This window comes from Pangasianodon hypophthalmus, chromosome 5, assembly GCF_027358585.1.
Source record: "Pangasianodon hypophthalmus isolate fPanHyp1 chromosome 5, fPanHyp1.pri, whole genome shotgun sequence".
Lineage (NCBI taxonomy): Eukaryota > Metazoa > Chordata > Actinopteri > Siluriformes > Pangasiidae > Pangasianodon > Pangasianodon hypophthalmus.
In genome coordinates this window covers 29,616,610-29,688,698 of record NC_069714.1, presented here as the reverse complement: position 1 = coordinate 29,688,698, position 72,089 = coordinate 29,616,610, and the positions used below count along the sequence as shown (strand labels likewise).

General features: G+C 38.1%; 2 protein-coding genes across 15 annotated transcripts in view; one reads left to right on the top strand and one right to left on the bottom strand.

Moving 5' to 3' along the window:
• The window catches only part of glsb (glutaminase b), a 51,566-nt gene extending 24,982 nt beyond the window's left edge, over positions 1–26,584 (top strand). For 5 of the 10 annotated variants that reach the window (XM_034304441.2, XM_034304440.2, XM_053234328.1 and 2 more), the window contains exons 8-18: positions 6,606–6,638; positions 6,740–6,798; positions 7,163–7,229; positions 7,979–8,029; positions 8,480–8,656; positions 9,354–9,485; positions 10,518–10,610; positions 22,169–22,230; positions 23,420–23,496; positions 24,905–24,968; positions 26,065–26,584. In XM_034304441.2, coding sequence (XP_034160332.1) covers positions 6,606–6,638; positions 6,740–6,798; positions 7,163–7,229; positions 7,979–8,029; positions 8,480–8,656; positions 9,354–9,485; positions 10,518–10,610; positions 22,169–22,230; positions 23,420–23,496; positions 24,905–24,968; positions 26,065–26,221 — 972 coding nt within the window. In that variant the 3' untranslated portion in view covers positions 26,222–26,584. Of the gene's footprint in view, positions 1–1,701; positions 1,752–6,605; positions 6,639–6,739; positions 6,799–7,162; positions 7,230–7,978; positions 8,030–8,479; positions 8,657–9,353; positions 9,486–10,517; positions 10,688–12,833; positions 17,868–22,168; positions 22,231–23,419; positions 23,497–24,904; positions 24,969–26,064 lie in introns of those variants that run through there. The other 5 variants (XM_034304444.2, XM_034304443.2, XM_034304442.2 and 2 more) reach the window with 5 other exon arrangements.
• Positions 26,585–28,738: 2,154 nt separating this feature from the next.
• Positions 28,739–57,502, bottom strand: stat1b (signal transducer and activator of transcription 1b). Of its 5 annotated transcripts, none has more exons than XM_034304439.2 (24): positions 57,343–57,502; positions 53,312–53,439; positions 46,652–46,796; positions 46,440–46,535; positions 45,903–45,992; positions 45,079–45,157; positions 44,508–44,602; positions 42,751–42,902; positions 42,228–42,386; positions 42,028–42,120; positions 40,802–40,861; positions 40,661–40,690; positions 40,458–40,548; positions 40,275–40,316; positions 37,737–37,820; positions 37,455–37,553; positions 37,221–37,356; positions 35,908–35,963; positions 33,832–33,926; positions 33,009–33,148; positions 32,242–32,430; positions 31,247–31,325; positions 31,059–31,150; positions 28,739–29,137 (listed from the first exon to the last, which is right to left on the bottom strand). In XM_034304439.2, the coding sequence occupies exons 2-23, from the start codon at positions 53,437–53,439 to the stop codon at positions 31,084–31,086; spliced, it is 2,205 nt and encodes a 734-aa protein (XP_034160330.1). In that variant the 5' UTR covers positions 57,343–57,502; the 3' UTR covers positions 28,739–29,137; positions 31,059–31,083. The 5 variants fall into 5 exon arrangements, with proteins under 5 accessions (XP_034160330.1, XP_053090296.1, XP_053090298.1 ...); XM_053234321.1 differs by having other exon boundaries at positions 31,059–31,155; positions 40,275–40,313; XM_034304438.2 differs by having other exon boundaries at positions 28,740–29,137; positions 31,059–31,155.
• Between the last annotated feature and the right edge of the window lie 14,587 nt (positions 57,503–72,089).

Here is a 72,089-nt window from a genome sequence, read left to right as displayed (position 1 = left end):
TTTAGTGAAATATATTCAGTTTATTAAAGTTAAAATCTGATTTTTTTTTTCATCTTTAGCTGTGTTTTGTCGGAGAGAATTTCTCAGCCCGCCACACATACCATAAAGAGCACCGGATTTTTGGGCTTGTTCTTTATATAGTCCATAACAAATACAAGATAAGATTGTAATTATTTCAAACGGATTCATTTGGTTCTTAAATCAATTATGATATACACTATGTAGCCAAAAGTATGTGCACCCCTGACCATCACACCCATATGTGCTTGCTGAACATCTCATTCCAGATTTATTCCCCTGTGTTTGCTGTTATAATGAGCTCCACTCTTCTGGGAAGCTTTCCACTAGATGTTGGAGCGTGGCTGTGGGGATTTGTGTTCATTCAGCTACAAGAGCATTAGTGAGATCAGGCGCTGATGTTGGTGAGGAGGTCTGGGGTTCAGTCAGTGTTCCAGTTCATCCCAAAGGTGTTCAGTGGGGTTGAGGTCAGGGCTCTGTGCAGGACACTCGAGTTCTTCCACTCCAACCTTCATACACCATGTCTTCATGGAGCTCGCTTTGTGCACAGGGGCATTGTCATGCTGGAACAGGTTCAAGTCTCTTAGTTCCAGTGAAGGGAAACTGTAATGCTACAGCATACAGAGACATTCTATACAATTGTGTGCTTCCAACTTTGTGGGAATAGTTTGGAGAAGAACCACATATGGGTGTGATGGTCAGGGGTGCATATACTTTTGGCCATATAGCGTAGTTCAAATGTGTTAAACTGGTTCTTCAACTGTAATGATAGCAAATATTTAATTGTTCATAAATGCAAAGATCACCAGATAACGAAGAGCTCCACCACGCAAAGAATAAAATCATTCTGTACTGTTTCAAATAAAAATAAAAATTTAGCCAAGATGTGACTCAGTGTGGTGAAAGAAATGGTAGGTAGGTTACTGGATTATTTTGTAAAGGTAGTCAGGATATAGAGACGCAAGCTCATACTTGTGTATAAGAGAGGTACAGGTACGTGTGTATTATTATGATATGTATAGTGCTGATACAGAGAATAACTCAGTTAGGTGAAATGGACAGACAAGGAGTATGTGCCAGGTTTATTTAGGAAAAAAAGAGAAAAAACAAGCTGTGATTCGTCAGTTCGAGTGCACATGATCCAGCAGGATTAGAGCAATAATCTAACCTCCGTTATTCCATCAACACCTTCACTGTCTTTCCACAGCCTCCTCTCATTTGTGTTGGTTTTTCATGTTTGATCACGAAACAGGAAGTGCTACAAAAAGCTCATTTAACAAATGAATTCCAAAAATTCATCTTACAGTTTTTCAGATTTACACACTGGGCTTTAATCCCTTTCCACTCACCAGATCATGTTTATTCATCATGTGCTCGATTATGTCATATTGATTACTTGTGAATGAATGATTGATTTGTGTGTGTGAGTGTGAGTGTGAGTGTGAGTGTGAGTGTGAGTGTGTGTGTGTGAGAGAGAGAGAGAGTGTGAGAGTGCTCACCCTGTGTTGAACTGTCTGTGGGAGCTGCTTTTGCTGTTTTCCGTAGGATCCTTTTGTACCATGTTACCGCATGAGAATTTCTCCCCTCCTGCCGCGAGTGCTCCATGCGGGCTGCCGTGTGCAATGTGGTGATGAAGGCTTTCTCTGTATGCTTTTTTTCTTTATGTTGTTGCATATTTTACAGACGTAGGAACTGTGGGATTTTTTGACCGCTGCAGCAGGTCAATGACGTTGGTAATCTCTTCCTTTCCATTATTTCCTCCTTCCTCCCCTCATTGAAACAAGCTGGGACACACTGAGCACTCAGTATCACAGTGTGCCTGTTTATATGCTGTAAACTTAACAACTTGTCAGATTTTTTTTTTTTGTCCTGATGCTTATAATCTTGACTGAAAAAAAAAACAAAAAAAAAACAAGCACAGTATAGTTTTACACCTTGCCTCTTTAGTAGAAGTATGAAGTAAACATATGTAATCTAGACCATAATGAGAAATCTTGGGCTCTGGGATTAAATCTTAGACGTCAGCACCAAATCTGTAGATTGAGACTGTCTAACTTTCGACTCCTGCAGGGTAACGGCACCACACTGTTTAAAGTTTCCCCACTGCAGCACACATGCAAACACCTAACAGTACATTGTGTCATTGACGAAACCCCAGCTGACACATTGTCATAACTGAAACCCCGTTCTGTAGCATCTGTCATTGTCAAAACCCCAGTAGACTCATTGACACATCATAGCTGAATCCCTTCTCATTACGTTACATCATTGCTGAAACCCTTCTCAATACGTTACGTCATTGCTGAAACCCTTCTCATTACGTTACGTCATTGCTGAAACCCTTCTCAATACGTTACGTCATTGCTGAAACCCTTCTCATTACGTTACGTCATTGCTGAAACCCTTCTCAATACGTTACGTCATTGCTGAAACCCTTCTCATTACGTTACGTCATTGCTGAAACCCTTCTCATTACGTTACGTCATTGCTGAAACCCTTCTCATTACGTTACGTCATTGCTGAAACCCTTCTCATTACGTTACGTCACTGCTGAAACCCTTCTCATTACGTCATTGCTGAAACCCTTCTCATTACGTTACGTCACTGCTGAAACCCTTCTCATTACGTTACGTCACTGCTGAAACCCTTCTCATTACGTTACGTCATTGCTGAAACCCTTCTCATTACGTTACGTCATTGCTGAAACCCTTCTCATTACGTTACGTCATTGCTGAAACCCTTCTCAATACGTTACGTCATAGCTGAATCCCTTCTCAATACGTTACGTCATTGCTGAAACCCTTCTCATTACGTTACGTCATTGCTGAAACCCTTCTCAATACGTTACGTCATAGCTGAATCCCTTCTCATTACGTTACGTCATTGCTGAAACCCTTCTCATTACGTTACGTCATTGCTGAAACCCTTCTCATTACGTTACATCATTGCTGAAACCCTTCTCAATACGTTACGTCATTGCTGAAACCCTTCTCAATACGTTACGTCATTGCTGAAACCCTTCTCAATACGTTACGTCATTGCTGAAACCCTTCTCAATACGTTACGTCATTGCTGAAACCCTTCTCAATACATGTCATTGCTGAAACCCTTCTCAATACGTTACGTCATTGCTGAAACCCTTCTCATTACGTTACGTCATTGCTGAAACCCTTCTCATTACGTTACGTCATTGCTGAAACCCTTCTCATTACGTTACGTCACTGCTGAAACCCTTCTCAATACGTTACGTCATAGCTGAATCCCTTCTCAATACGTTACGTCATAGCTGAATCCCTTCTCAATACGTTACGTCATTGCTGAAACCCTTCTCATTACGTTACGTCATAGCTGAATCCCTTCTCAATACGTTACGTCATTGCTGAAACCCTTCTCAATACGTTACGTCATTGCTGAAACCCTTCTCAATACGTTACGTCATAGCTGAATCCCTTCTCAATACGTTACGTCATTGCTGAAACCCTTCTCAATACGTTACGTCATTGCTGAAACCCTTCTCATTACGTTACGTCATTGCTGAAACCCTTCTCATTACGTTACGTCATTGCTGAAACCCTTCTCAATACGTTACGTCATAGCTGAATCCCTTCTCATTACGTTACGTCATTGCTGAAACCCTTCTCAATACGTTACGTCATAGCTGAAACCCTTCTCAATACGTTACGTCATAGCTGAATCCCTTCTCAATACGTTACGTCATTGCTGAAACCCTTCTCAATACGTTACGTCATAGCTGAATCCCTTCTCAATACGTTACGTCATTGCTGAAACCCTTCTCATTACGTTACGTCATTGCTGAAACCCTTCTCAATACGTTACGTCATAGCTGAATCCCTTCTCATTACGTTACGTCATTGCTGAAACCCTTCTCAATACGTTACGTCATAGCTGAAACCCTTCTCAATACGTTACGTCATTGCTGAAACCCTTCTCAATACGTTACGTCATTGCTGAAACCCTTCTCATTACGTTACGTCATAGCTGAATCCCTTCTCAATACGTTACGTCATTGCTGAAACCCTTCTCAATACGTTACGTCATAGCTGAATCCCTTCTCAATACGTTACGTCATTGCTGAAACCCTTCTCATTACGTTACGTCATTGCTGAAACCCTTCTCATTACGTTACGTCATTGCTGAAACCCTTCTCATTACGTTACGTCATTGCTGAAACCCTTCTCATTACGTTACGTCATTGCTGAAACCCTTCTCAATACATGTCATTTGCTGAAACCCTTCTCATTACGTTACGTCATTGCTGAAACCCTTCTCATTACATGTCATTGCTAAAACCCTATGACAAGTTGGTGCCTTTAAAAACATTAAAAATGGCACTCAAAATTGCAATTTTTAACGTGCCAGCAATCTTTCTCATTAAACACCACCACAGAAGGTGAAACAGCGCAGGAAACTGGTGGTCAGAATCGGTGGCCCTGCAGGATTGTGGTTAGACATCTCTGTATAGCTCTTCCTTTTGGGTCCTAGTCTACTTCCTCACTGTCCTTCATTCCTCCAACGCCGATCTCAGTCCTTCAGACCTTCCACCTTTCCTCCTGTCAGCACACCTACTAGTAGGGGTCGGAAAGCTAATCAGTTGTCTCCAAAAATATTTGCCATCAGTGCACAAAACATCTTAACGCAGAAAAGAAAACTGAACATAGAAGGTCTGTAAAGTTTGATAAAAAATTGGATTTAAAAAAGTATTGGAAAGGTCTGGAATTTTTTTTTACGAAGAAAGAGTAGAAATCCTGGAATTGTACTTAAAAAAAAAAAAAATTTAAAAATTACAAACAACAACAGAACCAAATATAAAACACTTTTTCATACTGACTATGCAGTGAAGTTCAAAAGACATGTCAGTGTTCTCATATTCAGATTCGACTTAACGCAATTTAATGGAGCAAATCTGGAATCCGTCCACGTTACCTAGCTGCTAGCCTGTCAGGCAAAACAAAAATCATTTAAACAACCAGTTTAATAAATGCAAAAGTCTGTTTAAAAAAAGGTATTAAAAACTAAAGTGTATGAAACATTTGAATAATGATTTATTTGAGCATTTGATTATATAAAGAAATTCAGGTAAAACGTGTTCTGCCAGCTGTAATGGAAATATTTATGTATATAAATTTTCTGTTATGAATGAAAATGATAGTGTTATGTTTTATCATATTGAGGTGCAATAAAAACTCATGGCACCCTGAAAGGAAATGTCAGGTCTTTAGAGATTCCCACCCCTACTAGCTAGGGCTGCACTGCAGTATATTGTTGATGCAGTTGTTGCGCAAAGTAGCTCCAAATGAAAACGAGCAATTGCCAAGAACGCAAACACAAACACCTTACCTAAGGGCAAAGTGTGAAAATTCACTGATAGTTCGGAAAATTGTGATGTATTTAGTCCTGAATGATGAACATCTTTAAGAGACACCACCTGGAGGGAACTAAACGCACTATGATATTAGACTCGTATAGTGCAGCCCTTTGGCCCAGCCGTGTCTCCTCACACCCTAACTGCTTAGCTCTGACTCTGTTCTCACTAGCAAGTGACAATTCGCTCGTGACGTTTGTACTTTGTAAGATGCAACCGCTACTGTTGCCGTGTTTGGCCGTGGCCTGGCAAAAAGGTCAAAAAAGGACAAAAAGTCTACAAACCATTATATGATTTATGAGACACATCACTATTGTTTAAAATGTAATTAAGTTTCATTTACGTGTGATGTCCTCGGCTTCGTACTAGCTTCAGTGACAGATTAGATTAGCAAAACTAAGCTAACTGTACTAGCTACATACTCTCACCAGACGCACCAATGATCTTCCGTATATGACAGGATCAGATAAAAACCACCGTTATAATTTTTGCGTCTAACAGTAAATGGGAGCTAATCGCAGATTGTGGGCGGGGAACTGAAGAAATGTCGGACCACACGCCATACGATTGGTCCGAGGAATCGTTCCAGCCAATCGTTTCACAGCATCACAGCTAATTTGCATACCTAATAGAAGATAAAAAAAATCTCACTTTGTCGGCTGGCACTTTGTCGCTCGCTAGTGTGAACATAGTGTTAATCAGAGCAGGGTTTATCCTGAGCAGGATCAGCTGCTGTACACACTCACACACACTTCAGCTCTCTTTCTGAACATGATTTTGACTGACCTACTGGTTTGGCATTTATGGGTTAACCACAGCGACTTACTCCTAGCACTTCATCCTCCATCGTCTCTGTAGAGAATAACAGCTCGTTTAACTGTAGCTGTAAAGAACAACACAACGATTTTTATGGTTTAGTAATGAAATAGGGTTTATCTTACTTTTTTCTTTTTGCCTAACAAATAAAAACACTAACAGATTTGTATTTTATGAATTTTTTTTTTCCTTTTGTATGTTAAATCTCCCTGTGATCTGCAGATATGTAGTCACATTTCTGTTCGAATGCCTCTTGAAAAATATCTCTCCTTTTAATGATCAAGTGTCTGCATTATCTCTAGTATTTACAAAGTTTGTATGTATGAATATATAAGTAAATATCTCTCTGTCAGGTGATTTATTGCGTTCATTTTTTCATCTCTTTCAGCAAAAGGCAAGCAACGCAGAGAAGTTCGACTATGTGAGTATGAACAGAGTTACAGTTAAAAGCCAGCTGAGGGTTTGTGAGTTTATTCCGAGTGTCTGATTTGGGTTTTTATTTTTTTTTAATTCTGTATAAAGGTGATGAACTTCCTCAAAAAGATGGCGGGCAACGAGTATGTGGGTTTCAGCAACGCCACGTAAGTTACTCACCAGACTTAATGCAACTGTCAGGCGTCATTTATCTTAAACACAACTTCTAGCAAGGCTTGCTGCTTTCAGAAGTGAAAAAAGAAAGTCCAACATAGCTGCGATCTGACTTCTTATCTACTTACTGAGATGTTTGCAGAAAGTTGTTATTGTTATTAAAAAAATGAAACCGTCGTTTCTGCTATGGTTAAGTGAACTGTATTTACGTCTGACTGGTTTTTCCAGACTTCAGCACATTTTTCTTCTTGTTCTTGATCAGATAAAAAAGAAGGAGAGGTTGAAAGAGACAAAATAGATGACTGACAGGATTGTTTTCACTTAATAGCTGACAGTTTGTGTTTTTTTCTCTGCCAGATTCCAGTCTGAGCGTGAATCAGGCGATAGGAATTTCGCCATCGGATATTACCTGAAGGAGAAGAAGGTTAGTTTGTGTTGTTTTTTTGTTGTTTTTTTTTTCCCTCCTTCCAGGTGTTTCTCAGTCTGTCAGATTTCATTCCTGGTTTGATTTGTCACATGTAAACTGTAATAGTTTAGTAATTGCTACTTATTGATTTGCTATTGAAAAAAGCTTACTTTATTTAACGTTATAATCTGGAAATCTTGACGTCTATGGGCTGTGTTCAGAGTCGACGACTTGTGTCCGTATGTACATGGGGAAAGTTACACATATTCAGAGTCGGGTTACTCACCTGAGTATGTTTTATTATTTTTTTTTTAAATAAAGGCAAATCACCTGCATGTAGTTCATACCTCCAGGACTTTCTTTTCAGTTCACGCCTCCTTTCAAGTGAAAGTGTCAGAGCAAAATGCACTAAAATTCAAGATCAGATTCTTGACACGCCACTGCTTTACTCAAACTCCGCCCCCTGTGTGCGTAACTCTCACGTAACCTCTGAAAAGAGCGCAAGTCTGTAGTTACGTCTGAGCTCTGAATACCAGCGTACCTAATTTCAGTAATAAATCCTCACTACATACTTAACTCTGAATGTGGCCCATCAAGCTGAGTAAATCATGTCAATTTTAATATATTTTATTCAACACTGTTGAGAGGATAAAACTAGGCTAATTAATATTCATATGTATTTGAAAACTCAAACATTTAAGGACTTGTCTTTTAATCTCAGTTAGTGTGTGTTATTCAGTGTATTGTGTTCTCGTTTGTGTGTACAGTGTTTTCCTGAAGGTACAGATATGATCTCCATCCTGGACTTCTACTTCCAGGTGAGATCAGCACCCCACACACACACACACACACACACACACACACACACACCACGTTAACCGGGAACAGGGCAGTGTGTGTATTTAGGGTGCACATGCCGGTATGCAGGCTGTAGATGAAGTAGATGATCGTAGGTCAGAAGTCGTGCCGCGGGAAACGTGATCTGTGTGTGCGCTGGCGTCAGGCTCTGTTCCCGTCACACAGATCGTCCGTCTCCCGTGGATTTGTGGGAATGTGTAACCGGATAGACGCGTCACACACTCGTGCTGGCTGCCAGCTTCTACATTTAGACGCCCTGTTTGTAAAAATGTCTCACTCACACAAGCTGGTTGTTTAGAGAAATTTCACAAACTAATATTTATTTGTGTGTCATGGTTCTGAGATCCTGACTGACTCTCTCTCTGTGTGTGTGTGTGTGTGTGTGTGTGTGTGTGTGTGTGTGTGTGTAGCTGTGCTCCATCGAGGTGACCTGCGAGAGCGCCAGCGTCATGGCTGCCACCCTGGCCAACGGTGGCTTCTGTCCAATCACGGGCGAGCGCGTGCTGAGTCCCGAGGCCGTGAGGAACACGCTGAGCCTCATGCACTCCTGCGGCATGTACGACTTCTCCGGGCAATTCGCTTTCCACGTGAGTGTCACACACTCGACACCGCAGCGCTTTCGAATTCCGCGCTCTGATTGGTCAGAAGGTGTTGAGTCATTTTCTATAACTGTATATAACATAATGCGCTCATTTTAATACAGCTCATTCACTTCCACTTCATCACAGCATCGTGTCGTTGATTAGTTTCCTGTAACAGCACGACACAGAGAGTTGATTTCAGTCACCTGATTTAAGAAGGAGCGACACTCTGACATCGTACTTACGTAGCTAGAATAAACACTATGAAACAATGAGAGTGCATTGATATATTATGAATATATTATGAATATATGTCGGCACGCTCTGTGCTGCTTTTCTTCTTCTTCTGTTTTGTTCTAATAAACATGTTTAGAGTACGTGCGCTCTGTGAAACACGTCAAACCGCCACTTCTGTTCTCTGCTGACGCCTTTGTTTCTGCAGATGTTGCATATAGATAACTATAAATACTCCCTGTCTGCCTCAGTGAACTTTGAAGAGCTTTGCTACTCAAACACTGACTTTGTGTGTTTCTTTGGGACTCTCTTCCCCGGAGCCGGTACAGAGGCTGATTCTGAGTGAACCCAGGAAAATCTGTCAGTGTGTTAATGATCCAGATTGTGATTTTCATTTGTGTGTGTGTGTGTGTGTGTGTGTGTGTGTGTGTGTGTGTGTGTGTGTGTGTGTGTGTGGGATCTGTCTCAGGTGGGTTTACCGGCTAAGTCGGGCGTGGCAGGTGGTATCCTCCTGGTGGTGCCCAACGTGATGGGTATCATGTGCTGGTCTCCTCCACTGGACAAACTGGGCAACAGCGTGCGAGGCATCCAGTTCTGCACGGTACGACACACACACACACACACACACACACACACACACACACATACATACATACATACATACATACATACATATATCTACACACACACACACACACACATTATTATTGTTTTGCTAGTTCTTACTAGGCATCCAGTTAGACTGGTAAATACTTTCACTTGCGTTACTAACGAGTGTGAGTGTGAGTGTGTGTGTGTGTGTGTGTGTTCCTCTCCTGTCAGTAGCAGGCCTCCTTCAGGCTACACAGAGCACTGGGCTTATACCTGGTGCCTCGCGCACTGCTAAAGGCTCGTGTTATTCAACTCATAAGGACACGTTTCTGCACTAGATCCAGAGCAGTTAGAGTTAACAATAATATTACATACATATTATAATATTACATACCTAACAATACATATTATTGTTATTAACTCCATTTTGGTTTTATCTGAAACGTGATTACTCGATTACTCTCTTTAACAACGTACAAGCATTCTTCTGTAACACAATTTTTCAGAAACCTAAAATTTGCTCATGGTAATGCAAAAGACATAAAATAAACATCTAAGACAAAAAAATGTGGATTAAAAAAGAAAACAAAAGCAGTATTGCATATAATAGTGCTCAGGATTTGTTTGTTTGCTAGTATGACATGGCCAGGCAAAATAAGTGTTTGTCTATGGTAAGTGACGCGGTGCAGTGGCTGAGCTGCAGTATTGGAAGATTGAGTGTGTGCTGTCCGCACCGTTTAGTCGCCATTTTTGTCGTTTTCAGCTCTCTGCTTTTTATGGAGTTTTGTGGGCGTGGCTAAATGTAAATCAGCTTAGTAATTTCTGACTGCCGTTTGATTTTGTAAATCTGGGCATTTTTAATTCGGAAACATTTACACACAACTTTTTCTTCACGTCACTTATAGTTACACGTCGTTAAAGTGAGCGCTTGTCACTTTGCATCATTGAGAGTTGCTCCGCCTCCTGCCGCTGTAGCTCGCACACGCACGTATTTTTTTATGCGTCATTCTTCACAAATCCTTGTTCATGTTTCTCCCCACAGGATCTGGTGTCTCTGTTCAACTTCCACAACTACGACAATCTGCGGCACTTTGCGAAGAAGCTGGACCCGCGGCGCGAGGGCGGCGAGCAGCGGGTGAGTGCGCTCTTTCGTTCTGCCCACCTATCCGTGCCTGCATGCCCGATCAACGCGCTACACAGCGTCCTGTACGAGTGAGCACACCGCATCGCCGCCGATTTAACTCTCTGTACCGAGGACTGGCGCAGAAAAAAAAAAACTCTTCCCCTTCCTCCCCGCCTCATACACACTCCATACAGGTCACACACTCCAGCTGCTGAGCTAAATACTGCTCGCTACAGGTCAAACCTGCTCACTAACGCTGCAGCTCATGATATCGAGGGGGCGAGGTCAGTTTCTGACTCACTAACATGGCTGTCTTTCTGCAGGTTAGCACATGAAAAGTCATTGCATTCACTTTACACCTCGCTGGTGTGTCATAACATACGAAGATCACACGTGCTTCATTAGAGGACGTGTCCTGAAGCACAGGATCACTAGGCTTGTCACGATCGTGGCTTTTTACCTCATGATAAACACTAATGAACACTAATAATGATTGATCTTTTTGTCACGCCAGTGATTCTTGTGATCGTCTTTTTAACGTGTGTGTCACATTATGTGTGTTGTATTTAATTTTTGATAAACTCATCAGAAAGTTCAGCTGATCGTTGAAAATGTCTTTCACCTCGGCAGCACATCATGCTTTTTTTTAACAAAGAAGTGGCTCAGATTAAGAAGGGATACTTCATTTTATTTTTAAAAGTTAATATCCAACCAGATTTCATCTGAGCGTTCGGTGAAGAATAAAACACTCCACGTTGTGCTGTTACAGGAAAACAATCAACAACAGGGTGGTGTGATGGAGCGGAGTTACTCTTACCACCCCGAAGTGTTTTATTCCTCTTATACCACAGCAATTATTACCAAAAAATACCAAATATTACACTTTCTATTTATTAAAGATGACACATCATACTTTTTATCCGTTTATAGTTATATTTAATGTTGTGGAACGTCTGTGAAACATGTAACACAGACACTAGGCTTGTGAGGGCGTGTTTAACATGACATCGTCCTAACATGCTCTCTATCGCTGATCGGCAATAGGAGGGGGCGTGGCCAGGCGTACGTAATGCGTGTACATGTTTTATCATTATGACGAAGAAAAAACCAACAACAGAAGCTTGTTACGAGACTGCTGATGCTTCTAGTGAGTTGTTTTGCATTAATTTTGCTTTAATAAGATCAGGAATGCTTACAAAGCTGAAGTCCGGACTGTAAATAAAGCTAACGAGTTATTAACTGGAACTAATCTCATTGTGAAATTGAAATAAAATGATATAAACTCCACGTGCATGTGCTCTGTTAAACAGCAGTGGAGTGAAGTTGCTCTGAGAGACGACGCATTGTTTCACTTTCTTAATTTAAGTCTCCGTTCACAGCTTTATCGGTTCGGCAGCACGGACGAGTGACGCTACGACGCATCACAGAGCCATGTTTTGTTGCTCTGCTCTGAAGTCTAACAGCAGGCTATTAAGGAATTGTATAAAATACAAAACAGGCAAAACACACAAGATACAACACAATTTATTTTCGTCTCTCTTAAAACCACAGACACATTCATTTTCCATCAGATATTCAAATCGTCCGACTTGATCGCCATCGCGATAGTTTGAATCTGTCGCAGATTCTTCAAGCCTTACACATGAGCTAAGAGTAATAATGAAAATGTCATTTGACAAAGAAAACACTTATAATTGTTGATGTGGTTAAGCTTTCTGTTTATGTAACATTCACGGAAGGAGTCTCCAGTGTCAGTGCTTTGTAACGGTCACTTTTCAGACATCTTTGCGGTTTCTCAGTAATGTGACGAGCTGCGTATATTTGTCTTATTAACTTCAATGTCTCAGAGAGACAAAAACTGACGCTGGCGAGGTTTATAGCTGCTATAATGGACTTAACTCGTTTCACGACTGTTCCACAACATATAATAAACGGTTAAAAATCGCAGTGTTTCATTCATTAATAAATAAAAAGCTGTAATAGTTGACGAGTTGCTGTGTGAATCGTGCCAGGCCTAGTGAGCAATGCTTTCTCGCCTAACACGTGAAGAAGCGACTCTAACGGCTTTATTCACTCTTCCCTAACTTACGGCATGCAGGGCTTTGATGGCAACACACACACACACACACACACACACACACACACACACACGTACATTTAACACCAGCAGTGCTGCACACAGACATGGAAGCCTGGGAAAGCAAACTAACGTGTTCTCCGTGTCGCTCAACACAGCAGCACACCTTTGGGCCGATGGATTACGAGAGTCTTCAGCAAGAGCTGGCTCTCAAAGATTCGCTGTGGAAAAAAGTCTCGCCCACCGAGTCCAACGAAGACACTTCCACCACTGTGATCTATAGGATGGATAAAGTCGGAGAGCACGACTAAACACGCCTGCGCTTCGGCTGGAATAAAGGGCTGTACAGGGGGGACACGCGGCGTATTTATTCACTGTGTTATTTTATTTTATTTTATTTTATTGTGTCTTGGCTTGCCGCTTTGGGTGTTTTTGTTGGATGTTTATTTGTTTTTTTTCCTCTGTCTCTGATTCAGATTCAGATGCGCCGACCAGTCTCAGATTTTTTTTCTTTTCTGTTTCTAAATGTTAATATGAAACCAAAGCGCCGGGTTCTGAACCCAGGCAGGAGTTGAGAGAAGGAGGTGCATGGTCAGGTTACCACGCGGGAAACAGAGGTGTTACGGTCCTGACTGGCTGCTCAGCTGACACTGATCGCTGTCTCTTCTTTGCAGCACAGTGTTGACAGACATCATGAGCTTTCCACACACACACGCGCACGCACACACACACACACAAGCTCCTCACAGAGTGTGTATTGATCAGGTGACGTCATGGAGGTCACCCCGGCTTGCCTGCATGACCTTCAGCTGTGCCCGTGCAGGGAGGTTTCTCTTCTCTCCTCCCTCTTTTACATAAACCCAACACATTTTAGCTCCATTTATTCACTTATTATTTAATCGTATGTTGAAAAAAATTTTTTTTTAAACACTATCATTCAAAACTCGCATATTAGGATCTCAGCATGATGACTGCGGAGACGACGAAATGCGCTTCACTACCCCTCACTACTCACACTGAGGTTTCACGCTGGTCATCACGTTCGAGTGCTCCAGTCCTGCAGGTGGCGCTGTTACAAATATCACACATGCCTTGTTTGTAAAGACCAATCACAGGCTTGTTCATGTACTGTGTTCCTCCTTGGAGTTTTCTCCAGCTGCCATGTGCATGACACGGCGAACGAAGCTTCCACGTGACATCCAATTGCTTCGCAGTTACATCATGCTGTTCGCCAAACGTCGCCTCCTCATGACGTATGCTGAGGTCTTTAACTGTGTAGTTTGTGACATTCTGATGTAGTGGCTGCGAGGTGAACTGCAACTACACTTAAAAAAATAAAAAAAATCAACCACAGACTCCGCCCTCTAGTTCTCCAGTGATGGAGTTTAGAAGCTCTGTTCCAGATGGGGGCGGAGCTTAATTACAACACAGCAAAATGTTACCTGAAGCCTGAAGCGTAGAAATGAACCAGATTGTACTCAGGCTGTGTTCACAAGGCAAGGAGTTGTTCATATTTGTCAGAAAACACACGTCTGGTTTGTTGTAGGTGGATTCTGTGGCCGAAAGCATCGTGTTTTGGATCGATGTGATTGAGTCATGCCTCGTCCCTGACATTTCGTTTCAGTGTTTTACAAAATATACAGAGAAATAACAGTAAAAATCTGCGTGTCTGCTATTGGCTGATGCGTAATCACCTCAGAGTACCTTCCCTTACCTATTCAACTTTTTTAAATGAATAACGAATTGTAATTTTTACACGTTGCCTTCATTCTCAGTGTGTTGTCCATTAACACGATAGCGACTATGAAATTGCTCTTCAGGTGTTTATGCCCTACATCCACAGGAAGTCAGTGAGAAAATAGGAAATTGCGTTAAAACATTCTCGAAGTTTACAATTTTACCGACTTCAGAGCACGCGCTGTTACAGCAGGCTGAAATACTGAGCTGACGTTCAGTAAATCTTTTACTTTGTGGTTTTTTTATGTTCGTAATGTCAGTAATAAAACACTTTAGACATGCTGCTATAGGAAAATAATCAACGCCGGGGTAGTGTGATGCGTTACCACCCTGAAGGTAAATATTTTCTGGTAAGATAATACTATAAAAAAGGCAGCTTGTTATGTTACAGAGAAACCGTAACGTTGTTACAGCTTTACCTCTGACACTGGAGACTCCTTCCATAAATGTTACACATCTCCTTGCTTTAAAAAAAAAAAAAAACTTCACCATATCAAAGATTACACACATTATTTAATCTGTTTATTATTAATTCAATTATTTATTTGTTTAGCGCTTTTAACAATGGACATTGTCGCAAAGCAGCTTTACAGAAATATATAAATTCTGGATATAAATTTTAAATGTAAAAAATTTGTCCCTAATGAGCGAGCCAGAGGTGATGGTGGTGAGGAAGAACTCTCCGAGACGACATTAGTGAAGAAGCCGTGTGTTAGTGAAGCTTTCTCCGTACTGTACACGTCCCTGTGAATGAGCTGCTGCTATAGAAACGATAACGTATTAGAACAAGCGCGTTATTATAAACCTGCACTACTGTCAGAGCTGCTGTTCTAGAAAATTCATCAACACCAGGATTCAACAGAACTGTGCACTACGTCAAACACAAGCACGTGCAGAATCGATGCTTGACTACGCCACATTAAAGAACCGAATATCCATTCCTTAACAAATATTAAAATTAGACACTTCGCTGAAACAGTGTTCGTGTTGAATTCAGTTCAGACTTGTGTTTTTATGACCTTGTGAACGCAGCCTCGAATTTTTTTTTTCTAAAAGTGCAGAAAGAATCCAAACAGCACCTTTAAGCCATAGCGTTAGTCTCTACAGCTATTTGTTGAAAAGAAGCAACGTTTTTGATGTGTGTACGTGAAGAAGGATGTTATGTTGCTTATGAGATATCGTTTGACAGCGTAATGGAGCTGATGAAATAAGAGCAAGGCTGCGTTTGGGATCTGATTGTTGATTAGTACTTCTCTGGCTCTGCTCCCAGAGTGTGTATCGATCAGCGTGGTGAGGTTCAGTCAGACTCGTCCAGGGCCAAGCTCAAACGTTTCAGCTTTCCCTGAGCCTGCCATCGCATCAGTGATGAAGAGAAATCTTTCCAATACTGTGCTGATTTACTCATACTCGTAAAAATGCTCCAATGCCAACACCTGACGCAGTGTGACGTCGTCTGTCTAATAAACTGACGTCACAGAAAGACAGCGATCTGGACGTATTTCACGATTAATGAATAAAGCAGACTGCACACTGCGCTCTGTGAAAATATCTAAAGCGTCTAGCTACAGAACAAGCGATAAAACATCTTTAAGCTAAAACTCAGAACGAGGAGTTCAACACTAGGAAAGAGGAATGTCTACAGTCAGTGCTAGGTGTGTGAAAATACAAACACTTCCCCGGTATGATGATGTTTGACAATCAGTCGCTATCGGTAATCGACAGTGAGGGATTCTTACGCAACTGAAACACAAACGTACTTTTCCGAAGTGAAACAAAACCCGCTCTTCTCCAACCTTACTCCATCCAAGCTAACAAATGTAGCTAGCTAATGCACTTCATTTTTATTAAAATCAACTCACTAGCTTTATAAAGATATAAGAACGATATTTAAACATAAACAGAGCTAAATGAAATGCATCATGTGACATCCCTGATTGATTCATACTCAGTCTAAAAAAAAAAAAAAAAAAAAAAAACACTAGAATTATCACTAGTTTTTCACTAATATTTGCTGATTGTGTGTTTGAATCGCACAGGTTTGAACGCGTTTCTGTTGAAACCTGGTGCTATAAAGAAGCTCAGGCTCATAATTCCGCTCATGAAGAAGCGCATTTTTAATTTTCCCAGCTCTGTGGTTGCGTTAGAGATGCGATCAGTCAGCGTTCAGCACCCAGCTCACGGTCCGACTTTCTCCTCTCCAAATATCTGCCCTTGACACTGACCCGCTTTTTGCACATAACTGAGCCGAGGCCTTAGATCTCATGCTGCTTAGCTACTTTAAAGCATGTTTTCATGTTCTGCACTGTTACAGCTTTTCTCATTCATCGCACCTTCACGTGTTGATGCCCGACATGTTGGATGGATCAATCAGGAAGCGCAGAAACAGCATAGTATCATGAATACGTATTTTTTTGTAGCTTTTAATGTTATTTAACAGCCTCAGTTCTGGAGTTTGAACATAATTCCTGAAAAATGAAGCAATTCCTGATTGAGCCTTTAACTGTGAATTATTACTGTTGCAAGAAAAAGCAGAATCGCAGATTTAATTTATGGGATTGTGTCACTTTCTTGCAACAGTAACGAAACGAACGGCAGCCACAAGGCGAGCGATGTAAGTGTTACTTTATTTTATTTTTTTCTTTTCGAGCATGTGTGTGTGTGTGTACGTGTGTGTGTGTGTGTGTGTGTGTGTGTTTATTTTCACGGGAATGTACAATATTGTTTCTGTATTATTTCTCCATGCTGAGTATGTCGTTAACACACCTCACTGCTGTCATTATTTACTCTGTGTATGTGTGTAAACAGAACTGGATTGAGTGTGTGTGTGTGTGTGTGTGTGTGTGTGTGTGTGTGTGCGCTGTTATCCCATCTCACACTCTCTAGCGAGACAGTGCGACGGGATTGTTCTGTTTTTAACTGGAGCAGGATGTATTGATTACTTGAACAGGGGAATGTGATCCCTTCTCTATGTTACTAACGTGACTACTCCTGTTGAAAGTGATAAACAGTAATGCTGATCATCTGTCAGCACGCAAAAGACATATTTATATACATTTATATAAATATAAACATGCTTTCCTTATAGAATTATTATTCAAGTATGTCATGGATGCTCTCACTAGCAGTATTGCTTTCTCTCTGGCTGTTCACTTTCATTTGCTGGCTGTTCATTTTGGATTATTTTATTTTAATAAACTTGTGTAAACCCATCTCATCTGTTATCTCATGGCTTTTTTTTTTCATTTGTTTGTTAGTTTTTTTTTTCTTAATCATCCTTGTCTCATCTCCATTGTCCAAACTCTAAACAGCAGCTTTGAGGACAGATATTACTGCTGAATAAATAGCTGAAAGAGTTTACAGTGTTGCTGTATTAATGATGGAGGTTCCAGTGTTACAGCTCAGGTTCTTGTGCATCGCCTTGTTATTCTCTTAAATAAACAAGCTGGATAACTGAAGATGTTATGTTGTGCTGTGTCTGTGTGAAACTCATCACTACTTATATATACAGTCACAGTACAGTCACAAACGACAATAAACACCACCTATCTAAAATTTTGTTCCTGTTGTACGTACTCGGCGCGTGTTATTGCGTTACTGTGGCTGTTACGGCGCTGCATTCGACTAAAACCTGGAATTTCCAACGTCAGAAACCGAAGAAAACGCGTCCTAAATTCAGAAAGGTCTCCTCAACCGCGAGCTCAGCAAGTGACTTCAAATCAACATGGCTGCTCACAGCATCAGAAATAAACAAAGTAACACTTCTTACCTTTAATGAGTTATAATAATTAATATACAGACATATTCGCTTGTTAAATCTGTAACACTGACTATACAGGTAAATATACAGCGTGTCCCAAAAAATGTCTCCATACAGACGGGAAATTAAAACTTTTTCACAAAATGTCTTCCAATACTTTTCATACTTGGTTTATATTATATATATTTCTCAGATAGTCTTTAAGAATGCCTGTGACGAAAGTATTGAAGTCATTCTCATGGCTGGATCGGGAAGCTGTCGCACGCAAGGTTGCGATGGACTTTAACAGGAAACGCGGCGAGCACATCACACACACGACACGGTCACCAAACTTGAACAAAATCAAAAAGACTGGAAGTGTTGTGGACGTCCACGAACATCCGCTGACGACAGCACAAGCGACACAAGTAATTTCCAAGTAATTCCCACTTCTGTATCATTAAGCTCGGGACTCAAGAGGGCGATAAGGAGCATCTTTAAAATGCTCCTGAAACTTGAATAATCCTGAAACTTGGTAGTCGGCGTTTTATAAAATCAGAGAGCATTTCCAGAATAGCTGGACTGCCACAGCCAATCACAGCGTCCCTGCTACAGACATCCTTCCACCTTCTCCACCGTGGCTCAGACAAACGTCTCCTGAAGCTGTTTCAGTTTTTCCTCTTGATGTCTTTTTTTCTTTTCTACAGAACACACAGTTTCAATGAGCCGATGATGTAGAGACTTAAAAACTGATTGAACCACTAGTTCACTGTGGCTACAGTCTGCCTTTAGCTGACTGTAGCGCCCCCTTGCTGCAGCATTCAGTGTGAACTTCTCCATTTTGCCACAACACATTTCCGAATGCGTGAAATCTGCTTTGCGTAGCTCGAAGTGTGTGCGTTTTAGATGTGTAGGGTGTGTTAAGGGATGATAGTGAAGTCATTTTAGCAGAGGGATAACCTAAAATTTTATTAGGAACAACCTGTTCACATGCTCATTCATGCAGTTAATCCAATCAGCCAATCAGGTAGCAGCAGAGCTACGCATACAGTCATGCAGATACAGGTTTAGAGTTTCAGTGAACATCACACTGGGGAAAAGCGTGATCTCGGTGACTTTCACCGTGACCTGGTTGTTGGTGAGTATTTTCACGATTAACACCAGGCGACTTTTCTTTTCCCAGTCTTTATCTTCATCAGTTTGGGTGAGTCTGTACCCACTGTAGTCTCAGATTCCTGTTCTTGGCTGACAGGAGTAGAACCCCGATGTGGGTTTCTGCCTTTATATCCCAGCTGCTTTCATGTGTTGAGATGCTTTTCTGCTCACCACGGTTGTAAAGAGTGATTATTTGAGTTACTGTAGCCTTGTAGCCTTTCTGTCAGGTCGAACCGTTCTGTGTCATTCTCTGTTTTTTTGCACCATTCTGTATAAACTCTAGAGACTCTTTTTTGTATTTAAACAAAAAAATCCCAGAGGATCAGCAGGGTCTGAAATACTCAAACCAGCCCGTCTGGCACCGGCGACCATGCCACATGCCATCTCATGTCACTGAGATCACTTTTTTCCCCTAGCTGATGTTTGCCACATTAATTCAGTTCTTATATTAGTAATGTACTAAACTACATTCGTGTTTCATGGAGGTTTTTGATATCTCAGAGTAAGATCAATTTGGGTTTTCTTCTCATCGGGTATCTTTCTGTCCTGAAGTAAAAAAAAAAATTTTCTTTACCTTGAACTCCCTTTGTTGTCAAAATCCTCCATTTCATAAAAACAACAGTTTGACCAATATATAATATATGCAAAATAATGAGTAAAGACAACAGAAATTTCTCACTCAGCTAACAGTTAATGAAAGATAATCAATTAATGCAGCTTTTGCTAACATTGTTAATGTTTTTATGGAAACGTTCCCTTTAAAGATCTTCTGGATGTCTTCAGCCTGTGTGCTAAATCTGAAAGGCCTGTGTTTTTGCACAGAGAAGTTTTATGCACTGTATTTGTGAATGTGATTATTCTGTCAGTTCTGCTGGGTGATAATGTGGATGTGAAGTTCCTTGATTCTCTGAGGGGGAAGTGGGAGGGGTGTATGTGCATGCCAGCGAATGTTTATCGAGAACTTATCTCTGAAAACAAACTTATCTCTGAAACAGAAAGAGAAAATACTGGAGGACATGTCAACTCGGTATTCGTCCTCAGTTGCTTGCATGTGAAATAAAATGAACTCTGTGGTTTTCTGCACCTGAAATATCTTGTAATGTTCACACGATTAAATACCCTCACTCAGATTAATAGCGTTTAATAATTACACTGTTAAATCTGTTAGTGTTACTGCACCCGAAAGCAACATCAGACTCAGGAACTAAAGCTCCAGACAAAACATTATAGCTGACTGGACTCTCTGTTTTAGTTAGATAATTGCCGCTCTTTTAATTTTTAAATGATTCATTTTAATTTTAACTGTTAAGAGGTGAAACACTAATAATGAAAAATGAATGCACAGAATGTGAACAAAAAGTCTACATGCAGTGTATTGGTTCATGTGAGGACAGTGCTAGTGGTGGAGCACTGAGGGGACGGTGATGGGAATAGGGATGGTGATGGAGCATTGAGGATATGGTGTTAGAACACTCGGAGGATGGTGATGGTGTTGGAGCACTGAGGGAACGGTGTTGGAGCACCGAGTGGTCGGTGATGGGAATAGGTATGGTGATGGAGCTCAGATGGGATGGTGATGGAGGTGGGGACGGTTTTGGAGCACTGAGGGGATGGTGATGGAAATGCGGACGGTGTTGGACGGTGATGGAGGTGGGGATGGTATTTGAGCCCTGAGGGGACGGTGATGGAGGTGGGGATGGTATTTGAGCCCTGAGGGGACGGTGATGGAGGTGGGGATGGTATTGGAGCCCTGAGGGGACGGTGATGGAGGTGGGGACGGTGATGGAGGTGGGGATGGTATTGCAGCACTGAGGGGACGGTGATGGAGGTGGGGATGGTATTGGAGCCCTGAGGGGACGGTGATGGAGGTGGGGACGGTGATGGAGGTGGGGACAGTGATGGAGGTGGGGATGGTGATGGAGGTGGGGACGGTGTTGGAGCCCTGAGGGGACGGTGATGGAGGTGGGGACGGTATTGGAGCACTGAGGGGATGGTGATGGAGGTGGGGATGGTATTGGAGCCCTGACGGGACGGTGATGGAGGTGGAGATGGTATTGGAGCCCTGACGGGACTGTGATGGAGGTGGGGACGGTGTTGGAGCCCTCAGGGGACGGTGATGGAGGTGGGGATGGTATTGGAGCCCTGAGGGAACGGTGATGGAGGTGGGGATGGTGTTGCAGCACTGAGGGCACGGTGATGGAGGTGGGGACGGTGTTGGAGCCCTGAGGGAACGGTGATGGAGGTGGGGATGGTATTGCAGCACTGAGGGGACGGTGATGGAGGTGGGGACGGTGATGGAGGTGGGGACGGTGATGGAGGTGGGGATGGTGATGGAGGTGGGGACGGTGTTGGAGCACTGAGGGGACGGTGAGGAATCCAGAATTCTACGGTGCTGTGGTTTAAAATTAAATAGTGGAGTTTTGGTGCCCTCTTGTGGTGACTTGGACAAGTGCAGGTCAGAAAGACACTCGGGTTGTTCCTCACCTCGTCCACTGATTTGCTTTACACTCTGAGGAGTTGGAAAGCTTTATGTTTCTGAAGTGAAGTGCAGTTGAGCAGGAAAAATGAAAAGAGAAGTAACTACAGCGGAAAGGTTCACACATCCACCAGATCAATGCAGAACAGCAGCGTCCTTACAGGCTGTTTATTGACTTTCTCTGTGATGGATGCTACAAAATGAGAATGCGGCAGATATGTTAGTGAAATGTTATTATGACCACACAAATTATTGAATATGCAAATCTGGATGATCCGGTTGGACTAAATCATAACTTCTTCTCTAATCCACTGAAGGCTGTACCACGTTTAGGTCTCGGTTCTGTAGAGCTCCAGATGCACCAATCACTGTTTTCCATCCCTTTACAGGTGAAGTCTGTCATTAACCTCCTCTTCGCTGCCTACACCGGAGATGTATCTGCACTCAGGAGGTATGTTATCACCATTACACCTCCCCACATCGTATATCACTCCAAATCCCAGCTAGCAGCCCGTCCACGCGCTACGTTTATAACGTAAAGGTGTGTTTTTGGAAAGCAAAGAAGCTTTTCATCTCTTAAAAAGAGGTCAGTATTTTGTATCCTGTGTTTTGTCATTTTTAGCAAAGATATTCTCTCTAAAGAAAAAAAAAAAAAAAAAAAACATGAACCAATCATCACAAGGAGGCGTCTTTATCATCCAGGTTCCAGTCTTTCACTAGCATGCCGGTGTGTTGGTTTTAGGGGTGTGGCTTCAGCGAGAACGCTGAAGGAAGGAGCTGTGTTCTGTTAACGCTCACAAAAATTCTTACCTTTACGTGTACTGGGCGTCATTTTATCAATCTTTTAGTAAAGTTCTGTGTAAATGTTTGCGTACGCCAGACTGACTTAAAATGATCCTCCGGATTTACAAAAGTTTCATAAACACTGATTTTCTTTGTGCTCACGTGCGTATGTTGATCAGCGTAACGTACAAAGTGTGTTCCTGAAACGGCTCATTTGCATATAGTGACGCCCACAAAACTCCATAAAAGGTAAAGCACACAGACGGCTGGGAGCACGAAATGAACAATCAGGGTAAAGACTCAAAAACAAGTGGAAGTTATTATGACTCACTTCTATGGCAATAAAAAATGTTGTAATTTATAATAATCATAATAAGAGAGCGCTAAATCTTTTGTCGTAATTTATGGGTTTGTGTTGAATTGCTTTCTTTATTTTTTATATTCTTTATATGTCACTTACATTATAGCAGCTATAAACAGTCCTTCCCTCACCAGCCTCTCTTTATCTCTCAGAAATACTCAGCTTGTCGAGTTAATGAGAAACCGCAAAGTGTAAACTCCTCTGTCCTGAAGTTACACCTTTACCTCTGAATGTTACAAAGCACTGACACTGGAGACTCCTTCCATAAATGATAAATAAATTCCATAAATCTCCTTACTTTAGGAAACTTCACCACATCAGCGATTAAAAAAAATAAATAAATAATAATCTGTTTATGTGGATTGAAGTCCCTGTGAGTGAGCTGTTACTATAGAAACGCTAATGTATTAGAACGAGAGCATTTATATAAAACTGCACTACTGTCAGAGCTGCTGTTACAGAAAATTAATCAAGAATATGACTCTGATGTTTCCAGGTTTGCTTTGTCGTCTATGGACATGGAGCAGAGAGACTACGACTCCAGGACTGCTCTACACGTGGCAGCTGCTGAAGGTGCGTCCTCGTCTCGCGTCCTCGTCTCACGACCTCATCTCGCATCCTCGTCTCGCGTCCTCGTCTCGCGTCCTCATCTCGCGACCTCATCTCGCGACCTCATCTCACGACCTCATCTCACGTCATTATCTCACGTCATTATCTCACGTCCTCATCTCACATGTTAGCTTAGAATGGTGCAAACAGAAAGGACACGAATGAGACACCATATTTCAGAATTCTCCAAACGGAGAGCTCCTGATGTACACCACACTGACCAGCTCCTGTCTTTATTAACTTTATACTTTACACTACAAGTCAAATGGACATGCTGAATTGAGTACGTTTTTCAGCGTCTTAGAGACATTTTGATAAAGGCTTATTGTTGCTCTTTGTTTCTAAGACAAATGTAAGTAGAGAAGTTAATGCCCATGTAAAAAATGTAGTTGTTATGACAGCACTTTGTCTAGTGTGTTTAAAAAAAAAAAAAAAAAAAAAAAGAGAGAGAGAGAGATTTCAAGAATTAAGTTGTAATATTTCAAGCAAAAAGACAAAATGTATTGAAAAAAGTAATATCTGATATTACAGGAAAATTACTACTTTATTCGTGAAATATTGCAACTTTTTTCTCGTAAATCAGGTACATTTTTCTCAACTTTTTTTGAATCAAAATATTACGACTTTTGTTCTCGTAATATAAATGACAACTTTTTTCTCGATACGTTATGACTTTATTCTCAAAATCTTCTTTTTTGTTCATTTTTTAAACACTGGCCCAAAAACGTGTTTTTTTTTTTTTTTTTTTTTTTTTTAAACAGGTCAGTTTTGCTTTAAATTAAATTGTTTCCCAAAATAAATTAGTTTTCATTTAGAACTTGGAAAAAAACAGGCAGCAAGTCTTCTGTATATTTTTAAATTGTAATTAATAACAATAATAGTAATAATAATAATAATAATAATAATAATAATAATAATGGTGGATTTCATTTATAAGAACATTTCAGATTACCCAAGAATACTGTACAGATACTCACAGATGCTCACTTTAAAATCATGTAATAGTAGTAGTAATAATAATAATAATAATAATAATAATAAATGAATTATAAGTAAAGGAGAAGGAAATAGAAACAGTGAAGAGCATGTGTTTATGTAACTGTGAGATAATAAACAGAAGAGTCTCCTGGGTGAAGATCCGTCATGAAGCTGGTGAGAAGAACGGAAATAATGTTCAGAATTTAAAAGATAAAATACACTGGATTTGATTAACACTCTTCTTGATCACGGTGTAACTCCATGTGTTTTATTTCACAGTGTTTTTAATAACGTCTTCATGATTATTTTAAAACAATAAACATGAAGACGTTCTATGAGCCGGGGGGTGTACAAACTTTTGATTGCGAGTGTGTGTTGTGTTGTATGCCTGCAGGGCACGTGGATGTGGTGCGTTTTCTTCTGGAGGCCTGTAAGGTGAACCCCGTTCCCAGGGACAGGTAAGCTCAACACCTGGAACAGCTGGAACAGCTGGAAAGCTCACCAAATGATCATGAGTCGTCATTCACAGTCGTGTGTGATCACGTGACTCGACACGTCAGTGCAGAAATACTTTAAAAGAACGCATCGAAATCTTAGCTGACTCAGCCAAAGCTTAATATTATACCTGACTGAAATATTTAATTTATATGTCTTGAAGTATTTAAAAGTAAAATATGAAAAGCAAATGAGTTTAACTGAAATTAACTATATTTAACAATTTTATTTTTAAACAAATGTTAAGGTTAGGATTTAAAATGGCAATATTTTATATTTGAAAGTGCTCAAGTGGAAAAATTAAACATATTTCAAGATAATTACACTTTAGACATTTATTTTTTAGAAGGAAACAAAATTATGTTTGTAATATTACTTAATAATCTTATTTTTGTTTTATTATAATCTCATATTACACTATATCCACAAGATTTGTTTACACGATGTCTGTCTTTTCTTATTTTAAACATTTCTAGAAACAACCAAATGTTAATGCCAATAAAACAACACAGTCTCAAGCTTGAAATTAGTTTATAAAATTCTAGAAATCGGTTAATAATCCTTTTTTTTATTTATTTATTTAATAAGAAATTAACCTGATTATAAGAAATATTAGATAAATTTGACAATATTCAAAATATTTTTATTTATATCTTAATGTTTGCATTTTTAAACCTTTAAGATGTAACATGTCAATAATAACAAAAAAGTGGTTGGTTTTTTAATGGAAATATAATTAAAGTTAAAATATAAATGAAAAATAAATAAAGCTACAATTACATTTAAGTGCAATTAGAAGAATTACACATTTAAATTCATTACATTAGTTTCATTTCATTCTTCCTTCATTCCTTCAATAATTAAATATTAATTAAAAAGTATTAGAGGAAGAATCTAATCGAATGTTTAACATCGAATGTATTAATGTATAAAATATGATGATAATTTGAGGAGTATTTGAAGAGAGGTTCACGCTGTGCGTGCGTGCGTGTTTGTGTGTGTGTGTGCGCGTGTGTGTGTGCGCGTGTGTGTGTGCGCGCGTGTGTGTGTGCGCTGTAGGTGGGGAAACGCGCCTCTGGATGAAGCCACACGTTTCGGCCATCACGAGGTGGTGACTCTCCTGCAGGAGTTTTCTAATAAATACACTCCTGTGGAGAAGATCAGCGTGGATAAGGAGAACGCCGCCAGGAACCTGGACGGCATGCTGGAGACTTAAGAGCCGTAAAGTTCACACCAGCAGAGGGCGCTCACTTTCTCTCCCTCTTTCTCTCCAAACACGCACTCCTGCCCGTAGACTGCTTCCTGTGGTGACTGCTAAATGCCTCACGTATTTACAGTATTATCAGCATTATTTTATTTCATCTGCAGCATTTCTCCATCTCTCCGTCTCTGTAGGAAACCTCGTACAGTCTATAAATGTCAAACCGCTCTCGTTTCGCTCGCGTAAAGACGATAAATGATGACTAAATGATGACATCGATGTGCTAGATGGTGTCAAGGGTGCAAGAAAAACAACAATCAGTCATTACAATTAAAAAAAAAACACTCCGTAATATATAAACATTTCAACATCTTTATTTGGAGAAAGCTGTAAACAGCTGAATGTACAACAGTAAAGAGTATTTGGAGAATCTGTGAGGATTCATCAGCTGTATAAAGACAAACGCTCAGTGCTGTAGGAGTGATACTGAGGTTTAATCACCAGCCACACTGTCGTACCTCTGCATTAAGGGTTTTGGTTAGACTTGAAAATGGGTTCCAGTTCATCTCTACAGAAGCAGGTGATCGAAACAAGAAACAGCTATAAGACAACTGAGAAATGCGGGACTTTTATTTACTTCTTCCTTATAGCACACAAGTCTCTCTTAGTCTCTCCTTAACTTACGGTCTCAGTAACTTACAGTCTCTCCTTAACTTACAGTTTCTCCTTAATTTACAGTCTCACAGTAATTTACAGTCTCTCCTTAACTTACAGTCTCACAGTAATTTACAGTCTCTCCTTAACTTACAGTCTCTCCTTAACTTACAGTTTCTCCTTAATTTACAGTCTCACAGTAATTTACAGTCTCTCCTTAACTTACGGTCTCACAGTAACGTGCAGTCTCACAGTAACTTACGGTCTCTCCTTATCTTATGGTCTCTCCTTAACTTACGGTCTCACAGTAACTTACAGTCTCACAGTAATTTACAGTCTCACAGTAACTTACAGACTCACAGTAACTTACAGTCTCTCTTTAACTTACAGTCTCTCTTTAACTTACGCTCTCACAGTAACTTACAGACTCACAGTAACTTACAGTCTCTCTTTAATTTACAGTCTCTCTTTAACTTACAGTCTCTCTTTAACTTACGCTCTCACAGTAACTTACAGACTCACAGTAACTTACAGTCTCTCTTTAACTTACAGTCTCTCTTTAACTTACGCTCTCACAGTAACTTAAGGTCTCTCAGTAAATTAAAGTCTGCTTAAATTAAAATCTTCAGAGTCTCACAGTAACATATAGCCTTACAGTAACTTACAGTACACATATCCAGTATTCTGTATTTTTCAAATCCAGTTACAGTCTTTTTCCAGTTATTACAGGATCAGATCAAATTCACTCCTCTTTTTTTCCTCTGATATCCGATCCACCATTTTGTGCTGGTTTCGGCCCAGTAATGATCCTGGGTTTCAGGTTGGTGCCATTTGGTAATATTTCCTTTTTGGTTCTACAAACATCAAATCTACAAAGATTTTTATTTTACCTTAATAATTGAGGGAAAAAATAAACCAGAACGTCATGTTGGAAATATAAACGTGACACTTAAACCTGATTGTTAGTGTGGCTAAAATGTAAAATTGGTTGTTTTGACCTGAACAGAACAGGAGTGTAAGTAAAGCATTAGTTTACATTTCCAGTACTATTGACGAAACCGTTCTTAAATACGAAGATTAGGGATTTATTGGAACACTTTTTTCATACTTAATTGTATGAAATAGTGAGTAAACTTGAAAATAAAGCATACAAACTCTTCGACTGACAGTGTATAAATGATTATTTAAAATCTGAGGACTAAACTATGCGCATAAACAGTAAGTCTAAAGATGTAATATAAAGAATAGTTAATGCAGAAGATTGTAAAAGTATAATATCTGTCACTTCACACTAGCCCTTAAATGCATACCTCATTTCCCCTATTCATCTGTTTGTGAAGTTTTTGTACGTTTTTGTTTTGTTTTTGTTTTTCTAGTTCGGCCTCCTTTAGTATTTCTCAGCATTTGGTGTTTAAAAAAACTGTAACCCAGCATGTGGTATAAAAATAAGTGCTGGTGTTGTCACTTGAGAAACTCCTGCTGTGTTTAAGGGTTAGTGTTGTACTACAGTGATGTGAAAATTCAATACTCTATACTCTAAATCGTTTAAAGTATTAGTTAAAAATAATTTTTCGTCATAATGCGAACACGTAAATTGTAAAGATTGAGCTTTATGTGTCATCTGAGCAACAAAAAAAACCTGTTTTAATTGGCGTAAAAGCCGAGAGATGTTTCCAGTTCATTTTTAATCAATTTTCTTCTGTTTTTTTTTTTGTTGTTTTTAAAACAATTCATTATTCCACATTTATTATTTTAAGCAGGCGTGACTACAGTTAGGATGTTGTGCAAAAGAACAAAAAGAAATATGAAGGAAAATCAAACAAAATGCTTTAAAGAAACTGATGTTTTAAGCATTATGTGAAGCAGAAACAAATTTTTTAGTGAATTTTTATTTTTATTTCACAGATAACATTTCACAGAGTTCAGAGTATGAGTTGTGTGTACATGTGCAACTTGCAATTCCGTATATATCCTTTTAGATGTACAATATTAAATAAAGCTGTGAGAAGAAGTAGGAGTCTGTGTTTGTCTCATCATCCTGAACTGGTACATAAAAATATTTTCCCAATTGTGCAATTCAACAAATTCACCATAACTGTATAAAAACACTCTTTGTCTCAAACGCACTCATCAACAAAGTACTGAAAGCCATTCTCACACCCCAGTGTGTATGCAGTAAAACACTGCTGTTAAATCCACAAGCTGCTCTTTAAGGAAAGCTGGAGGATGAAGATGGACGTGTTCGCTGATGTGGATTTAAGGAGGTAAAGTTACACACTGAGGAGAGAAAACAAGAACAAGCACGTAAGTTTCCTTTAAAACTGCCCATTGTGTGTGTGTGTGTGTGTGTATATATATATATATATATATATATATATATATATATATATATATTTAGTATCAGTCTGTGTTAACCAATACTGTGTCGTTCTGTTATTTACTCTACAAATACATTATTCTCAATGAACAGATAATGTCTTCTAACCAGATATAATTACATTATATATACATTATATTATACATTATGTACTGTACTGTGCAAAAGTCTTGCACATGCAAAGAAATGCTGTAGAGCAAAGATGCCTTCAAAAATAATGAAATTAAATGTTTCTACATTAAAATAATCATTATAAAGTGCAGTAAACAGTAATCAGTGAAACAAAGTCAATATTTGGTGTGACGATCCTTCACTTTAAAATAAATAAAACAGTATCTGAGGTGCAGTGTGTGCAGTTTTCTAAGGAAATGAGCTGGAAGTGTTACTGAGCATCTTGCAGAAGCAGCCACAGTTCTTCTGGAGACTTTGACTGTCGACTCGCTTCTTATTTCTGCAGCGAAACCCAGCAGCCTTCATTCTGTTTTTATCTGAAAAGTGTCTCTTATGGAATCTGCTGCTTTCTTTACTGACATACAAACATTTTTCTGTAACATTTCATTTTGTGCTGGAAAACTAATGTTTGGAATCTAAAATGTTTTTGTACTGAATCAATAATGTAGAAGTCAGAAAATAAACATCTATAACAAAGTTTGTACTAAAAAAAAAAAAAAAAGACTTTTGCACAGTACTGTATATAGATTTTTTTGGACAAGAAAGCTTGTCATTGTGTCACAGGACATCTGGTAGAGACTAGAGGTGTGTAATGGGACTGAGATTCCACAGGATGCAACGACAAATGCCTTGCGAGCTTGAGGTTTTTACTTTTATGTTGGCATGAGCAAGCAATCAGATATGAAGCGGAAACAAAACCATGTTCGTTATCACAAGCATGCAGTGGTTTAAATTACACAACTAGTTTGTTTACATTCTGGAAGATACTGCAGGCAGGAACAAATAAATAATAATCTTTCTTTTTTTTCTCTCATGAAATTAATAAGACCAAAAAAACGCAGCTTGTCATGTTACTGAGAAAAGCGTAAACTCCTGTCGGAAATCCTAAAGTGACAGCTTCACAAGCGCTGACACTGGAGACTCCTTCCATAAATATTAAACAAACATCTCCTTACAAAAACTTCACCATATCAGCGATCGCACGCGTCTTTTTTTTTTTTTTTAATCCGTTTAAGTGGAGCGTCCGCTGTACAATTCCCTGTGAACGATAAAAAAGCTGTGATTTGCAGCTACGCTACTCTCAGAGCTGGTGTAACAGAAAATTAATCAACATAAAATAAATCGACAAAAATGAATATTCTGACCAATCAGAATCCAGAATTAAACAGTGCTCTGGTACAATTTAATGATGGTTGCTGAATAGCAGAAGTTCAGCGAGTGTAACAGATTGCTTTCTTGTGTACGTTTTGTGGCTACGTACCACACTGAAAAGCAAAACCTTCACTGCATTTCTCTTACACCTCTTCATCTCTCTCTTACAAAACCTTTAGAGAATTAAACGCGGACTTCAGGTCATTCCCGGTCGCAAAGCACTTCACTGCATTCCTACTGCAGTGGATCATCAAGAATTATTACTGAAACGGGACAGAAGTGCTAATTTAATGAAAAATACGTACAGCAAATATTTACAACATGACCTAGAAGATATTTTATCGAATTTCAGTAGATTGGGATCAAATTACACTCTAAAACTGCAGAGAATCCTAATTGAATCTAGCTTATTTTGTTTTAAATTAATAGTGTAAGTGCATGCCTGTGTATAGACATCATCCTTACTTAGGATCTCATAAACTGAGTCATTGTTCTTACCAAATTGTCCATTCCGTTGTTTTTGTTAATATGCTGTAGCTCTCCGAATTCCTCGGGACTCAGTGGCAGTATTTTGTCTTGAAGTCTTCCATCTGGGCTTTGGAATTGAAAATATTTCAATAGTTATTCATCCATCTCTATGCTTTATTATAGTTTTTATTATTGATTGTATATTTTGCAAAACGCACACTTCTGACACTGGAATTATCCGTCTGTCCACATACGGACTTAAGACAGGCGGTTTGTCAACGTCCATGTCTTCTGAAGCTGAAATCAGAACGTGTGAAAAATGAGTGTGTTATATATTAATTAATTAATGTCTTGTATATTAATATAAACTTGCCGGTGCTTCAGACACTTGGGCCTCATTTATCAACCTTTTAGTAAAATTGTGTGTAAATATTTTCGCCAAACCTAATTAAAAATTCCCAAAAATTCACAAAATTTTTCGCTGACTTTCTTCATACTCACTTGCATATGTTCATAAATCCCAATCAGCTGTAAATTACCAAGCATGTCCACAGTTTTAACATTTACCCATGGACAAAAGCTCCATAAATGACAAGCAGCTTAAAAAATGGTGACTAAACAGTGAAAGAGCACCTCCTAAGCATGGCATGTGCTAAATCTTTCAGTAATGCAGCTCAGCCATTGCAACACATCAGCACATGAACTCGTCCTCCTTTTATAGGGTGCCATTATTTTTGTCTTACTGAAAGACTAGTCTTATGTGTCTTAATTTACTGATCTGCTTTGGAATTGCTTTCTTTCAAGTCATTAATATGAAGTGACTGAAACATTCATTAAACTGGTGTGTAAGTAAAATAATCATTTAAACTTGAGCGTGTGTATAAAATCTCTGTAACTCATCGACAGTTATACGATTTGAAGCCGAGGTTCACATTAGTGAGTCTCCTTATGCGGAAATTTACACAAACTCAGGTGTAAGATACGAATGTTTTCTCGAAATAACTTGATTTTCATTTTTAAAAAATTAAAATTTCTTCTGTAAACGCTCACGAGAACGATTTCAATTCACTGGTATCCAGTTTGATAAACGAGGCCCCTTGTGAACGTTAAAGACGTCCAGATTATCGACTGTTTCGATAATTTTACGGTCCACATGACACATTCAGACACAAACAGTACTGTTGGGGTAAAAGTTGAAGTTGTGAGTGTGTACCGTCCGAGGGGCTGCTGTAGTAGCGTCCGAACGCGATGTCTTTAGGGATGTCCGGATACAGGTAGAGCAGAGGGTTTTCTGGAATATTCTCAGCATCCATTAGTGTGTAGTTCCGAATGACGTCAGGGAAAGAGAGGTTGACTAAATCGGACTTCCTGTAGGGTTTCACCGAGTGTGTTTGCGGTTCACCTGCGTTCCACACAACACAGAGTAGGTTAGGCATGTGTGATAAAACGACTTCATCGTCTCTACTCCATCATACACTGCCACGATATCCTGTGACGTCTACTCCGATTATATTACACCACTACACACGCCAATGTTCATGCATTTTCTATACAACGGTGTGCTTCCAACTTTGTGGCAGCAGAACCATTTATGGATGTGATGGTCAGGTGTCCACATAATTTTGGCCATATAGTGTAGTGTGTAGTTCGAAGAACGAAGATTTTGGGCTAAAAAGATTAAATAGCTCTACAACAGTAAAGTGTCAAATCTAATACTTTGCAAATCCTGATAATGGTGATTTTTTTTTAAATATGCTGCGCTGTTCAGAGCTCAGACCAACAGTGAAAATGTAGACCATGTGGGCATCAGACGACTGATTTGTAAAAGGATTATATTGAAAAATCGTCAGTTCTACTCGCTTCTTTTGTTTATCACAAAATTTTAAAGTGGAAAACAGTGATCAGGGAAGAATGAATATCTCACAAGCCTAGAGTATATAAACTTCCATAAGGTGTGCTGATGGGTGTTGACACACGTACCGTTCTGGGACTGCTCCACCCACGTGATGGTGATGCCTCCGTCTTTACACGTCTCACTGAAGCGCAGGAGGAAAGTGCCTGGAAGTTTGTCTTGTAGCAGAGTTCTCTCCTTCTCTTTATTAATAAAGCCCACTATATACCTGAACACACCACAGAAAGAGACGGAGAAAGAAAAGAGCAGCGTTTTACTACATGCAGTCACTATTCCAAACTCTACTCTACACTCCTGCGCAACAAAAAACAGTCCAAGCCCAAAATGGCAAATATGAAGCTTTAAATGGTCTTAACAATAAATCATTGGTGAGAAAATGAGCGAGAATGAAACAGATGTTCTCCTGAGAGCTCCTGTGCCTCCATTCGCTGGTTTACTTTCGCTGAACTGTTTGGGAAAAAGCTAGAAACAGGGAAATTCACTTCTATAGTCTTCTTGTACACAAAGGTAAAATCGTGATAATGTTTTTCTTCTTAAAAGATTAGTAATTTTTCGTTTACCTGCCGCACCTGATGCAGCCCATCGAGGACCACGAGGCTTAAACGTTTAAAGAAATCAAAGGGAAAAGCTCTCGCATACTAACTTCCTTTATCTGTTTGTTTAATTCTTGCTCATTTTCTGACCGATGATTTGTTGTTAAGATACGTTGTTAAGAAAGCTTCATATTTTGCCATTTTGAGCTTGGCCCATTTTTTTTTTTTTTTTCCCCAGGTCTGTCCAAGTCCAAAAACCAGTCTAGGATCTGCGGATAAATTGTAAAGCAGCAGTAAAGGAAAAAAAAAAAAAGCTGAAGCAGTAGTGGGGCTACAGTAACATAAAGGTTATTCTTACCCATCATTCCAGATATTGAGTAGGCATCGTTTGATGAGGTCCAGTATCCCATCAATCCACAGCCAGAAAGCAACTCCTCTCTCGTTCGAAGCCGTCTGAAATAAAAAAACATCCAAGCTAGCAATAGGAAAGATAGGAAAGTCATTACTGCTATTTAGAGAAGTTGATACCTAAAATTGACAGGTGATTTTGAATTTTTGGATTGTTAAATTTAATGCTAAAATGGCGAATTTTACAGTGATGGACGTTATTGTAGAATCCAACATTTGAGTTATTTAGTTAATGAATCATTTATTTTCTCAAATATATAAATCTGATAGAATGAATAGTCTAATGAAAGCCGATCATACATTTTCTAAGCGCATACCTGACATACCTGAGTCACGATCTCAGAGATGTTTAAATTGAGATTTTCTCAGTTAAATTATTATGACGCAGTAAAGTGACAAATCCAAAAGATTTTCACCCCTCAGTTTTTAGAAAAAAAAAAATCCTGTCCACACAAACAACGTTTTTGAAAATATCCCGTCCTCATTAAAACACACAAACTGTCCAGTGGGTGGCGATAGTACGTCATCAACCGTTACACCAAACACCTCAAGAAACATTAAGAGCTGTGTGTTGAGGCCTAGAAAAACACCAACATGGCCATGAGGTAATAAACGAAAAATGTAAAGAACAAAGATTCATACGTGTGGACTGAGGATGAGGTGGAAGGTTAAGAGTCGAATACAAAGTCAACAAGACTCAGAAGATTCAACAGCACGAGGGTGTAATAACAAAACAGACAAAATTAAATCACAACACACCCTAACACATCCAAAACACGCAGCAGGCAACGTCAGCGTTTTCAAAAACATCTTTCACATTCTCACGAAAAACAGTGAAAATGGAGTTTCTCACTGCAGTAAAAATATCTTAGCAAGTGATAATATCTTCAATATGGACAAATTTCTCTAATAAGAGATTATTTTAAATCAAATAGAAGCTTATTCAGCCTGTTTTTTAGATGCTTTTAGACGTGTCAGGATTTCAATTTTCTTATTCTACTGGACGATAATTTCCATTATTTCTAGAATTAAATGCTTCAAAATAGAAAAATGATCTGCCAGTAGAATGACACTATTTCAAGTCACTACTGAAATGAGTTAAAATGTCTAGAAACAAGTTTAATAATCATATATTTGGTTTACTGTAATCTAATAATAGGAAGTACTACTTCAAGGTGACTATATTTAAGATATTTTCACTTGTTAAGATTTCTTTTTTTCGCAGTGCTCCACCTTTGAGGGTGTTTTGTTTTCAAAAAGCTTTCTAAAAGTGACCAAAAACACTGTTTAGTTGTGGACAGGAGGCCAAAAAGCAGAGGAAAAAAACTACACTTTCAAAAATATCCGTATGTGTGACTGTGGTCTGAGTCTGCTCAAAAGTTTGTATCATGCTCTTGTTAATTCCTCGTGTCTCTTAAAAAAAACTGAAATAAAAATACTGATCTTTCACAGAGCTGGAGAAGGTGAGATAAAGATATATAAGAAGTGTTTTTGTGGAGATTGTTACAGAAAAATGGAAATGATCATTCAGAAAAAGACACAATCAGAGAGTGGAAGAAAAACAAAACAGAAAAACCCACAAAAACAGTAGGAGACAAGAGAAAGTTATTAGACGTAAGTCGAGTAAAAGAGTAGAGTAATATTAAGAAATAATATGTAGCTTATTTAATTTATTACTCTTAAACACAATTTGTTTCATTTATTATTATTATTATTATATTTTTATTAATAAGAATATTTTAACATTTATGTTTTGATTGTTTCCGATATTAAAGGAACATCTGCAAAAATTTGACGTTAAATGTGCTGTTGGTTTCAAGTATCTGCGGAAATTTTCCACACTCAGCTTTCAGATTTTATCTCTACGCTCATCTGTCATGTCCACACTGTCAGCGTTCTCAATAAGTTTCATTTCATCAGTAACCTTTTCACTACGACAGAAGTGAAACAAATCGAGGTGTGACGACTCGAAGCAGGGCTGTAACAGCGTTATAGTAATGTGAATAAACTGCAGTAAAATGCTCACCTTAATGAACTTACTCCAGTAGACAGCAGTGTTCGGGTCTCCTTGAGCCTCGGGACCTGCAGACGCGAGATTCATATAACATAAAATCCTCTGTTTAATGAATAAAACACTCGGGTTGATTTGTAGATTATTTCCCCATAACAGCTGCATTTCTCGTCTAACACAGAAGTGCACATCGATTACAAAATGAGTTATTTCCTGTTCTCACTTACGTTATAGCAGCTATAAACAGTCTTTCCCTCGCCTACCTCGAAAAAAAACCCCGCAGCGTGTCGTTACTGGACTCCTCTGTCCTGAAAACTTTACAGCTTGTAAAGTTAATAATAAATAATAAATAATAAGAAGTTAATAATAAATAAAACTTCATAGGTTTACCTCTGACTCTTACAAAGCACTGACACTGGAGACTCTTTTCTTGTTAACAGTCAGAGGTAAAGCTGGAAAGTTTTTATTTATTTATTTAGTTAGTTAGTTAGTTAGTTAGTTAGTTAGTTAGTTAGTTATTACACATCCGAAGTGTCTGCTGTACGCGCCCTGTGAGTGAACTGTTACTATAGAAATAATAATGTATTAGAACGAGCACATTAATATAAACCTGCGCTACTGTCAGAGCTGCTGTTATAGAAAATTAATCAACACCTTCTGACCAATCACAATCCAGAATTCAACAGCGCTGTGGATCATATGACCTTTACTCCATGCCTATTAAAATTACTTCTTGAGTTTTGTTCCCTCAAAATTAAACATTAACCATAAATTATTAAAAAAAAAATTAAATTAAAAATCTCATCCTGATTGTAGAAATTTCTGCATAATAAGTCATATGACTTTTAATTTTACCTAAAAAAAACAGTTTTATGTCCATATATGTGATTAAACGCATAGCTTAACATTTAGCTTAATCTTTAGGCATGAAATTTTTAAAATCACAGAAAGAAGAAAAGTAAGTTCTTCATTTCCAATATTATTGTGATCAATCATTATTCATCAAATAATTAATAATTAAAAATACATTTTAAGTAAATTATTTGAACGTCCCAGAATGCCACTTTGTCCCACATTTTGTGTATTTGCTAATTCTATGCTAAAACAAACTCAACTCTAATAAGAGCAAAAGGCAGCAAAGAAAAGTTGTAAAAATGAAATAATGGTTAAATGAATATTTTCATACATTCGCTGTTGAAAATTAATTCTAAAAAAAAAAAAAAACTAAGTTTTTTACATTTTAACAGTTACAAGGGCTGCATGTCGGCTCAATCGTGGAATCAGACATAAACTAGAGGAGATGAGGGGCAGAAATGAGCGCGGCTCACCCAGCAGTTTATCCGCCAGCATGCTCAGCTGGTCTGAGTTAAGGCCTCTCTTAGTGACCGAGGAAAACTGCCAGCTCAGAACCTTCGCCAGGTCTCCCCACATCACCGACGGAGGGTTCAGGAAAAACCCAAGGTTCTGAAAGAGAGGTTATTTTTTAATACAGGTTTTTTTTTTTTTGTAAGAGAGAGTGAAAAGAGGACGGAGAGACACATCTGCTGGAAAATGGCTCTTACCTGATAGTCAGTGCAGACCATGTTAAACCAGAGGATGGAGGCCCAGGCACTCGGCAGCTGGCCGACATGAGATATCACCACTACAGGGAGTGAAGTGGTCTGTGTTCACACACACACACACACACACACACACACACACACACAGGAGTGTGTACTTAATACTCAACCTGCTGCAAGATTCCTCTTGATTTAGGATATCTACTGTATAGTTTGTAACTATGTCTCGTGGTATTTATTGTGTGTGTGTGTGTGTGTGTGTGTGTGTGTGTGGTTAGTTTTTACCGTTATATCGATGGAGATATCTCCTTGGTTGAGTTGAGTGTCAAAGCTGATGGAATGAAGTTCTTCCATGATGAGAAGAGAAGACTGGGGAAAAAAACCCAATCATATCTCATATCATCCTACACGAGTAATTATAATAAACATAAAGAAAAGTAACTACATCCAAACAGACCCTTTCAGCTCTCACTCATTAATAATTAGCCACATACATTATAAAAAAAAAAAAACAGGTGGAAAATAGTGCTGCATTACTGTACTTAAGCACTATTTTGCTATTTAGAAGATTTGTACTTTTGTCAAGTAAATTTTCAAGAAAAAAAAAAAAAGATACTTTTTACTCCGTACATTTTCATTTTGACCTTCAAATACACACTAGCTGCTACGCTGATCATTTGTGTGTTGGATATCCAATCAAATTCACATCCATGTCAAATGAAACCGCGAACACCTGAGCCAACTGGCCCTTTTCACGAGAAAAAATAACGAAAATACACAGACACAATGTAATACGATTTTCAGAAATCCTTACAGTGGACTGTTTACTACAGAAACAACGGAGTTATTCGTTATTATTAGTTATTATCACCTTCACGCTCAACAGAATGATTTTTTTGGTCAGCGCTGCCGAGTCTACACTTCAGACACGTGTCCTGAATCGAAAGCTCGATCACCAATTAAATATACAGTACTGTGCAAAAGTCTTGGCACCCTATTTTTTAATTACAAACTTTGTTATAGATGTTTATTTTCTGACTTCTACATTATTGATTCCAAACATTAGTTTTCCAGCACAAAATGAAATGTTACAGAAAAATGTTTGTATGTCAGTAAAGAAAGCAGCAGATTCCATAAGAGACACTTTTCAGATAAAAACAGAATGAAGGCTGCTGGGTTTCGCTGCAGAAATAAGAAGCGAGTCGACAGTCAAAGTCTCCAGAAGAACTGTGGCTGCTTCTGCAAGATGCTCAGTAACACTTCCAGCTCATTTCCTTATAAAACTGCACACACTGCACCTCAGATACTGTTTTTATTTTTTAAGCGAAGGATCATCACACCAAATATTGACTTTGTTTCATTTATTACTGTTTACTGCTCTTTATAGTATTTATTTTAATGTAGAAACATTTAATTTCATTATTTTTGAAGGCATCTTTGCTCTACAGCATTTCTTTGCATGTGCCTAAGACTTTTGAACAGAACTGTATGTTTAACTCTTTTGTGTATAGTGTCCACGCTTATCACGCTTGTCCTAGACAATCAATTTCAGGCTGTTTTTAGTACAATATAAGATCTAAATCTCCTCAAAATCACTCAAGACCATTACTGTAATTTAAAAGAAACCATTATGTTTATTTCTGTTGCTCTCAGTTTCATTCCTCTGGTATAACTTTACACAACTTTCTACACAAAATACCAAATTAATTATTATTATTTTTTTTAAATGTGGCCAATTCGAATAAACGCCATAGCTTTTCTTAAACTTGTTTTTTTGACGATAGATTTTTTTTTTTTTTTTAATTCCTATTATTACCTATCAGCTATATCATGCAACAGTGCTAACACTGTTACATCGAGAATATTGCTATATTTTAGACCTAAATGTGAACATTTTTTTAAAATAAACACATTTTCTTTTAATTTCAGGTGTAATTTGTTTTTAATTTTTTTTTTACTCATGGTATTTCTACACATGGACCATTCGTTTATTTTTTTTAATGTAAGTGATATAAGTCAAAATTCATATTCAATTTTAGGTAAAGACTGTGAATTTTTAAAAAAATATTTTTAATAATTTATGCATGAAAGGGTTAATAAAATGTATGAATTAACTTTAAAAAATGTTGATCTGGATTGTTTAATTTTTGATCAGTTAAAAGATCTACTTGAGTGTGTTTAATTGTAGATACTTTTTGATATTTACTCAAGTAAACTTTTTGATTTTTTGGCTCCAGACTTGTACTTTTAATTGAGTAAGATTTTGACACAGTACTCATGCTTTTATTTTTGCAGTTTCTCTGTATTTTTTCCACCCTTTTAAAATTTAATTTAGGTAACATTCACTAAATTCTCTCACTGTTCTTACAAAATGTTTACCAAATTCTCCCACAGAGACGTACAAAATTTATCACCTCTGTAAAATAAAAAAAATTCTCAAAATTATGTGAGCTCGCACTACTGCCACTGAACCCATGTGTTTTTTTTTTTATATTCAAGTATTATTTAATAACCGCTGATTTTGTTTAGAATGTTAGCAAATATAAGCAAAGTGTAAAATTAATCAATTAATTAAATTTGAGACTTTTCTTAATAAATGGATTAATTAATTATAATGTACAAATTTTATATTACTTATTACTTATATTCTATACTCTTATAGGATGCTAGATATAATGACTACATGGATAGATTAGTATTTTTACTAATGGAAGATGTTCTCAAAAGTTTATGATTATTATTATTATTATTATTATTATTATTATTATTATTAAACTGATTATAGATGATATCCAGTGAATACAGTAGGTATAAGTTTCCAACCTCATTTGCTCTACTTCCAGCTGCTTTCTTTTCTTTCAGCTGCTATATGAAAATAAAAAACGAAACATTAGTATGTAGATAGTTAACGTAAAATAGTCATGAAAATTACAACTTCATCTGCATTTTGAACTCCAAAAAGAACAAAAACTCCAATAAATCAGTAAAACTGTATGTTACTCGTACCAAGTGCCGGAACTCAGCAGACAGGCAGCCGTTTGATTCCTCCATATTCATGACTTTACTGCTGGTTCCTAAAATATTGAACCTACGAAATCTGCATCAGAAGATGAAGAACGTAATGAGCAAACACTCACTATTCATTGGGCTTACCAAAAAAAGTACAGTGTGCAATATTAGAAATCACTGATTAGAAATAGAGTTTTTACCCCTTGACTGTATTCTTTTCTGTTAAATCCCTAAGAAGAAAATAAATTACAGCAATAATTAAAAATATAAGAATACAAAACATAAATTACAGTTAATAAAAACTGGTAAATTTAGTATTTACATATGACATATGAACTTACTTGTCGAAAGAGGCTTTGACTTTTAGCTGGCAGTTCAACTCCGGTAGCTTGACCAGCAGCCTAGGAGGAAAAGCACATTCTTGTTGCAGGAGCTGTTATTACTGCTGTTGCTGTTGTTGAAATGTGTGATTTTTTTTTCCAACAACATATATATTGGCAATAAAGCAGAAAGTTTTATTTTTGAGCTCATCTGTGGTTATTTGAGTTAAATGTGGTGTTCATTTGCATTAATATATGATCATTTGAGTTCATATATTGTCATTTGAATTAACTGTGGTGTTCGGTTGAGTTAATATATTATCATTTGAGTTAATATATTGTCATTTGAATTAACTATGGTGTTCATTTGAGTGACTATATGGTCATTTTAGCTAGCTGTGATGTTCATTTGAGTTAATATATGGTCATTTGAGTTAGCCGTGCTGTTCATTTGAGTTAATATATGGTCATTTGAGTTAGCCGTGCTGTTCATTTGAGTTAATATATGGTCAATTGAGTTAGCCGTGCTGTTCATTTGAGTTAATATATGGTCAATTGAGTTAGCCGTGCTGTTCATTTGAGTTAATATATGGTCATTTGAGTTAGCCGTGTTGTTCATTTGAGTTAATATATGGTCATTTGAGTTAGCCGTGCTGTTCATTTGAGTTAATATATGGTCATTTGAATTAACTGTTGGACTGAAAACACACACAACTGAACATCACCCTATCCTCTTTGCAATTTTTGCACATCTCTTTATTCAATTTCTGCTGCTACAAATATTTATTATATACTGCAAATAATCTCTATACTCTCTACCCAGCTGCTACTCCTCATTGTTTCGTTTCACTGTGTACTATCTATCTGTATGTGGTTGAAATGACAATAAAGCCACTTGACGTGTCTTGAACTGTGGTGTTCATTTGAATTCACTGAGTTGTTCCTTTGAGTTAACTGAGATATTCAGTTAATTTAATCTCTGGTTGTTTAATTTAAGTCTGGTGTTCATTTGAGTGAACTGTGGTGTTTATTTGAGTTCATTTGTGGTTATTTGAGTTAATCTGTGGTCCTTTGAGTTAACTGTAATGGTCACTTGGGGTAATCTGTGGTCAGCTGAGTTAACTATATACATTTGAGTCAATTTGCTGGATTTGAATTGTTGCTGTTTCTTCCACTATTCATTTGAGTCTTCCTAAACTTAAATAAACACTCTTGAGCATGAGTTCATTCATGTTTTACTACCATACCTGAGTTTAACTGTGAACTGCACGCCTGTCTTCAGCACCAGGGGTCTCTGCGGATGCGTGGGCATGCACGGCTGCCTTTCCACCACAATGGAACTGAAAGACACATCACAAGCACTTGCATCCTGCACTAGCATGTAACCCTGACCACAAAGCCTAGACAAATTCCACCTGTGACTGTGTAACCCACAAAAATGACGTACTTGATGAGGAGGTTTTTGAAGAGCGACAGCGCCTGCTCCTGCAGTGAGTTCATGTTCAAAGCGATGGGGTCGTTGTCGTAGGTGAAGTTCAGCACCAGCTCCTGCAGTGTGTTCAGCTGATGACGTATCTGCTGCAAACACTCTGCCACTGTGGTGAACCTGAGGAACACATTACACTGATTTACTTACTCTATAAAAGTAGAAAACTCACACTGTCACGTGTATGCACATAGATGAAGGAAACTGTCTTCAAGAGTAGATAGACAGTAGATAGATATCTCAGCTATTAAGGCTCCGTGCTAATGACAAACGGTTTTTAGTTCAAATCCAAGGTTTGCCAGAGCCAGAGAGGTTCTGCCTATCTTGTAAGTCCTTTTGGGTTTGAAATTGCCAAGTTTGGAACCTTTTAAAAATAACTTGGTATCTAGTTTATATTAGATATATCAGATGTAATATATTGTATAGTGAATGGAATAATGACTGTTCATAAATTACCACAAGTGATTTAAAAAAAAACCCTCACCAGTTCTGTAACTGATCCAGGCAGGCATTTGGAGGACCACCAATGCAAGCCATCTGCTGCCTCTGCTTCCACTCTGGAACCTTTTCTGATATGAGTGTGCTCTGGGTCAGATCTGCTAATTTTAGTGCATTTAGTAACTCCATTACTACAGCCTGCAGATGCACAGACACATAAAACACACATAATGGTGTACTGTAGCATCAGTGTTTAATGTTGTTTGTATTTTAGACAAATGTATACTGTGTATACTGTTAGTAAGATATGTTCATGAGTTGCCTGTGCCAGTATGCAACATACACGAGAGCTGATTTAGGTTAACTTATGTTTGTTTGTATTCACCATTCTAAGGAAGCCTGGTGGGTTTTGTCAATCCTGCACAAACTGCCATCCGGTCAGTTCTATGGCTAAACAGTTTGCGCTATAAGTATGAGTTCACAAATAAAAGAGCAAGTGCATTGTTTTAACTATGCTTTGTAGTCAAGCCTCTTCCTTGCAAGTGCCATTTGGTGTAGAAGTTATACTGGTTCAGCCAGCTGGATCAAATGAAACAACTCCTCAGAGATCCACCAGACAGAGGCCAGGAAAAAAGAAAGGGTAGGCGAAGCCAGTGGGAAGCTGAGAATGACAGGAATGCCTCACAAGATCTGGGTGCTGAGCATTAAGCTTGCCCAAATAGCCAGTCACAATCACAGGAGAGGATGATCAGCAACAGGAAGCCCCCAGAATGCTACAGTGGGCCCGGGCGGAGGAGCAGAACAATCACTCGGAGGTTGGGAGGAAGGGAGCAAACAAAGAACATCGTCATCACCAAGGCAGCAACTGGCAGCTGGGGTTGAACGCCTTCCTGCTGCAAAGGGTGACTGTACGACTGAGCGTAGTGCCGAGGTTGTATATGTGGTCAGCAGAGGTAACGGTGATGGAGCTGAGCCTGGCTTTATCAGGAAAGGTGACCACATTCAAGACAATTCTACAGCGGCACTACAGCCGAGTTCCAGTTCCCAATCCCAAGCGCAGACTGTTGCTGAGCCGAGACTTAGAGAAAGGGAAAAGCCTGGGAGTGGCAGCTGCCAAGTGGGGCAGGAATACTCTGCTTTCCTGAAGAGGTACAACCTAACCAACCCTCAGTGCACTTTAACCAGAGAACCTGCAACACGCCTCAGGCCCCATTCACACCTGCCGTTAACATGTGTCTTGATTGATCGGGTTTTAAATGGACAGCACTAAGTACAGGTGTGAATGGGATCAAATGCGTTTTGAAGAACATTGTGATCCAGTCACTCAAACTACAGTACATTCAGAGGTGATCTGGGATGCATCAACATGAATGTGCCTCAGTGCATCCTGGATACCAACAAAGAACCAACAAATCAACTGCGTCATTACCCTCGCCGGAAAATATGGTATCATTGAGAGACTGTTTGCAAATCGCACTGAATAATAGAGCTGCCTGCCACTAGAGTCAGGGATAAAGGCAACGCTATAACAGTAGAGATGAAAGCATCTGCTTTTCATAGCTTCATTCATCATCTAATCTCTCATTCATTTATAGGTTTTGTTAGCAGATGACATGATTAAAAGGTTTGAAACAGTTGGTACAGGAACATGAGATAGGATGGGCATTGGATATGGCTCTCAGCTCTAGTCTGAAACTTCCATTTACCATATGATAGCCTCAGTGCCCTAACCCAAGATACCTGGCATTGGACGAGCTGTACCTCTGGCAGATTTTGCTCTGAAACATTTTAGCATTGGCCTACCTCTTTCATTTTGTTCAGCTTAAGGAACATTTCTCTGATCTTCAACTCCTCCAGCTGAATCTCTTTGGTTATTTGTGTATTTGCTTCAATCTCCACTGAAAACACAAAGTATACATCACGTCACATGACTGCTACATCCAAATACATTTAGATTCACTTGTTCTGCCAATTAGTATCAAATCCTTTATATCAGTAGATCTCAAACCTGGGCCTCCTTTAACTGTAAAATAAATTCCACAGACCCCTTTAGTATGTTTTTTTAATGAACATTATTTACATTTTTCAAATAACATTGTTTGGCGCCATAGAGCTTTCTAGTCCTCAACTTTCCACAGACATTAGGTCAGAGTTGTCTCTGGTGCTTGGAGCCCTAAATATAATAACTTTCATAATCTGGGTTGTGATTTCCACCACTGTAAGAAGAAAAAAAAAAATCACAGACCCCTTGGCTTTACTTCATGAACCCCACTTTGAGAACCACTGCTTTATATACATAAATATTTCATACATAGCCCTTTTTATACACTTTATCTGGAAACCATTTTACTACAAAAACACGTTAATTTCTTACTTCTGTTCTGTAAAGTTTTCCTCTTGAAGTCATGCTCGTCTTGTAGATCCTCCAGAACCTGAATGTCCTGTTCTGCTTCCTAATTACACACATATTAAAGCTACATTTTAGATAGCTCCATTACAATCTGAGGTCAGAAGCAGAAATGCAGGAAAACTCGGTAGAATCTGGAATTCGGAAATGCTCTCTGATAATATTAAAGTTATTAAATTTATTCAGTACTGAGAGACAAAGGAAAATCAGGAAAGTCTACATACAATATAAGACTCAGCCCTGCATTTTATAACATACAGTACACAGTATTTCAGTTTTTCTTCCCATCTTTGTATATATATATATATATATATATATACATATATACATACAAAGATGGGAAGAAAAAAAATTGTATCTTATTGATATCAAGTGAAAATATCTTGAATACAATCAAATTTATCTAGTATTTCCTCTTACAAGTTTACCACAAACCAAATCTAATATTACTAAAACCTATTTCTAGACATTTTTTTTTACTAATTTCAAGCTTGAAATAGACTTGTTCTATTGGCAGATCTTTTTTTTTCTAATTTTAAACATTTGTTTGTAGAAAGAAGCAAAATTCCTGCCAATAGAACAAGAAAATGTGAAATTGAAATGAGTAAAAATGTCTAGAAATAGGTTTCATAATCTTATATTTGGTTAACTGTAATCTTATTATAGGAAATACTACACAAATCTGACTATACTCAAGATAATTTCCCTTGCTGTCATTTTTTTGCAGTGTATATTTGTGTATAGTGATATTTAATAATTAAAATCAGGTTATATTTTCAGTCCTGTTTTACCTGCACTCTCTTCTTCAGCTCGTTCACCTGGCTGTCCAGCTGCTTCTGCTTCTCCATTACAACATTGCCCTGGGATGAGCCCGTATTTTCCTAGCCAAAAGGACAACATGGTTGGTTTGGGTGAAGGTGATGGGTGTGGTTGAGAGTTGGTCTTTTTTTTTTCATTGGAAAAATTTTTATTAATTAAATTTCCATTGTTTGTTGGAATTCTTACCAATTTTGTGCAAAGAAAAAGTAATTGGAATTGGGTTGGAAAAATTGGTTTTCTTTTTCCCTTTTTTTTAGAGCAGAAATGCAGTTTTTTCATGTGCAGGAATAAAGCCAAATTTCCTCAAACTCTAAGTTAGCTCCACCTACGCTATATAGTGGTTGAAATACTCCCACTCCTGAGTAAATAATTAGGCAATTGTGACCACGTTCCTGCCTAACATTATGCACCACCTTCACAGATCCAACATCTCCCATCCGTCATAAAAGTTAATGAAACATTAGATCACTAAAGATAAAACCAAGTACAATAAATGGCACTTATTATACCTGTGTTCTGAGGGCTGTCTCTAGAATTCTCCTTTCCTCATTCAGGAAGTTGGATATAATCATAGCCATGTACATTGGATTTTCCTGAAAGTGTTCCTAAAAGAAAGATAAAGACACTTTGTTGTTTGTATAGTTATTCCTAAGCAGATGGACACCGAGGATGCCAGATGAAGTCTTTAGTTATGGAGCGGATGGGTTTTGTTTATCTGCACCTGTAGGTTGCGCTGTATTTTGCGGATGTTGTGCTGAAGGAGGAAGTTGTTGCTTGGATTCAGGCGACTGTAAAGCTCATCCAGCTTACTCAGAAGGTCGTGGAAACGCAGCCTCGCTAGGGACTCATCAAGGGCCACAGCGTCCCTATGGCAGATGATAGTAATGACAATTATAATCAAGATGCATGGCCATGGTCAATCTCATTCATATATATGGGTATATATAGAGAGAGTGTAGTGATGATAGTAAAGTAAAGTTTAGAGAGAGTTTAGTGATGATAGTAAAGTAAAGTTTAGAGAGAGTTTAGTGATGATAGTAAAGTAAAGCTTAGAGAGAGTGTGGCGATGATAGTAAAATAAAGCTTAGAGAGAGTGTGGCGATTAATAATTACTTTTAAAGTAAAGTTTACAGAGAGTGTGGTGATAGTAAAATAAAGCTTAGAGAGAGTGTGGCGATTAATAGTTACTTTTAAAGTAAAGTTTACAGAGAGTGTGGTGATAGTAAAATAAAGCTTAGAGAGAGTTTCTTGTCTATTACCTCCCAACAGAGTTTTGGATTGATGGTATTCCTAGTTTGTGACCTAGTGATCCAGTATCAGAATGTATTTTTGATAGACTTCAAAGCACTATTGTAAGTCGCTCTGGACAAGGGCGTCTGCCAAATGCCATAAATGTAAATGTAGTAAAGTTTAGAGAGAGTGTGGTGATGATAGTAAAGTAAAGTTTAGAGAGAGTGTGGTGATGAGAGTAAAGTAAAGCTCAGAGAGAGTGTGGTGATGAGAGTAAAGATTAGAGAGAGTGTGGTGATGAGAGTAAAGTTTAGAGAGAGTGTGGTGATGAGAGTAAAGATTAGTGAGAGTGTGGTGATGATAGTAAAGTTTAGAGACAGTGTGGTGATGATAGTAAAGTTTAGAGAGAGTGTGGTGATGAGAGTAAAGTTTAGAGAGAGTGTGGTGATGAGAGTAAAATAAAGTTAAGAGAGAGTGTGGCGATGATAGTAAAGTTTAGAGAGAGTGTGGTGATGATAGTAAAGTTTAGTGAGAGTGTGGTGATGAGAGTAAAGATTAGAGAGAGTGTGGTGATGATAGTAAAGTTTAGAGAGAGTGTGGTGATGATAGTAAAGTAAAGTTTAGAGAGAGTGTGGTGATGAGAGTAAAGTTTAGAGACAGTGTGGTGATGATAGTAAAGTTTAGAGAGAGTGTGGTGATGAGAGTAAAGTTTAGTGAGAGTGTGGTGATGATAGTAAAGTTTAGAGACAGTGTGGTGATGATAGTAAAGTTTAGAGACAGTGTGGTGATGATAGTAAAGTTTAGAGAGAGTGTGATGATGATAGTAAAGATTAGAGAGAGTGTGGTGATGATAGTAAAGATTAGTGAGAGTGTGGTGATGATAGTAAAGTTTAGAGACAGTGTGGTGATGATAGTAAAGTATAGAGAGAGTGTGATGATAGTAAAGATTAGAGAGAGTGTGGTGATGATAGTAAAGATTAGTGAGAGTGTGGTGATGATAGTAAAGTTTAGAGAGAGTGTGGTGATGATAGTAAAGATTAGAGAGAGTGTGGTGATGATAGTAAAGTTTAGAGACAGTGTGGTGATGATAGTAAAGATTAGTGAGAGTGTGGTGATGATAGTAAAGTTTAGAGAGAGTGTGGTGATGATAGTAAAGATTAGAGAGAGTGTGGTGATGATAGTAAAGTTTAGAGACAGTGTGGTGATGATAGTAAAGATTAGTGAGAGTGTGGTGATGATAGTAAAGTTTAGTGAGAGTGTGGTGATGATAGTAAAGTTTAGAGAGAGTGTGGTGATGATAGTATAGTAAAGTTTAGAGACAGTGTGGTGATGACAGTAAAGTTTAGAGAGAGTGTGGTGATGATAGTAAAGTTTAGAGAGAGTGTGGTGATGATAGTAAAGATTAGTGAGAGTGTGGTGATGATAGTAAAGTTTAGAGACAGTGTGGTGATGATAGTAAAGTTTAGAGAGAGTGTGGTGATGATAGTAAAGATTAGTGAGAGTGTGGTGATGATAGTAAAGTTTAGAGAGAGTGTGGTGATGAGAGTAAAGTTTATTGAGAGTGTGGTGATGATAGTAAAGTTTATTGAGATTGTGGTGATGATAGTAAAGTTTAGAGAGAGTGTGGTGATGATAGTAAAGTTTAGAGAGATTGTGGTGATGATAGTGAAGTTTAGAGAGAGTGTGGTGATGATAGTAAAGTAAAGTTTATTGAGAGTGTGGTGATGATAGTGAAGTTTAGAGAGAGTGTGGTGATGAGAGTAAAGTTTAGAGAGAGTGTGGTGATGATAGTAAAGTTTAGAGACAGTGTGGTGATGGTAGTAAAGTTTAGAGAGAGTGTGGTGATGATAGTAAAGTTTAGTGAGAGTGTGGTGATGATAGTAAAGTTTAGAGACAGTGTGGTGATGACAGTAAAGTTTAGAGAGAGTGTGGTGATGATAGTAAAGTTTAGAGAGAGTGTGGTGATGATAGTAAAGTTTAGAGAGAGTGTGGTGATGATAGTAAAGTTTAGAGAGAGTGTGGTGATGATAGTAAAGATTAGTGAGAGTGTGGTGATGATAGTAAAGTTTAGAGACAGTGTGGTGATGATAGTAAAGTTTAGAGAGAGTGTGGTGATGATAGTAAAGATTAGTGAGAGTGTGGTGATGATAGTAAAGTTTAGAGAGAGTGTGGTGATGAGAGTAAAGTTTATTGAGAGTGTGGTGATGATAGTAAAGTTTATTGAGATTGTGGTGATGATAGTAAAGTTTAGAGAGAGTGTGGTGATGATAGTAAAGTTTAGAGAGATTGTGGTGATGATAGTAAAGTAAAGTTTATTGAGAGTGTGGTGATGATAGTGAAGTTTAGAGAGAGTGTGGTGATGATAGTAAAGTTTAGAGAGAGTGTGGTGATGATAGTAAAGTAAAGTTTATTGAGAGTGTGGTGATGATAGTGAAGTTTAGAGAGAGTGTGGTGATGAGAGTAAAGTTTAGAGAGAGTGTGGTGATGATAGTAAAGTTTAGAGAGAGTGTGGTGATGATAGTAAAGTTTAGAGAGAGTGTGGTGATGATAGTAAAGTTTAGAGAGAGTGTGGTGATGATAGTAAAGTTTAGAGAGATTGTGGTGATGATAGTAAAGTTTAGAGACAGTGTGGTGATGATAGTAAAGTAAAGTTTAGAGAGAGTGTGGTGATGATAGTAAAGTTTAGAGACAGTGTGGTGATGATAGTAAAGTTTAGAGAGAGTGTGGTGATGATAGTAAAGTTTAGAGAGAGTGTGGTGATGATAGTAAAGTAAAGTTTAGAGAGAGTGTGGTGATGATAGTAAAGTTTAGAGACAGTGTGGTGATGATAGTAAAGTTTAGAGAGAGTGTGGTGATGATAGTAAAGATTAGAGAGAGTGTGGTGATGATAGTAAAGTTTAGAGAGAGTGTGGTGATGATAGTAAAGTTTAGAGAGAGTGTGGTGATGATAGTAAAGTTTAGAGAGATTGTGGTGATGATAGTAAAGATTAGTGAGAGTGTGGTGATGATAGTAAAGATTATTGAGATTGTGGTGATGATAGTAAAGTTTAGAGACAGTGTGGTGATGATAGTAAAGTTTAGAGAGAGTGTGGTGATGATAGTAAAGATTATTGAGATTGTGGTGATGAAAGTAAAGTTTAGAGAGAGTGTGGTGATGATAGTAAAGTTTAGAGAGAGTGTGTTGATGATAGTAAACATTAGAGAGAGTGTGGTGATGATAGTAAAGTTCAGAGAGATTGTGGTGATGATAGTAAAGATTAGTGAGAGTGTGGTGATGATAGTAAAGTAAAGTTTAGAGAGAGTGTGGTGATGAGAGTAAAGTAAAGCTCAGAGAGAGTGTGGTGATGAGAGTAAAGATTAGAGAGAGTGTGGTGATGAGAGTAAAGTTTAGAGAGAGTGTGGTGATGAGAGTAAAGATTAGTGAGAGTGTGGTGATGATAGTAAAGTTTAGAGACAGTGTGGTGATGATAGTAAAGTTTAGAGAGAGTGTGGTGATGAGAGTAAAGTTTAGAGAGAGTGTGGTGATGAGAGTAAAATAAAGTTAAGAGAGAGTGTGGCGATGATAGTAAAGTTTAGAGAGAGTGTGGTGATGATAGTAAAGTTTAGTGAGAGTGTGGTGATGAGAGTAAAGATTAGAGAGAGTGTGGTGATGATAGTAAAGTTTAGAGAGAGTGTGGTGATGATAGTAAAGTAAAGTTTAGAGAGAGTGTGGTGATGAGAGTAAAGTTTAGAGACAGTGTGGTGATGATAGTAAAGTTTAGAGAGAGTGTGGTGATGAGAGTAAAGTTTAGTGAGAGTGTGGTGATGATAGTAAAGTTTAGAGACAGTGTGGTGATGATAGTAAAGTTTAGAGACAGTGTGGTGATGATAGTAAAGTTTAGAGAGAGTGTGATGATGATAGTAAAGATTAGAGAGAGTGTGGTGATGATAGTAAAGATTAGTGAGAGTGTGGTGATGATAGTAAAGTTTAGAGACAGTGTGGTGATGATAGTAAAGTATAGAGAGAGTGTGATGATAGTAAAGATTAGAGAGAGTGTGGTGATGATAGTAAAGATTAGTGAGAGTGTGGTGATGATAGTAAAGTTTAGAGAGAGTGTGGTGATGATAGTAAAGATTAGAGAGAGTGTGGTGATGATAGTAAAGTTTAGAGACAGTGTGGTGATGATAGTAAAGATTAGTGAGAGTGTGGTGATGATAGTAAAGATCAAAGAGAGTGTGGTGATGATAGTAAAGATTAGAGAGAGTGTGGTGATGATAGTAAAGTTTAGAGACAGTGTGGTGATGATAGTAAAGATTAGTGAGAGTGTGGTGATGATAGTAAAGTTTAGTGAGAGTGTGGTGATGATAGTAAAGTTTAGAGAGAGTGTGGTGATGATAGTAAAGTTTAGAGAGATTGTGGTGATGATAGTAAAGATTAGTGAGAGTGTGGTGATGATAGTAAAGATTATTGAGATTGTGGTGATGATAGTAAAGTTTAGAGACAGTGTGGTGATGATAGTAAAGTTTAGAGAGAGTGTGGTGATGATAGTAAAGATTATTGAGATTGTGGTGATGATAGTAAAGTTTAGAGAGATTGTGGTGATGATAGTAAAGATTAGTGAGAGTGTGGTGATGATAGTAAAGATTATTGAGATTGTGGTGATGATAGTAAAGTTTAGAGACAGTGTGGTGATGATAGTAAAGTTTAGAGAGAGTGTGGTGATGATAGTAAAGATTAGAGAGAGTGTGGTGATGAGAGTAAAGTTTAGAGAGAGTGTGGTGATGAGAGTAAAGATTAGTGAGAGTGTGGTGATGATAGTAAAGTTTAGAGACAGTGTGGTGATGATAGTAAAGTTTAGAGAGAGTGTGGTGATGAGAGTAAAGTTTAGAGAGAGTGTGGTGATGAGAGTAAAATAAAGTTAAGAGAGAGTGTGGCGATGATAGTAAAGTTTAGAGAGAGTGTGGTGATGATAGTAAAGTTTAGTGAGAGTGTGGTGATGAGAGTAAAGATTAGAGAGAGTGTGGTGATGATAGTAAAGTAAAGTTTAGAGAGAGTGTGGTGATGATAGTAAAGTTTAGAGACAGTGTGGTGATGATAGTAAAGTTTAGAGAGAGTGTGGTGATGATAGTAAAGATTAGAGAGAGTGTGGTGATGATAGTAAAGTTTAGAGAGAGTGTGGTGATGATAGTAAAGTTTAGAGAGATTGTGGTGATGATAGTAAAGATTAGTGAGAGTGTGGTGATGATAGTAAAGATTATTGAGATTGTGGTGATGATAGTAAAGTTTAGAGACAGTGTGGTGATGATAGTAAAGTTTAGAGAGAGTGTGGTGATGATAGTAAAGATTATTGAGATTGTGGTGATGATAGTAAAGTTTAGAGAGAGTGTGGTGATGATAGTAAAGTTTAGAGAGAGTGTGTTGATGATAGTAAACATTAGAGAGAGTGTGGTGATGATAGTAAAGTTCAGAGAGATTGTGGTGATGATAGTAAAGATTAGTGAGAGTGTGGTGATGATAGTAAAGATCAAAGAGAGTGTGGTGATGATAGTAAAGTTTAGAGAGAGTTTAGTGAGGAACGTAAAATAAAGTAAAGCCCAGAGAGCCAAATCAATGCACTGTTATTGTATTATTTTATATTGTGTACACAATACTTCCTTTATACTGTGTACAATTGAACTAAAGCCTTTACACAAAGCCTTACATTTATTTAGTGATCTAGATGTTATTGGTTGCATTTTTTCCATTTATATGAATGAATAAAAAAAACCCATGAATACTTCATCCACATTATCCATAGAGGTTTTTTTTCTTCACATTTTATACTAAGGGTGTGGTTATATCCTTGTTTCATGTTTCATGTGGCTTAATAGGTCTGATTCAGAATAATAACACTAAATTTAAATATCACATGTTATTTTCCTTCAGGAAAGAAAGGTCAATTACCCAGAGATGTGGGCAAACATCTGAGCAAGCAAGAGAAACAGGTTTAACCAAGAATTGTTACTTGTAATGATAGCATTTTAATATGTCTATAGTGTTCTACCTCAGCACACAATGTTCTTCTGAATATTATTCTGAATGCAAACTGTGTAAGATGATATTATCATGTGAGCTGAAAGATCTTTAGCAGATTAAGGGCTGGGTTTAAAAGTGTAACGTGTCATATCTCACCAGTCAATGCTTTCAATCCATTGGCTGAGGTACTGACGAATCTCCATGGGGAACGTATCATCGTAGAGCTGGTCGATTTGCTCCAGGTATCTTGAGTCCAGCTGTTGTAGCTGGTACCAAAGTGCCATCTACCAACAGATTAAATAATCAGTATAAATACACGTGACGAGGAACGAAGAACAGCTCCGTTTTCCTTTTTAACTAAACCTTTTTTCTCTAACGCACGTTATTTACATATTACATAATTTAGTTTGTATTAGACTAAAGATCATCCATCACATGTTGGGACAGCACACAATGGGGCTGTGTATAATGAGCAAAATAATAGAAAATTCCAGAGGGTATTGACTTTCTAACTGAATTCATCACTTGACAATGAGGATTATGATTACATTGAGAACTGGTAAGGCTACATTCACTTTTACAGTGTTTCTTTGTCAACTCACGGATGACTCTTTTTCCCTTATTGCAGAAGTACTAATACTAATCTAAACCAAATATTCTACAATAACACCCTGATGGACAAAACAAATTTATTAGCTAGTCCACCAGGTAAGTAAACACTCCTGTGTGCTGCCCAGTCCCATGCTTGATCACCTGTAATGTGCAAAGCGAGTTCCCAACACAACTCATTTGTAGTGACACTCACAATACTTCATAAAGTGTACAGTGCACAGAGAGCTCGAACCATGAAATGACTACTAAACGGTGAAAGAAAAGCAGAAGTGGAAGTTATTTTGACTCAGTTCTATCCCAGTAAACATAGTTAGCAGTGTAATAGCAACTGAAAAGCTCAAAATCTAGAGACAAATTACAGAGAAGGTGAATTATGTGTGAATTAGTGAGCTGACAGGAAAATGGTGTGACGTGAAAACAGAGGAGAAAAAAAGATCGTGCTGAGGTGATCACACGGGAAAACTATTATATAATTACAAACTACAAACTAATAATTATAAACTACTATATAATTATTTTTAAAGTGTTTGGGCTAATGTGCTGGATCTGAAGTGTCACACAGCATTAAAAGAAGGTGTAGTTTCAAACGGAACCGATTCAGACACCAAAATTATCATACCGGTCTTTAAGCATGCTTTTCCTCATAAGCGTGACCTCAAAAACGTTCACAATGGTACTCTTAGTCCCTGACCTAGTGAACAAGAATGAGGATGTGTTTTTGTGTTTCTGCTCTACGGATGACGCCATGACCGCCACCCTCCATCTGGCCCTCACCCACCTGGACAAAAAAGACACATATGTTCGAATGCTGTTCAAAGACCTCAGTTCAGCATTCAACACAATCATTCCTCAGCACCTGACTGGAAAGCTGAACCTGCTAGGCCTGAACACCTCCCTCTGCAACTGGATCCTGGACTTCCTGACTGGGAGACCTCAGTCAGTCCGGATCGGGAACAGCATCTCCAACACCACCACACTGAGCACTGGGGCCCCACAGGGCTGTGTGCTCAGTCCACTGCTGTTCACTCTGCTAACTCACAACTGTGTAGCAATGCACAGCTCGAACCACATCATCAAGTTCGCTGATGACACGATTGTGGTGGGTCTCATCAGCAAGAACGACGAGTCAGCATACAGAGAGGACGTGCAGCGGCTAACGGACTGGTGCAGAGCCAACAACCTGTCTCTGAATGTGGACAAAACTAAAGAGACAGTTGTTGACTTCAGAAGAGCACAGAGAGACCACTCTCCACTGAACATCGGTGGCTCCTCCATGGAGATCATCAAGAGCACCAAATTTCTTGATGTTCACCTGGTGGAAGACCTCACCTGGTCCCTCAACACCAGCTCCATAACAAAGAAAGCCCAGCAGTGCCTGTACTTTCTGTGAAGACTGAGGAAAGCTCATCTCCCACCCCCGATCCTCAACATGTTCTACAGAGGGACTATCGAGAGCATCCTGAGCAGCTGCATCACTGCCTGGTTTGTCTCGGATCGCGAGACCCTGCAGCGGATAGTGAGGACAGCTGAGAAGATCATCGGGGTCACTCTTCCCTCCATCACAGACATTTACACCACACGCCGCATCCGCAAAGCCACCAGCATTGTGGATGATCCCACGCACCCCTCTCACACACTCTTCACCCTCCTGTCGTCTGGCAAACGGTTTCAAATTCCTAGGAGTGTATATCACAGAAGACGTCATGTGGTCTATCCATACTTCTCATCTTACAAGAAAAACCCAACAGAACCTCCATGTTCTATGAAGACTTCCAAAAAAAAAAAGGTGTAGTTGCATCATGTGCTGGTGTGGCAGCTCTACTGTCACTGACCGCAAGGTCCTGCAGTAAAGCGAGCAGCTCATCACTGGAGCTGCTCTGCCTCTAGTGCGAGACACCTACAGCAAAACGTCTGAAGAAATCATTCGGCATCGTCTCACACCTCACTCACCCCAGCTACAGCGTGTTCGACCTCCTAGTATCTGGAAAGCAATTCTAGAGCATACAAACCCAAGACTAAAGAATAGCTTTTTCCCTTGTGCAGTCAAGCTGCTCCCACCAAACACACACTGTCTATCTATCACACACACTATTTAATTCAATATTTGATCTGCCTGTTATCTATCTGCACTGTTAGCTCAACTTTCTAATTCGTTTACATTTAGCACTTTAGTCTTTAATTCTGCACTTTACAGACACCAGCACCATCAATACCTATTACTAACCATCGACTATTTTAATACTGCATTCCTTGTTGTAGTTTTTCTTTATGTGTTTGTTTTTCTCCCCATCCCTTCCGTGTACTGTGTTCAGTGTCCTGTCTAATACTACAACTCATCTAATGTTCTCTTGTCATGTTATTTGTATTAACACTTGTTAATGTTTACACCTGAGGCTAGGGAAACCGCATTTCATTATACTGTACACAACTGTATGTGCATAATAACAATAAAAATAGGATTGAATTGAATTGAAGTAGCAGAGATCGTTGGTGCCTCAGGTAAAGGTGTGTAGCTGTAACTTCTCACATTCTCACATTGATTTGTGTTTTAGTTAGTTTGTGTTTAACTAGTTAGATTCAGAAGCATTTACATTTTGAACTTGATTACATTTTGTCGTTGAACCTACATGTCTTCCAGGCAACTATGAAACAAATAAATAGCCTAGTTAAAAAAACTAATAGGCAGGACGTGCCTGAAGTATATCTAATAATATTGTCTTTGTGTGAATTCTCACACAGACAGACGCTATGATTTCACTGAAGTACACTTTCTCCTAAACATTCCAGGGTTTATGTCATAACAGCCTTAATCAGGCTTGAGCTAAATGTGGCCGTGAATGTTGATCTGATATACAAGAGAAAAAGCAGATTAATAAAACAATGCAACAATAACTTTACGAAATACTTTAGCTTTTTTGGTAATAAACTTTAATGTTGCATCAAGTGTTTACTCCACAAATACAGTGTACACAGATTATTTTTTAAAAAAGAGAGAGAATAGAAAGTGAAGTCCTCTAATCCTTTCTGCGTGCCACTCTGATGATAAGAACTGCGGATGAAGTTAAAAACCGACAGTGAGCTGTAACATACTTTAGTGTGGCAGGTAAACAAACAAGTAAATAAATCTGCCGCAAGTCAATTTTTGTCCATTTTCTCTGTTTTTTAACGCCTCTAGCAGCTTATCCTAGAGCTGGGTGCAAATCATGTACCCTTTAATGGAAATGACCCAAAAAATGACTCAGATTGTCTGAACTTTTACTTCTCTTTTAAAAAAAAATTATAAATAATAGTAGATAATATAATATCAAATAATGTATGTACTTTTACAACCTTTTAAAATAATACCAACAACAAATACAGAACAACAACAACAATAATAATAATAATAACAATAATAATGACGTTTAGACACATAAATAGCTATTTAATATATTAAACTATTAAATATATAGCTAAGTGATCTAAAGGCAAAATAATAATAAAAATGGAGATCTAGGAATGGCAAAAACTTGCAGTTATTCATTTTAACATTTCATAACCAGGTCACGTTGTCGTACTATTATAAAAGAACTTACCTTTTAAAGCACGTTGGGATTTGATCCAATAAGGAAACTTCTGTAGAATGTGAAAATATGATTGGTTCAGGTTCTTACAGTACAGAAGCTCGCCAGCTGTCTGGGTTTCAGCACGATTGTGCAGAGGGTTTATTATCTCCACACTTCTTAAACCTGGGACGTGAAACCCCGGACACTGACCCAGCTGACTGAAGGATATCTCAGCCAATCAAAACGCGAGATTACTGTGCTTCGCGCTACCTCCAGGCGACAGCCAATCATCAGCGAATGCGCATGTGTTAGCCCCGCCCCTCCCCTGCTGGCTGTTCTGGGCAGTGTGCTTCCTCCCTCCACCAGGTTTACAAAACGCAACTCATTACTGAATAGAAACTTAGGATGGGGGGAAATGCAGTCAGACCAGATGGGAATTCAGACAAATAAGACTGAAATTCCAAGCATTTCACTGCACTTGCTGTTTTGCATAAAGATGCTTTGCAAAGAAAAGTTATGATTGAAAACATAAAGACTGTATAACAAAAGGTGGTGGATGGAGGTTCAAATTGAACAGGTTGGGGTGTTAAAGTGAGGAGAGAAAACATTTCTACACATTGAGCTGCAGACTTTAAAAGAACCTTTGATTTTTGTTGAGAATTATTTTAATGCAATAAGTCAATTTGACCTGAATGTATAGTAGTAGGGGAGAGTGGGGTCAGCTGTAACACTATAGATTGCTCTGAGCAGCAACAACCTACAGTGGTGACGCTCACTCTCACTCTGCACATGCTCAGTAGCATCCCTTTCCTGCCTGCAAAAAAAGGTTGAGGTTTTTCTTTTTTTCAGGAGTCTGGTATGTTTGGTGGAGTGTGAAAGCTTTTTTTTGAGCCCGTGAGGGATCAAGAGAACTGATTCTTGGCTCTCTTGAAAACGGTGGAGTATCTGATGAATACACCCACCTACACACATCTATAACTTTATGCCCTCAAATAAAAAAACTGAACACACACATGTAAGAAAATTACATCTGATACAAAACTAATAAGCCCACAATCATATGTCACATTTATGTTGTGCACACAAACTTACTATTTCCTGGAAATTAACACATAAAACTTTAAATGATTGAAGTGTGACAACCGCCAAAAAAAAAGGAGGCAGGGGTGGTGGTTAAAGGAAGTTTGGAAACATCTGGGAAAAAAACCTATGTCTCATTTCAACTGAAATGCTGCATACCAATTAATTGGTTGGTTCAACTTCCTGTTGCAAGTTTCAGAGAGGAAATAGTGGCTTTGGTCAGCTGAGGAAAAAGAACACCTTATTGATATATGTGCAGCGTTTACGTGAGTGGAATTTCAACGGTTGATGCATTTAAAAACAAACTTTGTCAGAAGTATTAAGTTTCATTGAGAAAGACTGGAAGAGCTATAGCAGCAAAGCAAAAGGTTCACTATTGTGTATCAGTACAGACCTAAGACGATAAAATCACACATTCATAGGACTGGAACAAACAGTTCAGCTTTGTATAAACATCACAAAAAACACACACAGCTCCTTGTTTGCAGGTTTTCCTACAGGATGGCATGCCATGCATTTAAAAAGTGCTGTTCTTCAGTGTTGGGACAAAAGGAAAATAATAAAGCAAAAAGGTAATAAACAGATGAATGGAACGGAGTGCTAGCCATTTTGCAAACCTGCATGGACAAAAGTGAAATCCCAGAAGGAATGGTTCAAAAGGAATCCTTCTACGTGAAAGCAAACCTGGCGTTATGAACCTAACCGACAAAAGAGCCCAGAATCGGTCCTGAGTATGGTCTTAGTTATTCGAGCCAAGTGAAGAAATAAAATAGCTGTGAAGAAATTTATCTAATTTATATAATTTTCTTAGTCTGGAGAACATTTTGAATTATGTTCATTTTGTATGCAAATGAAACCAAAATAGGATAGATTTGACTGTCGAGTTGATAGTAAGTTAGCATGATAATGCTAAGCTGGGTAGCTAGCATGTTACGATGGATGACAGTGTGGGGTCTGGTGTGACGATGTATCTCAAAGACCAAAGCACATCAGCTGTTTTTCATGTGATCGATGTATTTGTTCATCATGTGGTGCCCACCATTAATGCACCAACTGAAGAATACATTGTAGCAAAGAAAGTGGTTAATTCCTTCATCCTTAGTAACCGCCTGGTCAGGGTTGCAGTTTGTCTCTCAGTTTGTCTACTGGTCTACTAGTTTGTTGTTGTTCTTTCGGTTGCTCGCGTTAGCGGTCACCTCAGCGGATCACTGGTCCGCATGTTTGATTTGGCACAAGCCCTTCCTGACACAACCCTCCCTTTTTATCCGGGCTTGGGACTGGCACTGAGAGTGCACTCCCTGTGGCTGGGTTATATATCTATAGAGAATATAATACACTATATCACTGAACCATCTAAATTTGTTAAAATATATTGCAGACAGGTACAAATAAAAAAAACGTTCTGTTTTTGTTCACCCCCCAGGCTGAAATTTTGACATCTGGGGTTTTTGTCTAGTGTTTTCCAGTGTTTCCTGGTAGGGTTCTTGAAAGAAAAGAAAGAAAGGGTCACGCCCTCAGCCAGTGCATTACTGTCAATGATTGACAGATGATATGTACACATCATATGAACATGTAGAGCTTCAGAATATTTCACTCCTAACATTTTCAAAAAAAAAAAAAAAAGTTACATATTACAAAAGCTTACATGTTACACTCTTCCCTAGAGGTAGGAAGCAGCATAGACAGGAAGATCTGCAATTTTAACAACATTTTTCCTTCTTTCCAATTCCTTTTCATTTTCCCAAAATTCCATTTTGCACATTTGTGTGTGTTCAGTGCTCTGACACACTGCAACCAACTCACCAGATCAATAATCACACTCACTGTTGAGCTGTTTAATGAAGTAATGAGTTCATTGTGGTGGGTTAGAGCAGTGAAAGGGAAATACAAAGAGGCAGAACTGTGAAGAAGGTGAGGCTGCGGTGGGGGTGTGCTGAGCTGCTGGAACAGCCAGAAGCAAAACCACGTGTTTTCCGAGAAAGCGAAACTGCTCTAAGCCCTGTACTGCGTGTGTGTGTGTGTGTGTGTGTGTGTGTGTGTGTGAGTGAGTGTGTGTGTGAGTGGAGGGAGAAACGAAACTTGAAGTGCCAATTCCATAGTTTCCTAGTAAAAACGAACCGATGATCACAGAGCTGCATTTTCCTGTTATTATCATTATCATTGTATTTCAGTGAAGAAGTGAAGAGGGAGTGTGTTTAACTCCTGCTGTGCTCATGAAGAGCTATGAAAGCCAGTGTTCCTCATATTTAACCCGTGGTTTGTGTCTGCGTCCAAATTTGAAAATACTACTTCAAGTTACTATAAATGTGCAAAACTATATTAATTTTATTCCACCTCCCTTGATATCTAATTACACAGGTTATGTTTCCCAACATCAGATTTTACATAAAAAGGTGAAATATCAGAAATAGCAACTGAAACGTTTTTTTTTTTTTTTACTGCTTTTTACAAAAACAAACAGTCAGATTCACTCTGTCACTTCACCTCCATGTCTTTAACTACATGAGCTCATCCATGATTACTCCATGAAGAGAAGTGCTTGTGTTCCTGAAAAACGCAGATATATTCAATGATAAATTCAATTCAAACACAAATATATTCAATCTGTCTCAGCTTCTCAAAGTCATCAGTAATCATGAGCAGGGCAGGCATAGCCAAGCAGTGAGCAGAACACAAGGGTTCAATGAACAGAAGTGGTAGCTCAGTGGTTAAGACGTTGGACTTCTGATCGGAAGGTTTAGAGTTCAAATCCCTGCACCACCAAGCTGCCACTGCTGGGCCCTTGAGCAAGGCCCTTAACCCTCAACTGCTCAGTTGTATAAATGAGATAATTGTAAGTCGCTCTGGATAAGGGCCTCTGCCAAATGCCATAAATGTAAATGTAACAGAAAGCAGAGTTTTCAGGCTTATAAGACTCTTCATAACCTTGGTGATGTCCATAGGTTCCTTATCTCAACCATGACAAAAGAATATTACAATGATAAAGGATCTATCAGTAACCACTTTGGAACATACTGATTACTGTATGCCGTGTAAACTGTTGGAACTGTATACTGTCGCAACTGTCTAATACTGTATACTGTAGGGACTGTCTAATACTCTATACTGTAGGGACTGTCTAATACTGTATACTGTCGCAACTGTCTAATACTGTATACTGTTTGGACTGTCTAATACTCTATACTGTTTGGACTGTCTAATACTGTATACTGTTTGGACTGTCTAATACTGTATACTGTTTGGACTGTCTAATACTGTATACTGTTTGGACTGTCTAATACTGTATACTGTAGGGACTGTCTAATACTGTATACTGTAGGGACTGTCTAATACTGTATACTGTAGGGACTGTCTAATACTGTATACTGTTTGGACTGTCTAATACTCTATACTGTAGGGACTGTCTAATACTGTATACTGTCTGGACTGTGTAATATTTTTGGAACTGTGTGTCAGGTGTTTTGTAAATAGCTAAAATAATAAAATTGTAAAATGTTATAGTACAGAGTTAGACAGCGAATAAATAAAAATCCCAATCCCATTTATAATCCAGTCAAAATTAAGAATACAGAGAATACAAGATGACAAATTATCTTGTTTTCCCCACAGCTAAACTGTAAAGCTAAACTGTAAAGCTAAACTGTAAAGCTAAACTGTAAAGCTAAACTGTAAAGCAATGACAAGCCATTTGTAAATTACTGTAAATTGTAAAATATTGAGAAATATATTAGATAGTTATATATTGCGGCAGATGTGTTCTTTCAATGCAAGGTTCAAAGCAATGCGTAACTTTTGCATAGGATTCATCGTGAAGTAACCTCTATTTGTTTTAAACGTAAATCATCAGAAGGCATTGTGTTCCACTCTTAATACAGCCAAAATTGAACACATGTTTGATGCATTCATTGAAATGGCAATATACTGTACACTTTATTCACTGAACCCATTTTGTAAGCTATAATTAAACTGGTCTGTCATTTCCCATTTTCTCAGTAAGGCCTGTCGTGTGACTCAGCAGCCGTGTTGTGTCAGTGTGCGTTTAAAAGTGAATTACGCAGGCAATTTTAGATACATTTTCTTTTTTAGCTGAACCAACACCACCACACTTTACCAGCACAGAGCAGATAATACAGTACACTGAATGAAACTAAATAAAACTACGTACATAAACACAAGCACATACTGCCACCTTGGTGAAATTTTCTATAAGGAGACCTTTATTTATTGTTTATGGAAGGAGTCTCCAGTGTCAGCACTTTGCAACAGTCAGAGGTAAAGCTGTAATTTCCCAGACAGAGATGTTTACATGGTACATAAAAGTCTTGGTAACATGACAAGCTGTGTTTTTTTTTTTTCTTGGTAATATCAAGAGAGAGAAAGGGAATGTTTATAGCTGCTGTGATGTAAGAGAGAGCAGGTTCATTGACATTCCACAGCATTAAATGTAACTATAAATGGATAAAAAAAACAAGTCATTTAATGCAGGGGCTCTCAGACATTTTGTAGCCACTGACCCCTTGCAAAGTGACACCCTTATGATCTCAGCACAGATTTAACCTTAAGAACAATAAGAGCTTTTTATTTAGAAAATTTATTCCTGAATTTTTCATTCATCATCTTTTACTTTCAAGCATCACTTCCTGGTTTTACTAAAATCACAGTTAAATTAAAGTTAACATTATTTATACTTGTTTTTTAGTTACTGACTTTTAGATTAAGTCTAGTTAATTAGGTTTACAGTTAATTAGCCTTACAACTTTGATAACAAAATAATAATCATAGCAAACTTGATCATTGATAGAAATCACCATCAATCTCATGTGATTAAAAAATAAAAAAACAGTAGTGTCAGGGACGTACGTCCCCCTAGATATACGTCACAGACCCCACTTTGAGAACCATGGGTTTAATGAATAATAAATTGTTTGCACTGGCAAATTGCTGTGGAGTTATTATACTTATTTAACTTGCAATTGTTTGGTTTACTTCTCTCATGTTGTCTGAATGCATTGTGCATGGAGATTTTGGGGTAAAAGAACTTCAACAAGTTCTTATAATTTTATATAATCAGCGAAAGCTAGTGTGTTTATTTATTAGAACTAACACCAAACTACCGACATAAATCAGATAAAATATTACACTAAAATAAAATGATATTAATACAGAGACATGCAAAACATTTCAGCAACATGAGGCTCAGTGTGCAAGTGACAGCTGTGCAAAACCTGTTTAGCTTGTTGTTAAAGATTGTATTCAGCCCTTTTATTCATAAATGATCACAAATCGTATCATGGTTTGGTTGATTATTTATGTGATTTGTATTATTTAGATCTGCATAGAAAAGTCAGATGAATTTTTATTTATACCTAAAAATTTATTTTATTAAAGAGTTAATGAAACTGTCCTTGCATGAAGAAAAAACAATCCTACACTTCAATGATTAAATGTATTGCTAAGGGACCAACAATTACATCTTTACATTAATATCATAGATATCTATTTTGGAATGTTAGATATTTTCAAAAGATTATCTTTTTTTTCTAAATAATTTTTTGTATGTAAATTTTTCATGACACGTTGACATAAGAAGTATATTTAAGCTTGACTGACAGAACAAAAGTTTGATGATTGATTTCTACACATAACACACACACACCCACACACACACACACACACACACACACACACACACACACTGTCTCTTTGACATGCCTCAGTAATTCTGTGAGGGTTCAGCAATAACACAGTCATCTTTAAACTAGAGCAAAGTTTTGCATAAATCTCAGGAATGTCTCTAATGAGCTCGGCTGCAATGCAAACAAAAATAAAAGTATAAAAAAAAGTCCATTTAAAACACTAGAGTCATATTTATAAGGACATGAGAAATTATTTTCATTGTCTTAATCTGTCACATAATAAAAAGTTATAATAGCATGTCTCTGCAGTTTATTTTTAACAGGACACACCTTACTGGTTTTCATCAATATTCACTACAATATGCTTAGCTTCAAATGAGCTTTCAGGGAGTTGCTTCTCTGATTAATTAACAGTTTGGACTGCGGACTCTGTAAAACAAGCTCACCTTTATTCCTGAAATAAATAAAAAAACTAAAGAGAAAGACACACTACCTAAATGTTCTGCTTTATCAGCTAAGACTTTATCCACCACACTGCACATGTAGAAGAGCTATTGATCACTTCCTCCCCCTGCTGGCCAACTTTATCACAGCGACGGAGTGTAGACCATGGAAATAACACAACTACAAAATCACAATCTATAATAAACAGCACAATACATAAGAGTACGAAATTTTAAATCACTTGGACTAGCTGTAAAATGAGAAACAGAAACGATGATGTGGATGAAGTCACTGTTAACTTCGTTTACACTGCAGCGCTGCTGAATTCTGGATTCTGATTGGTCAGAATGGTTCTATGGTAACACACAAAAGTGAATGTGATATGGTGAAGTTTTCTGTAGGTGCATGTACGTTTATTTAACATTTATGGAAGGAGTCTCCAGTGTCAGCACATTGTAACAGTCAGAGGTAAAGCTGTAACTGTGAGTTTTATGACATCTTCCAAACAGAGGAGTTTACACTTTGTGGCTTCACGACAAGTTGCGTTTGTTTTTTTTTTTTGTCTTGTTAACTTCAAGAGAGAAAAAGAGAGGCTGGTGAGGGAACGACTTCGTAGTTGCAGAGGTGATCGAGCCTTCGCTGTTGCCGGTCCTAGTCTATGGAACAAATTACCAGCTTCTATTAGAGCTGCGTCCTCTTTGCCAGTATTTAAATACCTGCTTAAAAAACATCTCTTGTCAATAGTTTTTATCTAGCCATGTCAAATGTATTGCTATATTGTGTTTTGATGTTTTGTGGGTTTTTTTAGTTGTATTGTACAACACTTTGGATCAACCGGTAGTTGTGTGAAAGTGCTTTATAAATAAATAAAGAAAGAAAGAAAGAAAGTTGCTGTAGCGTAAGTGAGAACAGGAACTTACCGGTTTTGCAGGCGTTACACCACATTAAGCATAACTATAAATAGATAAAATGTATGCTGCCATTCTTTAATAAATAAAATATTGTTTGCATAAGAAGAATAAAACACTTCATGATGTGCTGTTATAGGAAAAAAAATAGTAACTTCAGCAGATTCTCAAGAACAAGACGATCTGCAATAACTTTTCAGTCCTGTATGACTTCACACAACAACGAGGGCATTATGGCAATATCTGGTGATCATTAAGCCACGCCGAATTAAAGCAAAACCTCACCCTACCAGCGAACAGAGATAACTGGAAGTCCTATTGTGTGGCTGGTGTGTCAACATTTTTACCTGCTGTAACAAACCTAGCCTTGGGAAATCCCACACACTTCTGCCAAAGTGTCATTGTTTGACTTCTGGGAAGACTCTTAACACAGGCATGGCTCTTGATAGTCTGAGATTATGTAAATCAAGGCCAGTAATAATACTTAGGCTGTGCATATGCTTGCAGTCAGTGATCTTTCCTGGCCTCTTGTGTCTCCTCTTGCTCTTTGCAATATCCACAAAGAGAGAAAACTTACCACCTTTATATGATAATGCTGTTCCCTGACGTAAATTCAGCATTAACCCCTTCAGACCCTGCGTCCATTATAATGGACGTCAGATGACAATTGTTTTTTTTTTACTATTTGCAACATTTAACACCACCTAAGCCCTCAAGTCCATTTAAGTGGATGTTTAACAACCAATCAAATAGCAGTATACATTTGCTTGAGGCCATTTTAAAAAAATACAGCACACTGAAGAGAGGCATGGCAGGACTTCACTCCAGACGTCGAAGTAAGGCTTGTTTTCAACAGTTTTATTCACATTTATAGATATTTGTGCAAAGATATCATAGTTTTAAAATAATGATGAAAGATGGAATGTATGAATTAAAGTGTAATATCAAATGTTTAAGAGCTAGTTTTTACTCAGGATTTTTTCAAATATTACTGTCCATTAGAATGGACAGTGGGTCGGAAACCATGTCATTAAACTCAATTGTCCAGTACTGATGAATGAATTTATTACTATAAAAATAGTACATCAGAACAAGAGAATGAATTGATAATCAGTTGAAAATGTTATATATGCAGAATATACTGTCCTTGAAGTCCTTGAATTGATCGGAGATGGAAATGTCTCTGACATTTTTGGAAGCGATGAGGAAGATGGAGATGTTGATAGATTTCCAAGAGGTGATGAGTTTAGTCAGATAAAATCATCCCACTGATTGAAAAGCTAAGAACACTGGAACATCTCTCTCTGTAACTGGATTTTGGACTTCTTGATTGGAAGAGCCTAGTCAGGATCGGCATCCATCAGGGCTTAGTGCTCAGACCAATGCTGTTCTCTCTGCTGACCTGACTCACGTGATCAGGTTCGCCGAACGCCGATAACACTACAAAGATTAACCTCATTAACAGCAATGACTCAGCATACAAATAGAACATGGTAGCAGCAATAGTCTCTCTCTATAAATGTGCTTCAAACAAAAAAAGATGGTTGGTGCCTTCAGGAGGACTGGCAGTGATCACGCTTAGTAATTCCACGAGGCGCTAGATGGGATTACTCCCTGCATGGGACGCCAGGTTCTCCGGTTTCCTCCTACCTCCCAAAAACATGCAGAAATGTAAATGTAAATGAGATATAAATGAGTAAATGAATGTGTGTGTGTGTGTGTGTGTGTGTATGGTGTTGTGCGATGGACTGTCATCCTATCCAGGATACCTGCTTCTCCTGTTCCCAGGAACTCTGGATTCATCACAATCCTAACTCAGATAAAAGGTGATGAATGAATGAACTCTGATGTTGAGAAGATTCACTAGCTGCACTTCGATCACGGCTGCACTGTGATTAAAAGCACTAGAGAATCATGAATACAGAATACTGAGAAATTTTCAAAAGGAGGATAGATGACCGCTCCCGAAGTTCACCTAAAAGAGCCGACTCAAAGAGACGATTCCTCCTCTACGACACATCACCTCAGAGAATCCGGACACACTCCTGAGGTAAACTCTGAAACAAATTTTAAAAACATTGTAACCTACTCTTAGTTAGTCACCAATATATAGTCAGTCTGAAAAACAGCATATATGCACACTTCTGAAGAAAAAAACCCACTTACATATACGAGTCGGTTCTAAACGTTCACTTAAAAGTGCTGACTCAAAGAGTCGACTCGTTATCCGGCCACACTCCTGAGGTAAATTCGGTTCCTGATGGTGATGTGAAACAAAAACAAATTAAACGAAGTCATAATGTTACGTAATATTTGATGTAATTGTCCAGTAATCAGTCAGAAAAAAACAACAAATATGAATTTTTCTGAAAAAACACGCTTATGCTAGTCGACTCTCAATGTTCATGAAAAGAGCCACCTCAAAGAGTCGACTCATTATCTATGATTCATAACTACAGAAAATCTGGCCACATTTCTGAGGTAAATTCGGTTCCTGATGGTGACGTCAGGGACGGATTTAGTGATTTGGGGGCCCTAGGCAAAATAAATGAATGGGGCCGTATTCAACTGTATGATACTATTAAAATTTCAGCATATGCTATTTAGCATTAATAATTAAAAATATACATAATTTGCATTTTTTGGAGCCCTTGGCTTCTGGGGGCCCAAGGCATTTGCCTATCTTTGCCTTGTGCTAAGTCCATGCCTGAGTGACGTGAAACAAAAACAAATTAAATTCTATAATTTATAATTAATAAAATTCATACTTCTGAAGAAGAAAAAAAAACAATTGCATGTGTGAGCTGGCTCGCAACATTCACCTAAAAGAGTCGAACCAAAGAGTCGATTTGTCCGATTTGTAAATTCAGTGGTGACTTGAAACAGAAACAAATTAAATAACATTGTAATATAACTTAATATTTGATCTTAGTCACAAACATCAGTCAGAAAAGCTACTAATATGCGTACTTCTGAAGGAAGAAAACACTCACATATGGGAGTCGACTCATTAAAATACCTTTATTATACGGAAGAGTATGTGCTGATTAATTCTGCCCACGTCTTGCCAGCTTCCTTCTTCTTCTTTCAGTCCAGGTTTAAGCATCTCATTTAGTCCACCTTCGTCCTTGATTTGAAAAAAGAGGGAAAATTAGAGCTATCACACGTCTTAGTAAATTGCTCATACGCTTAATTACTAAATTAGAAGTTTGGTGATCTGTTAAAATGTCTACAAACTTAAATGATAAAATATAGAACGCTGTTAATGTAGCTCAGGGGTGTCCAAACTTTTTTTTTTTAAATATATATACTCTATAGAGAGAGAGGCAGGTCCATAAATAAACCTCGACTACTTTTAATAGGATTGTAAGATCAAAGTGCTGTGCAATCAAGTAGAAAAAAAGTAGAAAAACAAACATAAGGAAATAAAAAGTACACAAATATAGAATAAATGTGCAGTACTGAGCAATAATCTTAGGCACATGCAAAGAAATGCTGTCAGATATAATGAAATTATACATTTCTTAAACATAAAACATGCCATACAGCAGTAAACAGTAATAAACTAAACAAAGTGAATATTCGCTGTGACAGCCCTTTGCTTTTTTAATAAATGTCAGTAGTCTCAGGTACGATGTCATTGTAAAAGTAATGAAAGGTAACATTTAGACATCTAAACTGTTTTTGTACTGACTCAGTAATCCAGAAGTCATAAAATAAACCTCTCTAACAATCTATAAATAATAAACCAGTGGAAATACTTTCAATTAAAATCCTAAATTAATCCCTAAACATACACAATACAGACGTTACAATGCAGTCTAGAAGCCGTGTAACACAGTGATGTTGTTGTTGTTGTTGTTGTTGTTGTTGTTGTTGTGTTGGAGTGCTGTTTCATGTGCAGCTCTACTCTGAAGCCATCCTCGAGGTCTGTGGATGAAAACTGGAGAGGTTTCCTCAAGTCTAATGTAAGCTGTAGGGCAAGTATGAAATATGATTGGACAGAACTGGAAGAATTTGATTTATCCTGATTAATATCTTAGATTAACATTCCATCGAATACACGATCAACTCCAAAAGAATTGAAAATAATGCTGAATAAATATTGCATAGCTCCACATTTTAACATCAGAGCACGCTGCTATGAGTTATAAATCAAAATATCAGTCTTCTTCTTTTTCCCCTCAGTAAAAACGTCGCATGAGCCAATCAGCATATGAATCTGGAATGACTGACAGTTAGTTAGGTGTTTTGAACTCTCCAGTATTAATTGACTCCCTGGAAACTCTTCCTCCAGCTCAAGTTAGTAATGCTTTGGGCCATGCTCTAGTCTCGACTTGAATAGAAAGAGGCACTGACGCGGCATCCTGCTTTCTGTCACGGTGAACAGAGAATGTTTCGTTCCTTAATGTGAAATAAAATCTTGGTGTGAGAAGGAAGAACCAAAACTTTATTTTCATTCACTCAATAAAATGGGCGTACGTGGCACAAAAAAAGGCAAATGTTTGACCAAAATAAACAATAAAGTGTCAATTCTAATACTTTATAAATAGTTTTAATGGTAGTGAAAATTAGAAAGTGATTAAAAACCCTGTTTGATCTCCTGCACCAGACGGAGACAGAGATGTTCGAACAGTTTGCTCAGCAGTGAAAATATCTGTGAAAATGTCAGCCACGTGGAAACTTTTCCCAGTTACTGAAAAGGGCCAATAGACGAGCGAGATGACACATTACTGCTCTTTGGGATTGGTAGGTCTGATCTAAGAAGACTGCAACGGACTGTTAGGACAGCAGAAAGGATCACTGGTGTGCACCTGCCCAACCTTCAGGACTTGTACAACTCCAGAGTGAAGAAGCGGGCAGCTAACATCATCACAGACCCCTCTCACCCCGGCCACAACCTGTTTGCACTCCTCCCTTCAGGCAGACGTTACAGATCTCTGTGCACTAGAACATCTAGGCATAAAAACAGTTTTTTCCCCCATGCCATCTCCAGCTTAAACAGCTAACACAGGAATCATTACCTGTGTTTTTTTATTCTATAATTCATTTCTGTAATTCATCCTCCATCTCTAATTACTGCCTCTTTCTCAAGTATTATGTAAATACATATGCATATCTCTTTATTTATATAGCTGTATATAGAGTAAATAATCTGCACAAATCTGTACATAAATCTTCTGTTCCAGATTCATACACATTATTATTTTTTTTTATTTTTTTTTTTTTTATTGTTAAGTCTTACTATTTAAATGTTTTTTTGTTCTCATGTAAGATATGTATGTATGTACCAAGAGCACCTTAAAGAAAACCACAACAAATTCCTTGTGTGTCTGCGCGCATACTTGGCGAATAAAGTTAATTCTGATTCTGATTCTGATTCTGATATCACGTGTATGTAGTGATATGCTGAGCTTAAACCAATAAGGAAGCTCTACAGGTTGGTATTCAGTGTCGATCCGTTTCTGCTCACTGCTTTTCAAAGACGACGACAGTGATGCCATTCAGCAGCAGCAGTTGTTCTGTGAATAAGTCTGCTTAAATGCTCTGTTATTTATTTCTGCCTACGTTTGCTTTTCATTTATTTCTGTACAAAACTGTAAACAGTTGTGAATTTCTTTTTAGCTTGTGTCAGTAGCGACAAGCCTAAGATTAAGGTAAAATGTCTCCAACAAGTGATCACTGGCTCCTGATTATGTTGTCAGATGGTATTTTTTTAATATCCTTAAATGGCAAAAAGACTCTGAACAAATGAAATTAGAATCATTGATCCTCGTACATATAACAGTTTGATATAGTTGATTTGCTGGCCATTAAAATACATGTAAAGCAGTGTAAATAATAAAGTGCTGTGTGTGATATAGTGTCACATACTGAACGTACTGAAAATGAGCTTTTTTGTGCTTTGGGCCTCATCCTGACCTCAGTGATACTCCACACACAACATACAGTTGAGATTCTGGAGTGCTGCTGCCTACACTTTCCCATAAACATTGCTGTTGAATTCTGGATTCTGGTTGGTCAGAAGATGTTGATTAATTTTCTATAAAAGCAGCTCCGACAGTAGTGCAATTGCAAATCACAGGTTTGTATTAATCCGCTCATTCTAATGTTATCGTTTCTATAACAGCAACAGCACATTCACAGGGACTTGCACAGCTCCACGTAAACTAAGACTAAGTAAGGAGACGTTTATTTAACATTTACGGAAGGAGTCTCCAGCGTCAGCACTTTGTAACAGTCAGAGGTAATGATGTAACTTGTAGTTTTCCGACATCTTCAGGACAGGGGAGTTTACACTTTGTGATTTCTCAGTAACATGACAAGCTGCATATTTTTTCTCTTATTAATGTCAAGAGAGAGAAAAAAGAGAGAACAGGAACTAATATGTTTCCCTGAAGGCTACACAACAGAAAATGTAACTATAAACGGATAAAGACTGAGATTTTCCTGTAAGAGTACACCCTGTTGTTTCGTTTCATACATATCTCAGCCTTTCTTGAAGCGGATAATATCTTTTGAGGTAAGTGATGAAGTAATGATGCGTCCCTTAATTGTTAGCTACATTAGTCTCATAGCTTCAGTGTTAAGCTGCAGACACCAAATGTTTTGGATGATAAACTGCATTTGAGCTGATTAAGATAATTCCGTATATTTAATTAACGCGATAAGTTTATTAAATGAATGAAACACTTGTGTAATGCAGTAC

Excerpts from the sequence above, each read along its gene's own strand:
- stat1b (XM_034304438.2), bottom strand. The coding sequence starts at position 53,439 with ATGGCACTTTGGTACCAGCTACAACAGCTGGACTCAAGATACCTGGAG. Across the intron at positions 45,158-45,902 it reads AGCTGAAGAAGAGAGTGCAG|GAAGCAGAACAGGACATTCA; the intron begins GTAAAACAGGAC and ends GTGTGTAATTAG. Across the intron at positions 32,431-33,008 it reads GGTGGAGCAGTCCCAGAACG|GTGAACCGCAAACACACTCG; the intron begins GTACGTGTGTCA and ends TGTGGAACGCAG.